Below are 72,089 nucleotides of genomic sequence, written 5' to 3'. Positions count from 1 at the left end.
TTAAAACTAAATATATAATATAAAGCCAATAATTATGAACCGCTAACAGTAAATATGAGTGATGAACGCTCTCTTTGAAAAAAAGCTCTCTTAACTTCACCTCTAATCCAAATTATGTGTGGCAAGTCTCCTCCTAAAACACTCTTTAACCCTAACAATAACACTAAGTTCGAGTGGCAATCCCCCCCCAACAAAATACCTCTGTAAGCCACATACAAGCATCTAAAACAAACAAACAAAAAATAGATCCTTCCTTAAAGAAAAATACACATAAAAATAAATTGGTTAACTGTCCTAAAATGCTAGAATGGCCAGGAAATGGTGAATTATTTTACATTAAATTTTTGTGAAACTAACCGCTCCCCCCTCTAATATAGTTTTTGTTAGCTTTGTCTCTGTCAAGTTTTCAGTATGTTCACACATAATTTTCCTTAGCCCCTACAATTAATTCAAAGTCCGAATGGCAACCCTCCTCATATTCTCATTGCATAGAAACCCTCTTAAAACTACACATAATCATCTTAAAAAAAAAAAAAAAAGCATGCATATTTTCTCATAGAAAAAAAACAGTTAACTGCCCTAAAATGCTAGAATGATCTGTAATAGGAAATTATTTTACATTCAATTCTAAAATAATTTGTTTATCTTTCATTAAAGTTTTTCATGGCATTTTATACATAATTTCCTAAAAAGGTAGAATCACATTTTGGAGGGGTGGTCAGAAGGAGTTGAGTGGGGTTAAACAGAAGGTGTTAATCTACAATAATACCAAAGAAATATTGCAATATATTTATTTTTAAATGGTCTTATGTTTAGATTTAAGTTTTTTGTACATAAAGCACATTACAATTCAACTTTGAGTTCTCCAACTTCTTTTCTGTTTATGGCTACATGGCATTTTTAAGGAATTGCTGCATATTTATGCACATTTACTGCAGATTATTTGGAAACCATAAACTTTGGGAGATTTTCAGTTGCATATTCTGATTCCTTGTACAAAAATACACTTATACAGTAAATTTCATTTCTTAGTCTTGTGTTTTAACAAAGATATGACATTTTTACTGAAAAAGTAGTGTAAAAAATGTGACGAAACGCATATGGTCTTAAAGAGGGGAAAATATCCAAACGTGTGAGGCACAAAAATAGCCATAACTTCCTTAATTTTTATCAGATTTTAAAAATTTAAAAAGATTCTTTCTTAGCTCATCAAGCTCTTTCTATGCATACCAATATTGAAATATTTCAAGCTATTTCAATTTTTTCATGTGTATTGCTACTGCTATTAACAGCACAGTCTCATAATAAAGGGTATGTAGCCCTAATCAGGGTTCTCAAAGGACCCGCTTTTTTATTAAGCTCATCTTTCTCACCTTACACAGTTGTAGTTGAACCTTCACCTTTTATTTCACAGTTCAAGTCTTCTTTATAAGCATCTTGTAAGATTTTCTTTCACTGAAGACTTCTTCTCACCTCAATAGACGGTCATTCAAGGTATCGTTGGGATTTTCTTTCGACGGTTCTCAGCTCAGCGCCTTGCAAGTATTTTAGGTAAACAGAGAGAAAAGAAGATCTTCAAGTCGTTTTCACTTCCTTTGGATTTAAGCATCAGGGAGGTCTTCAGGTTGCGTTTCGTTTTCGTCAGCACCAGCAGCTGCCTTTTCCAGAATCACAGGAGGTTTCAAGCCAGTCTCTCTCTCCCCTGCCACCTATGCAATCGACCCCGAGATGCTCATTGCCTCGCTCCTTCTTACATTCATGCACCATACAACCATTAGCAGCAACATACCTTACTAAGCGTTGTATACATATCTTTATAGTACACTTATTTCTCCCTCCCATTCTCGTTCACAATATGAATGACTACAGGGCTTATGTAGGGTGGAGGCATTGCCATTGGTATCAGTTCACTCCCGGCTGGATCCAAAACCGAGGGCCACCCGACGATCATTATAATGGCACATGCCCCCCTCCCCGCCATCAGCCCCTATTTATTATTTTTTTAAATGCGTAATGTTTTTTAGCGGCCCTCGCAATGCCGAGTAAAAAAAATTAAGTCGCTTTTTGCATTAAGTTGAATGTACCACACTTGACTCAGTGATGCCAATAATTATTTCCAATTATTCTTCATTCAGAACGGGGCCTCCTAGCCCTTATTTCGCAATTTAGAAATCCTACCTGACTGAGGCAAAATCTTAATTCTTCCCAGAAGTCAATTTAATCGCCGGAATGAATGCTTTTAATTATTCCCAACTGGACTCAACTAAAATTTGTTCAGTTTAATAAGTGAAATCCTTCCAAACTGAGGTAACAAAAAAAAAAATTCCCCCCCCCCTCAAAAAAATCATTTCAACTCTCAAAATTTCCAAAAGTCTAATTCTCGACCATCCATTTCATACGAAAAAAAAAATATCTTTCCGCTTGAGGAAGAAGAGAAGAGAGAAGAAAAAGAACAATTAGTTAAATTTTCAAGAAAACCCCATTCAATTCTTAAATTAATATCTCTACAACCTCTGTTAAGGAATTACTCTCAATTTCCCCAATCTAGGTACAATTATTAATCCCCTTTTTTATATATATATTAGATCAACTTATATAAACTTGATATTGTAATTTCCCACTAGGAGGACTGCTCCCCATTCCAAAATAAAACGAAGTTGATCTGACTCAATTTAAAAATAGGATGTCAACAGTTCTCCCCCCTTCTAGCCATCGCTCCCCTTAATCTGTCTTTCAAAGGCGTTTCCTGGGTCCCTCTCGGTCGCAGTGTCAACCGTTCTTTCAATATAGATAGAGGAATTTGGTCTTCTTCCTCCCAGGTTCCACTCGAACCATTCAACAGAATTTCACTGCCTGCATTCTCTCTAGGATCGTCTCCAATGCCAACGCCCTCCGTGGTCTCAGTTTGGAAATCTGTCCAGATTGGCGCTGATTTCCGACCTCTTGCAATCCCCGGGGGTCTGAGATCGCCGTTTTAATACTCCGATTTCTCAGCGTTCTCATAACATCTACATAAAGTTGAACGGACTCTTCCTCCTCATCGGAGGTTTCCATTTCCTGGGTGCAACCAAGGTGGCCTTATGTGGGCGTCTCCCCGACCTGCATAGAACGAGTTTGACATCATATTCCAATTCCGCCAACTTCAAATCATTGGCATGTACCCTTTTTATTTTCCCAGCAACCTGGTCCCAGATTATAAATGAAAGAGGGCCAGTCTGCTCCACTATTCGATAATAAGGAGTCCAATGCTTATCCAGCTTCTCCTCTCGAGTTTGTACCTTATAATACACAGGGTCTCCTATTTTAAATTCCACTTCCCTTCTATCCTTGTTCACTCGAGTGTTTCGTTTCTTCTCTGCTCGCTTAATACGGTTCCTTGCCTGGACAAATTTCTGATGTTGCTGTTCCAACAATATTTGGTGGTGCTCCTCCTCCAAATACTTCCTACGCGGCCTTAAAAGACAATCAATCGGGAGCACCACATCCCTTCCAAACACTAATTCGAACGGTGAGAATTCCGATGTTTCACTCATCGTGAACCTCACTGCTGCTAAGGCTTCTGTGAGGAACCGATCCCATTCTGCCGGATTATCAGTCACAAGTTTACCCAGGATATCCACCAGCGTCTTGTGGAATCGCTCGACCTACGAGTTACTCTGGAGGTGATAAGGGGAGGTCAACACATGCTGGACACCAAGCTCGTCAAGTACCTCCTTCATAATCCTATTCACATTTTCTGCGCCATTGTCGGTAGTTCTGGGGACCAATACCTCAGATAAATCTCACCTAGGATTACACCAGCCACCGATTGGGAAGTCATTTAACACTGCATAAGCCTCTGGCCAGTTAGTAAGCCAGTCCACTATGCTCACGATATATTGATTACCACGCTCTGTCAAGGGGTAGGGTCCAGAGATGTCCAAACTCACTTTCTTGAAGGGATACTGCGGAACATCTGTTTCCACCAGTGGAGCAAGCGGGTGGTATCTACTGAGTCTGACATGTTATATATCTATTTACCCATTCTACAACATCCTTGACCAGTCCGAGCCAATAATAATTTCTAAATATCAACTGATACGTCTTCTCGATTCCTAAGTGCCCCGCCTTCTCATGGGCTTGATCCAGGACTTCTCTCCGTAGGTGGGCTGGTACCACCATCTTTAATCCCATTTCTCCATCTCAACCAGCAATATAATACAGCCTATCGTGGTGGAGGGTTCGACCCTCCTTCACACGAGCTCTCAACCCTGCTAATTCCTTATCTTCTTGATCGGCTTCAATTATTTCGACCAAATGTGGGTCGACTATAGGTTCAGCTTCAGCTACATTTGTCTCACTCCAGTCCGGTCTTTCCTTTATGGTGTGGGAATTAATCACTCCCACTTGAAAAGCCCTATCATCCACTTCCGGTTCTTATCGGATGTGTAACAGTTGGATAACTCTGTAAATTATAAGAGTTACCTCCCTTGTATTGAGTCGTAGAGGTGGTGGTGGTGGTTCCTCCAAGATGGCCTAATTTACTTGTAACCTCGTCTCTTAAGTGTATTCATTACAATTATATACGTAACGTCGTATTTCATGGTGGCAGCGGGTACAAAACAACCCAAAAAAATAAAAAATAAAAATAACGACGTCCAAAAGAAGAAGAAAAAAAAGGACTATCACAAAAAGTGAGTACACTATTTTCTACAAAAAAAAAAGGAGCATTCAACATGGCGTCTTCTAACATTGCACTGCCCGTCCTGGACGAACGAAAATAAACACGAGGCATATAACGGATGGGTCGACTTTATGTCCTCATACTTCATTATCAACAAAGTTGAAGAAAAATTGAAATACAATTACATCCTGCTGAGCAATGGACCAAAGGGTTGCGAACTATTAAAAAATGCCCAACTCACAAGCGAGCAAAAAGAAATATCCAAAAATATATTCATGATGTTTGATTCAAAAACCAAACAAATGTGTCGAGCGCTTGGAATTTTCGTCAATGCGGCAGAACGAAGACACGGTGGACGACTACCTAGTTAGACTGAAAACTAAAGCCGACAGATGCGCCTTCGGTAACTACAAAGACGAGCACATCCTGGAACAAATAATAAAAGGACTTAGGAGTACTGATGAAAGAAGAAACCTGATAGCTAAACCAGAATTGACTCTCAAATCAGCCATAGAAAGCATCAGGGTGTACGAAGCCACCACAAAAAATAATTCGTAAAAGATGCAAATGAAGGGACACACGAAGAATACCACGAAGTATCTAAAAAAAAAAAAACCCAGCTGCACGAGATGTGAAAAGAAAGAAGAAAACATGCAGATGTAACACCACTTTGAACAGTACTGTTTAACGAGGTGCCCGGAAAACTCGTCCCGAGAAAACTCGTCTCCGGAAAACCCGTACACGGAAAACTCGTACCCAAAAACTCCCCCCTTTTTACTAGGTAGGAAAACTGGTCCCTTATTGAATAAATATCGATTAAAAACACATTTTATTACCGTTCTTGAAGGAGATATTGTTTTTAAATGAGACTAGCACTCCCATAATATTTTTTAAAATTATTTTTAACTCTTGCTTAAAAAAAATAAACTTGGTCACGGAGGCAAGATACGAAAAACGAAACTAAATATTTATTTAAAAAATACTCTAGTTTTAACACTTTTTGTGTCATTACGAAACAAAAATAAAGAAAGAAAACATGTATTATCAAAGAAAGCAATTATTTTATTTAGAAGAATTAATTCAGTTTAAATAATTCTTGTGTTATTACAAAACAACAAAGAAAACACGGTCTTATGTAATTTTGGTACCACGCTGAAATAATAACGTTATTATTTCGAAAGCCATTCTTAACATGGGGAGGGGAGGGTATCGTTTAAAAGTCATTTCGGGGGTACTTGTGCAGTACTTAAAAATATACAAATTTATTTTCTTTTGGGTGTGGTGGAGGCTCGTTTTAAAACTATATCTATCTCAGTATTTTCTTTAATTTTTGGACATTTTTTGTTAAAAATTATTTACTAAGTAATGTCGAGTCAAAAATAAAATAAGTTTAAACACCAAAAACTTACAAACCTAGGTAGAAAACGAAAAATTAGAAAAATCAATTTGATATTTTGAACAATAAACATGTAAAAATATTTTTTAAAATATTATGGGATGTGCATTATTACCTAAAAATATACAAATTTATTTTCTTTTTTTGCGGAGGGGGGGAAGGGGGCTCGTTTTAAAACTATATCTACCTTAATATTTTCTTTAATTTTCTATTTTTGAGCAATTATCCCCCAAAGACGTGACGTGATCCTCTTATGTCGGACGTTTGTTCATAAGTAACACGCGACATTACTTTTTTTTTTTTAAAAAAAAGATCAAAAACTTTCAAAGCTAGGTAGAAAACTAAAACTTGACAGACTTCTGGGCTTGACCTTTACTCCTGATCTTAAATGGAATTTTATTGCCAAGGCCGCTGGAAAAATGGTCGGATCCTTCTATCGATCCAGTAGATATCTCACTGCTGATGCAATTCTCTATCTATATGAGAGCCAGATACGTCCAAGGATGGAGTACTGTTGCCACATATGGGCAGGAGCTGCTAGAAAAGACTTGTTCTGCCTTGATAGGGTTCAAAATAGACTTCGTGGTCTGGTGGGAGATGTCCTTTTCTCTTCGCTGCAACCTCTGTCTCACAGAAGAGATGTTGCGAGTTTGTCTCTGCTTTATCGTTATTTTCATGGAAAGTGTTCAACTAGGTGTATCAGAATTTTGGGGGAATTTTTGACACCCCTAACAGAAAACTGCGAATCAAATATAGAAAACTCGTAATTTCTTTTTCTAAAGTGGGTTATTTTCTTTATAGAATATACTTCCAAAATAAACTATTTAAGTTGTTTAAAAAATAATAGAAATATTATTTTTCATTTTTTAAAAAACAGTGTTTACAAAGTGCGTGCGTGCGCTCAGGCAGCCATTTTGTTACGTAGTGAAATCAATTGATTTTTATGAGATGAATATTTTTCAATTTTTAAACTTTAAAAATGTATCAAAATTTTCCTATTCGTTCAATTGTTACGTTTTTTTCAGGGTGAATGTAAAATTTTATGCTCTTTCTGATAAACTGAATATAATATTTTAGACAAACGTTGTTTTATAAATTCACCCCCCCCATTTTGAAATGTCTATGAGAATTTTAATAATTAATTTTGGTTTACACATTTTATATATCACAAATTGAAGATAAAACATCAATAAATAAAATACTCAAATTTAAAACAAAAAAATATCACTTATCTGTAAATTTACCGGTAAAGTCCAAAATGTAAATCCTTCTTTTTTCGATAACCACATGTTTTTTTTTTTGTGTTTTTTTTTTAAGTGGAAGCTTAATTTTTGTTTAGAATTTTCCAGTCAATATTTTTCGGTCAGTGTATATTTTTATATTTAATTCCTGGTTACCTTTTTTTCGATATAAAAAAAAAAAAACGATACCCTATAATGCAGATTTATAGTATAATAAATAAAAAATTCAGGTATTTCTTTAAGATATTAAAAAAAATAAAATTACATTTCATATGCTCGTCATTCCGTAATCCGTGTAAATCCAAAAATAAAAGATCCCAGTTTTCATGTACGATAGCGTAAACGCGCCAACATTAAAAAAAAAGGACGATAAGTTATCTCCCTTTGGTATTTATTAGTCGGACAGAACCATAAGCATTCTTTTAAGCAGACTTATTTACTTGTCTTTAAAGAATTTTATTGGAATAATGGTGAGTTTTTTTTTTTACTACACATATTTTTTTACTTTCTGTAACTGATGAGAAAGTTGTATTTAAAATTACGGCCAAATCTGTTCATTGCAATGTGGCCATAAAGTGGGTTCCCATTTGATGTCACATCATTATAGAAAAGTGACCCCCCACTTTGTGACCATTTGTAAAATTTCTTATCTTGGAAACTACTAGTTTCGTTTGCCGTATATATAAATGGTTATTTCCGTTTTCAGCGCCCTCGAAAACCTTTAAAAGTGGAAAATTTGAAGGAATATAATCCCATATCGAGATTACTAACGTTTCTGAATTAGTGTTTTTTTTACACTTATAGGCTTCCGTAGATAACAAAGTGAGAATCTTAACATCCGGTTTATGTTAACTTTCTTGAAAGACACGCGTTGTCGCGATATGTGTTGGAAAAATCCTTCCATTTAAAAAATACATGGATTATAATACATAAATATGAATAAATTCTCATACAGGAAGATTAAAAGAAAGCATATCTTACTCATGGACCAGGTAAGTGATATATTTTGCCAGTTAAAATATATATCGTAAGATTCAACTAGTGTTATTGTTCGACATTCCGTGAAATGTTAAGTGAAGAAATCCAAGGAAAAATAAATAAAATTGTTTATTTCTCTATTAAAGCTTTTATGATATTAAAATTTGGTCTTTGCTCGTTTTATTGAAATAAAATTTACGGGTTTAAATTACGTTTTCATATTGTTATAATCTGATAGACAGATAGGTGTCTATTCAAACAACTGTTTCTTATGGCGACTCGGCTGAAAATTCTGATACTGCTAGTGTTCAACTGAGCTTCAATCTATGGTCCCCTCTCGCCAAACTTTCACAAGAAACACTAGACTAGCTGAAAACATTATCAATAATTTTCCCCACTCTTTATCTGTACCTAAACCTAAACATAGATTCCATGATCAAAGCTTCTTTCTTAGAACTCTGCACGCCTGTGGAATTGTCTTCCATTTTCCTGCTTTCCAGCTTTCTATAATATGGTTGTCTTCAAGTCCAACGTGAACAAATTTCTGATGAGCCGTTCCACTTAAGTTAACAAATTTACTGAATTTCCATTACTATCGATTACTATATTGTCCTTTTGACTACTCTACACTCTTTAACCCTTATCCTTGAGTGGCCTATCAGCCTTGATAAGTGGTGACGTTTATGTAAAAAAAAAAAAAAAAAAAAACCCTAAGAAGGCGACGAATCTGACCAAGACGACGATGATATATACTTATACACAGTAAATGCGGACAATGACAAACGCGAAGAAATTTTTGCCAATATAGACTGCGAAGATGCAGAAAATAAAAGACATAAAATACGAATGAAAGTCGACACAGGGACAAACGGAAATATCCTACTCGTCAGAATATATAATAAAATATGCCACAAAATGGCTACCGGAAACCGCCCAAATAAAAAAATGGACTAAGGGAAATAACCCTACCTGCCCAAAACAAGAGTTAACTACCCTGTGGGCCGCTAATAAGACAAAAATAACCCATTGTTTCTATAATACTAAAAATAAGACACAAGGATTCAGCAACCATCAAAGCTAAATTTTTTATATGTGACAGTGACACCACAATACTGGGTCTAAGACCATGCATACGACTTGGCCTAGTAACTGTCAACTGCAGTATTACTAAAGTGCACACTCTAAAACAAATATAGAACATCAAAGACCTAGCAAAAGAATACCCGGATAGATTGATAGGGAAATTCGCAGGCCTTCAAAAGATATATCTTGATGAAGATGCAATGCCAGTGGTCCAACCACCCAGAAAATTCCCAGTTCACCTCAGGGAAGAACTTAAACAAGAACTAGAAAAAATGGAAGACGTAGGGGTAATTGAAAAAGTAAAGAAACCAACAGACTGGGTGAATGCAATTCCATGCAGCCGAAAAAACAATGTAGCTCTACGTATATGCCTAGATCCAAAACCACTAAACAAATACATCAAAAGAACGCACCACAAAACCCCAACCCTGTTAAACACGGATACTCCAAAAGATAATGAGATCAGGGGACGATTGTGGGCCAAAAGCAATAAACAACAACATCTACAGCAGATGTCCTTACAGTTATATCGCATAGGATTAGCAAATCTCTCGACGGTGGCAATCTTTCTAGGGCAATTGCTCTTGACATATCTAAAGCCTTTGATAGGGTATGGCATAAAGGTTTACTTCATAAGATCGCTAGCTATGGTATAGCTGGAAAAGTCTTCTCAATTATTAAATCATTTCTTTCTGATAGGTTCATAAGAGTAGTGGTTGAGGGGCAAAAATCAGAAGCTCACAGTATTAATGCCGGTGTCCCTCAGGGATCCATCCTGGGCCCAACTCTTTTCCTGATCTACATTAATGATCTTCCAAATCATATCCTTACATCATTTGTAGACATTTATGCTGACGACACTACCATTTATGGTAGCACATCTAAGACAGTAAACGACCAAGTTCTCTCCAATTCTCTCTCCTCTGATCTTGAGCACGTAGTACAATGGGGAAAGGAGTGGCTGGTTACTTTTAATGCATCTAAAACCAAGCTTCTCTCTTTACATCATCAACATTCTAATCCACATTTGTCATCAACTGAAATGAATGGCTCTCGTCTTCAGGAGGCCTCAAGTTTTGACAAGCTTCTGGGCTTGACCATTACTCCTGATCTTAAATGGAACACGTATATCAAATCTGTTGCCAAGGCCGCTGGAAAAATGGTGGGATCTTTCTATCGATCCAGTAGATATCTCACTGCTGATGCTATTCTCTATCTATATAAGAGCCAGGTACGTCCAAGGATGGAATACTGTTGCCACATCTGGGCAGGAGCTGCTAGAAAGGACTTGTCCTGCCTTGATAGAGTTCAAAATAGACTTCGTAGCCTCGTAGGAGATGTCCTTTTCTCCTCCTTGCAACCTCTATCTCACAGAAGAGATGTTGCGAGTTTGTCTCTGATGTATCGTTATTTTCATGGAAAGTGTTCAACTGAGCTTCAATCTATGGTCCCCCCTCGCCAAACTTTCACAAGAAACACTCGTTTAGCTGTAAACACTATCAATAATTTCCCCCACTCTTTATCTGTGCCTAAACCTAAACGTAGATTCCATGAACAAAGCTTCTTTCTTAGAACTGCACGCCTGTGGAATTGTCTTCCGTTTTGCTGCTTTCCGGCTGACTACAATATGGTTATGTTCAAGTCTAAAGTAAATAAGTTCTTGATGAGCCGTTCCATATAAGTTATTAAATTTACCAAATTTTCATTACTAATGATTACTATATTGACCAATTTCTACTGTACACTCTTTAACCCTTATCCTTGAGTGGCCTCTGGGCCTTGATAATGTGGTGATACCTTTGTAAGAAAAAAAAAAAAAAAAAAAAAAAAAACACTACAACAAAAGTGCAAAAGACCTACCGGAATTAATTGTTGGTAGTAAAGTGTCTGTCATACAGGAAAACGACACCTGGCAACCGGCGACAGTGGTCGAGAAATGCACCAAACCACGCAGCTACATCGTCAAAATCTTCCGTCACTTGCAGTGACGGAGGATTGCTGGGACGCAACAGACGACACCTACAAGAGCTACATAATCCCCGGAGACAAACCATGTGTAACACACCCACGCAACAGAACAGTTGGATAATATAACACCACCGTCCCAACAGCACCCTGACACATTGGAGGCCAAAGTTCCATCTAACATCAACGATGGATACATCCGATCAAACAACCCAAGTCAACCAATTGAATCGAACCAACAGCAAAAGAACACGGCGAGCCCCCTCAGAAATATAAGGACTTTATACTATTCAACTAGACAATAAATGATATATATGTGTGTGTACATATATATATATATATATGTATATGTGGTAGTAAACACCTTTTTTCAACGAAGAGGATGTAACAGTAGGATAACTCTGTAAATTATAAGAGTAACCTCCCTTGTATTGAGTCGTAGAGGTGGTGGTGGTTCCTCCAAGATGGCCGAATAAAGCAGTTACTCGTAACCTCGTCTCTTAAGTGTATTCATTACAATTATATACGTAACGTCGTATTTCAGGATGGCTTCGGATTCCAGCTGCTCTGGAATCAGGGACAGGAGGTCCGCACTCTTTACCTTGCAAGTATTCAATTCCGCACTGATAGCCAGACAGTTTGAGTGGCCACTGTTGAATCTTCTTGTTCGTCCAATCTGCTTCAAATAAATATTTCAACGGTTTGTGGTCAGTTTTTACCACAAATTCAGCCCCACTCAAATAATAATTTAGCTTTTGTACCACATATACAATCGCGAATGTTTCTTTCTCAATCACCGGCCACCTCTGTTAGGTTTCGGATAACTTATATGACAGGAAATATATCAGAATTTCCTCTGGTATGCCAGGTACGGAGCCTTCCTTCTCAGGACACGGTTGGGTCTGCACCGCCCCTATACCCGTATCACTCGCATCTGTATACAGATCAATCGGCTTACTTAGATCCGGATACGCTAACAACGGTATAGCAGTCAACTGCTCCTTCAGGGCATCAAAAGCCTTCTGACTTTCTGGGGTCCACTTATAACGGGCATGCTTTTTTGTTAACGCTATTATGGGAGCGGCCAGTCAGCTAAATGCAGGTATAAATCAGCCCTGAACCCTCGCCCTTGGCGCACAGTTTTTGGCTGATAACCTCCATCTTGTCTATGTCCGGTCTTATTCCAGCCTCATCGATCACAAACCCCAAATACTTGGTCTCCTTCTTAAGAAACTGACATTTGGGTAACTTTATTTACAGTTGGTGTATGTGCAACCTCTCAAATACCTCCGTCAAATGTGCAAAGTGCTCCTCAGGCGTTCGTGAGAAGATTAAAATATCATCCAAGTATGCCACCGCAAACCCCTCCAACCCTGTAAAACTATCAACATAAATAGTGAGAAGATCCCTGGCGCATTACAGAGGCCAAACGGCATGATGACTCTAAAATTAAACAGTCCTGCATGACATGCAAATGCCGCTTTCTCTTGATCCTCTCTATCGAGGGCTACCTGCCAGTAACCTGATCTCAAGTCCTGGGTGGTAAAGCATCTCGCTTTACCCAACAAAACCAGTACGTCATCTATTAGGGGCAAAGGCATCGCTAAGGGTTTGGTAATGGCATTCAGCTTCCAGAAATCCACACAAAATCTGTGTCTCCCGTCTTTCTTTTCCACGATCACCACGGGGAAACTCCATGGTGAGGTGGAGTGTTCAATTATTCCCACCTCCAACATCTCAGACGCTTCCTCTACAATTTTTATTTTATGAATCAAGGTTCGGTAGGATTTTAACCTCACAGGTGGATGATCTCCTGTATCAATCTTCATCGTCACTGTGTCTGTGCATTCCAATTCCTGATCGATAATATCCTGATTGCGCTCTAACAGTCTTATTACCTCCCTTTGCAGTGCTATCATTTCCTGTTTTTATTCTGGATGATTCACGCAAATTCCTTGTCTCCTCTCCATCCCAGGTCCCTATCCTTTGAATTCTCTTAACAGGGCAGGCTGTCCCCATCTGGGTTCCACGTTTAACCCATACCGTTTTACAGGAATTATTTGTTAACAGCACCGGGAAGCTCCCAGGTTCACTCACTATAGCATCTCTAATCGCCACTTCAACATTTCTGTCACCCTCTTCTTCTAGGGAGGTCACCTAGTATCCATCAGGACTTCCCTTGCTTCGTCCCTGGATCTCTCCTGTTGTGGACACTATTGTTTAGGGAGGAATTTCCATATCCTCTGAGATCACCACCGGAAGGTCCTTCAGCTGCCTTCAGCTGCTCAGGGGGATATCTCCCCCCTCCCAACCACGGGGTCGGTGGAGCAAAGGTGACCGCTGCTCCCATTTTTTCTAACCAATCATATCCCAATATTAATTCCTCACGAATCGGGCACCACGTAAGCCTGTAATTGCCCCCTTATTCCCTCTACCTCATAGGGGAGCAGTGATCAGTCCTCCTAGGCATAGTTGGCCCTGGTCAGCCTGTGTCAATTCCAGGTCTACCATACATAAATGTCCTCTGCTGGCCATCTTCCGATAAGTACTGGACCTAATCAGTGTTACCGAGGCGCCCGTATCAATCAGAGCTGCCACCTTCACCCCCCCCCACCATCTGGCATCTAAGCTCTCGACACTCCTTCAAGATACAGTGAACTTCCACCCACCTTAACTGTTTTTTTTCTCCTGAGTTAACCTTAGGCAGCGGCTTTTCGCTCCGCTTCTGCATCAAAGAGTCTCCCCTTTTTTTTCGGGAGAACTCTCTCTGCGTATGGCCTGGCTCCCGACAATGCCAACATTTTCTCTTCGGGCAGCCTCGCGCCATATGACCGAACTGACCACAGGTCCAGCATCTCAGGCGCCCCCTCGCCCCTCAGCTGGCCTGGCTTCCTGGTCTGTAAGGGTCATCAGGTCGTAACCCTGTTGGTCTCTTTCCTAAGCCGCTCCTGGGCAGGCGGGAGGCAATCTCCACTCTGACCGCCTGACCTGCCATTCTTTTGTCAGGTGAGACAGGGGGTGGTCTACCTTTATCTTTTCTTCTTCCCAACCTACGGTCTGCCACGTCCATACATCGACCAGCCATATGGCTATAACGACCCTGTCTCTCACACATCGGGTCACTCTCTACCCTCTTTCCTTCCCATCTATAGGTAAAACGGGCCAATCCTCTCCCTCTCTGAGGAGGCATAGGGGCTCCCTGGCATTCTCTCCTTCTCTGATACCCGTTGGGAATCTTCTTGGCCCACCTCAGTCGATACTCTCGATTAGGACTACATCTCCTCGCATCATTTTCCTGTAACTGGGGGCAACGAATTTGTGCCCATACCTGCTCCCTACTCCGGGCCAATTCAACAGCTTCTTGCAGTCCTGCTGGACCATATTTAATGACATCGGCTCGGACATCTCTATCCCCTAAAGCCTCTTCCAATATAGCAGCCAATTACGCCTGCACTGTTTCGGTTTCTCTCAGCTTCTCATCTGGAAAAGCCCTTCCAGCCAAACCAGATATCTGATCGCCAAGGTCAGTTATGCTTTCTCCGAATTGTTGTCGGATCTGAATCATTTTTCTCATTGCATCAAGGGGACTCCACTCTCCGGAATACTCCCCTTCTAAAGCTGCTCGTAGTTGCTCCTATTTCAACTGAGGATTATCAGTTATCTGTTGGCAAATAAATCTCGAGGCTGATCCCGACGTGTGTTCACATGCCAGCGAGATCACCTCCCTGTTCGCAGGATTATAAACTTTTTTTCTTCAAAATAGAATTATCCAATTATCTAGTTCACCCGGATCTCCTCTAAATTCGGGAGATTCCAATCTCCCCAACAGAGCTAGAGAAATTTCCGCTGCGTCCCGCCATCCCCTGATAAAATTTTCTGATTGTCCACGGCCCATAACTAACTCAATCAGGGCTTCCACCTCCTGTATATTCTGTCAACCTCTCCCTTTCGCAGGAACTATTCACTCTTGACGGCATCAGTCAACATTCTCACAATTAAGCTATCTCTCATCAATACTGATTACTTCTTTATGCTCAAATGATCATTTAAACAACAAAAAACAATAAGAACTTCCTCTTTAGAATTTAACTCAATAAAAACAACAAAAGAATAATAATAAAAACAATTAGGCAATAACCAAAAAAAAAACCTCAAGCAAAAGCAATAAAAACTTTTTCGCCTTCTCTTTCCCTTCCTTCAAGCTTTTAATTCAATAAAGAGAAAAAAATATATAAGATTCATTTAAGCGTCAATTGGATTACAATCGATTGTTTTAGCATTACAAAAAAAAAAAACAATAAAACTTTCTCTTTCTTCTCTCTCAAACCTTTTAATTCAACATAAAAATATATATATATATAACTCAATCCCAGAAAGAAAACGTCCAGGCAACTGATTGGTTCGTTTTTAATAACAACTTCCGCTTGTATCTGCAACAATCACCCCCTCTCTTCCATTAACTCGCTTATATCACTGCTATGGATTGGAAGCACGCACAACTAATTGTTAATTTCACAGCGACAGCAAAACCACGCTCTCTCTCTCTCTCTCTTTATCTCAATATAATCCTTCTTACTCTCTCTCTCGGCTGATTGCACAGACAAGAAATAAAGGCTTGCTTACCTCGACTGTGTTGTCCTTCTTTTTCTCTCTCTCTCTTCTTTCTCGTCTTTCAGTGCGCATTTGTTGAATCTGTTAAAAAAGTGTCTCTTTTTCTCTCCCTACGTTTTCCCTCATTTCTCAAAATGTTCAAACGTTTTTTTTTTTAGTTTTTTTTTCTTTTTCAAACGGGCGTTTCCTCTGTTTAAAGTTTTTTTTTTAAATGTCCTTTTTACGCTTGCAAATTCTTTTTCTGATTTAAAGTCTTTTTCTGATTTAAAGTCTTTTTCCAGGCGTTTTTTTTTCTTCTTCGGGCGTCTCTTTTCTCCTTCCTTTTGTTTTCAAATGTCCCCGTCTGTCTGCCTCTTTCTTAGTACGTCTTTTCTCCTGCCACCGATAATGTAAGATAATAACGCAATCCCAACTCCGTTTTTCTATATTCTTCTGTGGTAAGAAAAAATAATGAGAAATATCAGGTCTAACCCTTTTTTTCGGGTCGATATCCTTGTCGCGGCCACCAATCTGTAAGATTATAACGCAATCCCAACTCCGTATTTTTCTTTTCATCCGTAGTAACCCAAGGTCAATCCTGGTCACAGCACCAATCTGTAGCCCCTCCTAATGAAGCTGGCTAGGACCCTTTTTTATCTGGAAATCTCGGCTCATGTCGTCTAGTCTTCTCTGAGGGTTGTTACATTGAATCCTGTATGCTGACAGCGAATATCGAAGCCGCAGGCAGGAAGAAAAACAAACTTGTGTACTCTAGTCTACAGAGTTAATTTTCACAAACTTATGTACAAAAGTTTTTACAAATATCATTCAGTTCTTAGTAAGCTTTTCAAAATCTCAAATCTCATCACAGACAGCGTCAGACGGGTGGATGAGGAAGTAGAGAGGTCACCTCTCCAGGGAACAGCGGTTTCTATACAATCTGTTCTTCCTGAAATCAACACGCAATCTGACTAATTTTAAAGCGTATCGACCCGATGTGGGTGGGGTGGAAGTCTCCCCTGCCAATCAAATCATGCTAAACACCAACGATCTGAGACACAATTCAAGATTAAAATCCCATAACCATGCGGTCATCACCCATCACTCAGCCAATACAATATGTTCTTCTAACATCCTCACATTTCCTGTTGAGTTTTTCCCAAATAACAAAATATCTTAGGTTTTTCCAACCAACAAGCAAATATATCTATTTTGACAATGAATTAAAATATATCTGTATTTATCTACCCTAAATTCCCGAGGCACGTGCCGTTACCCGGGATTGGTCAAAAGCTATCTTAACATAGCTATTCGGCCATCCCCGGGCCTCTGGGGGGATCTAAAGCTCCTCAATGAGGGATTATGTCACAGCAGGAATCAGTCCATTTGTATTTTTCATCCTGTTTTAGGAGATTGGTGGGAGGATCTAAGGTTTACAATCAGGATTCGGTTCTGAGGTTCGGGAAGGAGTGAGTCACTCACTCGACAACAGCTCATTTCTGCCCTCTTCTTTTCCAATCGACCACACCTGGCCTCTCGCCATCAATGTCAGACCGCATGATCTGAACGTCAGCAACACAAAATCCTTTTCAAGAGAAGATGTTCACGACTCTTCTTTTTGTGTCTTGCAAGGAATTTTTCCCAGCTTTTATATCCTCCTATCAAAAAAAAAAGGAAGAGACAAGAAAAAAAAATAGCTTTTCCCATCATGCCCTGCCTTCTCAAGATGCCCTTTGGGTATATAAATGAGCTAGCCATCCTTTCCTTCTTTCCCAAAGAGCGATGCAGATATGCCTGGTACGTCGTATATTACTTATTTTTTTTGTTTTTGTTTCTAACCATAACTTAGCCTTTAACGGTACCTTTTTTCTCCCCTTTCACATATACTCCACGCGCCCTCCTGATCTTCGAGATCAATAAGACACTTCATAATCCTTCATCCAAGTAGACTTCCTCCTCTCACGTTGAGGCCTCTGGAGGACAACTTCTTGGGGGTTTACGTTTTCAGGTTCACTACGTCCATTCTCGCAATGTGGGGCTAAGTTGAATCGGAGTGCATCGTTAACTTTTCGGTGGATCTCGACTTCCTTCTCTTCACTACCATCACTGCACACCGACAGGGTTACACAACGCGGGTCTAAGATATGCTGGGGAACACCATTATCCATCACGTTGTCCTTCGATTGCGTTTCTGTTACAACCCCCTCCCCCAACAAGTGGTACATTTTGCATTGGGGGGCTTCGCCCACACCTCCTCACCCACTTTAATGGTAGCTTCTTCACCCTTAATTCCTACTGTTTTGTTGCACGAATGCTGCCACTTATATGCGAAGATGGCTCTATGAGGCACAGTTGTCTCATCTTGTCTGGTTTTTGGTGAGATGTTGTACCAAAAAACCGCCTCCATGGGTGAAATGTTTTTTTCCGCAGCAGCCTTGATGGTGCGATGATTCCTCTCCACTATCCCATTGCCACTCGGCCGATACGCTACCCTAAAAAATTGCCTTACTACCCACTTATCACACACCTCTTTAAAGGCTTCTGATCTGAAAGCAGCGCCATTGTCCATTAACAGTTCCTCAACCGGCCCTCTTTCCAAAAATATTTCTTCGATGACCCCTCCGATCACCCATGCAGCTTCTGCCCTGATCTCTCTCCAGATGGCAAACTTCCCCGGTCCACGGTCGACCATCAACAGATACAGCTTATAGTGATAATGGGTCACATCAATGGCCAATCGCTTCCAGTCCTCCGCAATGTGTAACTCTCCTTCTTCATGTCTGGATGGTCCGGGGTCTATCGATTGGCACTCCTGACAGTGCTCCACTACCTCCCTGACCTCCTCCTCGGTGGTTTCCAGGTAAACCTCTCATGCCAGGAATAACGTCCATTCACAACCAAAGTGGTGCATTTCATGTAACTCTTTAACTTCCTCCCCTGCACAGCATACCGAGGAAACCGCCTTTCCCTCTTGCAGCCAGGCCTTCTTTACCCATGTCATTGAATCTGCCTTGTTCTTTTCCAATCGAACCAGCACTACAGATACCCTCAACTGGAATTCTGCTATCAAATCTGCAAGTGCTCCAAGCCTGCGCTTGATCAGCATTTCTGCAGCACTTCTGGTCCTAACTCTCTTATTGCCAGTCACTGCTGACCTGATCCATGAAACTAGCGTTGCTGAATCGGATTTGATTTCAATTGTTTTTAATCCCCACTTCAGGGCCAGATTGATTCCTTTCATAGTTTGGCTACATTGATATAATAGTCATTTTTCTTTCTTAGCCATGCCGCATCTTCCACAGTTACATCTCCCATCTCTAATACGACGCCCAATCCCAGGCTGCTGGCATTGCAACAAATCACCCTCACGTCTCTGCCGCTGACGTACCATTCCCCTGGGTCTTCTTTCATCACTCTCGCGATGATTTCTTGTAGCATGTTCATGACCTCCTTCATCATACGGCCCTCCCAGACATCAGTGCCTGTTTGTTGTTTAATAAAGCTGCACGCTATTCTGAGCCAGCCGGCAATTGGATACTGTCCCACCAGTCTCCAGCAGACCAAGAAGAGTTCTCGTTTTGTCAGGTCAGTTCTAACTTCGGGTATCACATTCCCTCATAAGATAAGGCTTCCTTTGCCATCTCGGCATAGTTTTAACCCAATGCTGCTCCTCCATCCAGGGACTCTGCTGGTTTTGCAGTCAACCCATACCTCTCAACATGGCCTCTCACTTTCTCCGCTGTCACCTCTGCTTCTTCCACAAGAATGTCGTCAATGTACGAACTAGTGGCTTTGTCCACTGTACAGTCTTTACTCAGCACTGTCTTCAGCACGGCAGTCATAATTTCTTGTACCGTACCAATTGAAGTTGCCAGAGTAATCAATTCGGTAAATTTGTTAACTTATATGGAACGGCTCATCAAGAACTTGTTTACATGACACTTGAAGACAACCATATTGTAGTCAGCTAGAAAGCAGGAAAACAGAAGACAATTCCACAGGCGTGCAGTTCTAAGAAACAAGCTTTGTTTATGGAATCTATGTTTAGGTTTAGGCACAGATAAAGAGTGGGGGAAATTATTGATAGTGTTTTCAGCTAGACGAGTGTTTCTTGTGAATGTTTGCTGAGGGGGGGGACCATAGACTGAAGCTCAGAAAATAACGATACATCAGAGACAAACTCGCAACATCTCTTCTGTGAGATAGAGGTTGCAGGGAAGAGAAAAGGACATCTCCTACGAGGCTACGAAGTCTATTTTGAACTCTATCAAGGCAGGACAAGTCCTTTCTAGCAGCTCCTGCCTAGATATGGTAACAGTATTCCATCCTTGGACGTACCTGGCTCTTATATAGATAGAGAATTGCATCAGCAGTGAGATATCTACTGGATCGATAGAAAGATCCCACCATTTTTCCAGCGGCCTTGGCAACAGATTTGATGTACGTGTTCCATTTAAGATCAGGAGTAACGGTCAAGCCCAGAAGCCTGTCAAAACTTGAGGCCTCCTGAAGACGAGAGCCATTCATTTCAATTGATGACAAATGTGGATTAGAATGTTGATGATGTAAAGAGAGAAGCTTGGTTTTAGATGCATTAAAAGTAATCAGCCACTCCTTTCCCCATTGTACCACATGCTAAAGATCAGAGGAGAGAGGATCGGAGAGAACTTGGTCGTTTACTGTCTTAGAAGTGCTACCATAAATGGTAGTGTCATCAGCATAAATGTCTACAAATGATGTAAGGATGTGATTTGGAAGATCATTAATGTAGATCAGGAATAGAGTTGGGCCCAGGATGGACCCCTGTAGGACTCAAGAATTAATACTGTGAGCTTCTGATTTTTTCCCTCAACTACTACTCTTATGAATCTATCAGAAAGAAATTATTTAATAATTGAGAAGACATTTCCAGCTATACCATAGCTAGAGATCTTGTGAAGTAAACCTTTATGCCATACCCTATCAAAGGCCTTTGATATGTCAAGAGCAATTGCCCTAGAAAGGTTGCCTCCATCGAGAAATTTGCTAATCCTATGAGATATAACTGTAAGCACATCTGCTGTAGATCTAGCAGAACGGAAACCATATTGAGCGTCACTGAGAAGGTTATTTTTGTTGAGATGGTTGATTACTTCTGTATTTAACAGATTCCAGCAACTTACTCATGACGCACAAGAGACTTATTGGCCTGTACTGAGAGGGGGATGAGCGATCACCTGAATTCTTAAAATACAGCGCATACTGATGAGATTTCCAGAGTGATGGGAAGCAATTCTCCTTAAGACAACGTTTAAACAGTTTTGTAAGTATGGGCGCTAATTATGGTTGAAATTTTTTGAGTACTATAATTGGAATACCGTCAGGGTCAATTGCTTTACTGGAATCAAGGTTTTTGATTAGCTTGGCAACATCACATACAGATATTTGTATATCACATAACGTGTTTTCTGATACAGGAGGAAATATTGGGGGTTGGCGGCCTTGGTCGCAAAGGGTAGAATTAGCTGCAAAGTTCTTGGCAAAGAGTTTGGCTTTGTCTGATGCTGACGAGATTACCTCAGGTCCATTGATGATAGTTGGGATAGAGCACACGCTTCTGTTCAGGATTCTGTTTGCTATTTGTCAAAACTGGTGGGAACCAAGCCGCTGCTCAACTACTTTGGACTTGACGGACTGAGCATACAACTCTCTTGCATTCTTTATTACTTGATTCTATTACAGTATTTTGCTTTATTTTACTTCAGTCGAAGTTCTCATTAATCAAGGAGCCCGCAACTTGGGGCTAACACTTGAAGTCTATATGAGTTACATAGATATTTGAATGTTCCATTTAAGTTCTTTATTTCTCAAACACTGAGTTAGTAAAGAAATTGAGAACATAATTTTCCTCTCCCTAATTAACCATTTTCATATATTGTATTATATCTTTTATTTTTGTCTCTTGGTCTAACTGAATTCCAGGACAAGAATTTATCTAGTCTGGTGGAGAATCCAGTTTCGTGCTGGTACTTGATGTAACATCATTTGGAGAAGATGCACCATTCCTCGTAAAAGCTAATATGGGTTAGCCATAGCGAGGAGATCTTACTTGGGCAGAATATTATGTGATTTTGAATATTTGGTCAGGGTTTACTTCTATGGAAAAAGTATCCTCATGCCAGATTTTTCTGACAAACCCCTGTACAGAGAGATCTTAGACACTCGAGGACAGTGTCTAGTAGGCATTCAAGTTGATTCTATTACAGTTTAAATTTATATCCGAGGGTTCTTTTAAGAATAGACACCGTTCCCTTTATGGCTGCTATCTGTATTTCCTTACAGCTTTGTTTTCCAGGGATTGCTTCTAAGTATTTTTGGTAGATTCTTTTTTATTAGGCCAGTTACTCCTGTCACAACTGGTATAATGTTTATTTCTTTCAGAGACCATGTTGTTTTTAGATAATTTTTTAGGTCCTGATATTTTGTTATCTTTTTTCCGTTCTGCTCTATTAAGACCAAAGTCATTTGGAACTGTGACATTGATAATGAGTGCAGTCCTTTCGGGTTTGTTCCATATTACTATATCTGACTTGATGGCCTTGTCTTTTATGTATCTGCCTGCCTGTATGTCTTTGTCGTAGAACACTGTCACTTTTCCATTTGATGTTATCGGTGGTGGATCATGTTCCCAGATGTTCGACGGCCTATCTAGTTGCATCTCTCTACAGATCTTCCAACGTAAGTATCTACATACTTTGTTGTGGCGAGCAGTGTAATGACAATTACCTAGAAGGATTTTGCATCCAGACCTTAGATGGCTTGGGTTTCAACAGCTGAGTGAAAGAATCTGCATTGGTCGGTTTTTTGTAGACCAGCAATTTTCTTAAATCCATTTGTGAGTAAGCCTTGATCTTGTGCAGCTATAATTAATCGTTCTTCATCAAATGGAAATTTGTCGCTTTTAAGCCATTGTAGTGAGGCCTCCTTGTCAATGTAGCTCTGGTTCAGTTCTTCCATGAACCTGCCTGCTTTCTTATGTTGTTGCCATCCTTCTATTCTTGTCTTTTTGTATACTCCTTTCTCTTCTTTAGGGCGATTAGGGTTGCTGGGTTGTCATATTCTTCTATTGTGTTGTCCAGTGTGTTTATGACCCCGAGGTTTTTTTTTCTTTCTTTTTTGAAGGTTGGGAACCGGTTTTATTTATTAATGACAGTTTTAATCAGTTTTAATTAATGTGTTCATAGGATGTTTGTAGGTGTGTATGCATTGGTAAGGAATGAACTTTTGTAGTCTTGTATAATTCAACAAAGAATAAATGTTTGTAAGCATACTTATCTTTTCGGACGATGGGGGTGGTAAGTGGGTGGCCGGTCGTGCTACTGTCGGTGATATGTGTCCTGGCTTTTAACTTGAGAGCGGCAACTTCTTTCATCAACAGCTAGTAGCACGGCGTCTTCGCCTCCTAAGTTTTTCTCCTTTTTTTCCTTGGTTTGTGTGAATTCGGCATTGTTTAGAATTGAAGGCGTTTTAGCCCATAACATGAGAGCGTAGTCGGCTTCAGTTCACTGGTGCCTTATTTCTTTTTCTTCTTCATCTCTTTAGGTCGGGTGGGAGAATCCGTCCGTGGATTCACTGACGCAGCTGGGCGAATCTCCTCTCCCCTCCTTTTTGGTCCCCTCATTTTATAGTGGCAAACCGGCTCCCAGTGACTGTGATATTTTATGCCTTTATTTTAGGTGCAGAGCTCTGCCATTGGTTGATAATTCTTTTGTCGTTATCTTATTTTTCTTTTTCCAAACGGAAACGATGCGTGGAGCCATGTGCAAAAGACGACTTTTCATTTTGTCTCTTATGCTGGAGACGTCAGTATCCGGTTGCCAATTCTCATCATCTTCCCACATGTTACCACTGAAATTTTCACTGAGCTTTTTTGTAGTTAATGTCTGCTGGGGCAAACATTTGGTGTGATGTTCATTCACCATTTTTAGTTTGGGGTCAGAAGAACATTTGATATATTGGCCTATACTTACCACTGAAGCTCGGTATGCGTGGTTTATTTCAGTGAGGCCTAGGCAACCTTCTCTCCGTGGTAAGTACAGCCTGTCCATGCACTGATGTTTGTAAATGACTTTATGAAGGGCCAGCATTTTCCGAGTTTTTACATCAAGGCTATTGATGCAGTTTTGTGGCCAATTGATTATGCCAAATCCATAAGAGACAACAGGTATTGCCAATTGATTGATGGCAGTAATTTTGTTTTTTGGTGATAGTTCTGATGAGAGACGTTTTTAAAGTCGCTTGAAGTATTCTCCCTGCACTTTTTCTCTCATCTTTCCATGTTCAAGTGTCTCATTCTCCTCTACTCCCAGGTATTTATAGACAGCATCCTCTTCAAGGTCTTCAATAGAGCCATTGTCAAGATTAAGATTTTCTGATGCTGTCTTCTTTCCTTCCTTATGGTGCACTTAGCGCATTTGTCGAATTCAAACTCCATGCAGATGTCCTCTGTATAATTTTTAACAATGCCTATCAGAGAGACAAGTTGTTTCTCAGATTCAGCATAGAGTTTCAAGTCGTCCATAAAGAGTAGATGGTTTACTCTTTTATTTTCTTCCTTCTTTCTGCCCATGCTGAGATTGCATCCAGCATTGGATCGCTTAAGTGGCTTACTTAGTGGATCCATTGTGAGGCAGAAAAGGAGCAGTGAGAGGCTGCCTCCTTGGAATATTCCTCGCTTGATCTTTATGTTTGGGGTCTGCATCCTTCCTTCCGTGTGCCATAATGTAATTGATGTGCACCATCTAGCCATTTGTTTTTGAAGGAATGATGTAATATCAGTGTGCACATTGTACAACTCCAAACAGTGAAGTATCCAGGAATGAGGTATACTGTCAAAGGCCTTTTTGTAATCAATCCAGGCCATTGACAGATTTCTTTGTCGCCTTCTGCAGTCTTCTAATATAGTTCTGTTTACAAGGAGTTGGTCTTCTTTGCCTAGCTTTTTCCTCGTACACCCCCTCTGCTCACTTTCCAGGTAATCACCAGCAATCAGATGGTTGTATGTTGCATCAGCGATTATCCCTGTTAAGAGCTTGTAGGTTGTTGTGAGGCAGCAGATTGGTCTATATTTGCTAGCCATGTGGATGTCCTCATTTTTGGGAATAAGTGATGTACTGCCTACAGTAAGCCACTTCATCTCCACTAATGATGTTATTGAATGCGTTGCCATAGTAATGATGAAGTGCGCTCAGTTTTTTCAGCCAGAAATTTGGTATTTGGTCTATTCCTGGGGTCTTGAAATTACTGCATTGAGCTACCTTCTTGCAGACAGCTTCCTTGGTAATTTTTAGAGCTGGCATCTTTTCTTTCTCCTTGTTATCTTCTTTGATGGTATCTATCCAATTGTTTTCTTTATGTACTTTAGTGTCCTCATAGAGTGGTCTCCAGAAGTTTTCAACCTCTTCTTGTGTTGGTGGGGAGCTCACCTCTATTTCGTCTTTAACAAGGCTCCTGTACACAATTCTTGGTTTGTTGCAAAAAGTTTATCCTTTTTGCTTCAAAGTTTTTTGTTTTATTTTTTATTTGTGCAGCTAAGGCTTTTATCTCAGCCTGATGTTCTGTCAACTTAGCTCTTAGCTGTGCTTAGTCTTGGAGAGAATAGTAAGTTTTCAACTTCTTCTGTTTTAGTTTTTTGCCTGGGATCTCACAGGATAGGAATGCATATATCTGGGCAGTTTCCTTTCGGAGTCTATTTTCTGCTGGAGTTTTCGTTTTCAGGCTGGGTTATATGATATAGCCTCCATGTTCCCTCTTTTACTCTCTTGGTGTTTGGGTAAGAGTTCTAATTGAATAAACCATGCTGCTCCGTATGTTGTACGATTTATTTCACTTAATGGTGCGTTAATTCGAGTGATTCTTTCGAGGGCATCATTGACTTTTGAAACAAACACCTTGAAGGCTTTATTCATACTAATTTTTACCAGTCTGGGCCGATCCTCAACAGCCAGACCTCGTGCTATTTCTATCCTGGCCTATCTTTTTCGCTTTTTTGTTTTATTTTACTTCTCATATGTGACACTAAATTTGATTTTAATGAACAAGAATATTCACACACTTCACAAGAATGTGATTTTTTTTTTTTCTTCCTTTGAAGATTGTAATGTTGAGTATGGGGCAGCCAAACCAGCTGCCAACATTGCCCCGCTTTTTTATTGAAACCAACCGAGAGCTCTTTTTTTTTTTTTTTCAGTGTGCGTCCTAATATGTGACACTAATTTGGATTTTTCAAAACAAGAATATCCACACACTTCACAAGAATATGGCTTTTCACCAGAGTGAGTTCTCATATGTATCCCTAAGGTTTCCCTTTTTTGTTTTATTTTACTTCAGTTGAAGTTCTCAGAAATCAAGGGGCCCACAACCTGGGGCTAACACTTTAAATCTATATGAGATACATAGATATTCGAATGTTCCATTTCAGTTCTTTATCTCTCAAACACTGAATTAGTAAAGAAATTGAGAACATAATTTTCCTCTCCTCAATTAATCATTTTAATATGTTGTAGTATATCTTTCGTTTTGGTCTCTTGGTCTTACTGGATTTGAATATTTGGTCAGGGTTTACTTCTATGGAAAAAGTATCCTCATGCCAGGTTGTTCTGACAAACCCCTGTACAGAGAGACCATAGACATAGTTCTCTCTTTTTTTTATTTATTTTACTTCAGTAAGTATTAAGAGATCAAGGGGCTCCCTCCTGGAGCTAACACTTGATTCTGTTATGATTTAAATTTATATCCGAGGGCTCTTTTAGGAATAGATGCTGTTCCCTTTATGGCTGCTATATGTATTTCATTACAGCTTGGTCTTCCAGGGATTGCTTCTAAGTATTTATGAAGATTCTTTTTTTATTAACCCAGTTGCTCCTATCACAACCGGTATAATGTTTATTTCTTTCAGAGACCATGTCGTTTTTAGATCATTTTTTAGGTCCTGATATTTTGTTATTTTTTTCCGTTCAGCTCTGTTAAGGTCAAAATCATTTGGGACTGTAACATCGATAATGAGCGCAGTTCTTTCAGGCTTGTTCCATATTACAATATCTGGCTTGATGGCCTTGTCTTTTATGTATTTCCCCGCCTGTATGTCTTTGTCATAGAACACGGTCACTTTTCCATTTGATGTTATTGGTGGTGGTTCATGTTCCCAGATGTTCGTCGCTCTGTCAAGCTGCATCTCTCCACAGATTTTCCAATGAAGGTACTTACATACTTTGTTGTGGCGGGCAGTGTAGAGGCCATCTGCCAATAAGACTGGGCATGCAGACATTAGGTGGCTTGGGCTCTCAATTGCTGAGTGGCAAAACCGGCATTGGCCATTTGCTTGTAGGCCAGCCATTTTTTTTAATCCATTTGTGAGTAAGCCTTGGTCTTGACTGGCTACAATGAGTCTTTCCTCATCAAATGGAAGTCTCCCGCTCTTGAGCCATTGGAGTGAAGCATCTTTGTCTATATATTCCTGTTTAAACTCTTCCAGAAACTTTCCTGCTCTTTTATGTTGTTCCCATCCTTGCTTTCTTGTGTCTATTTCGATTTCGGTGTATTTCTTTCTCTTTTTTCTTGCAATCTGTGTTGCTGGATTATCATATACCTCGGCAGTATTTTCCAGTATGACACCCCCAAAGTTTTCGGCAAGCTTCGTGAATGAGGTTTGTTGAGGTAGACGTTCATGGTGGTCCCTCACTATTTCTATTGTCATATCTGTTGAGCTTTTAATATACTGCCCCATGCTTACTATGGTGGCTCGATATGCATGGTTTATTTCAGTGAGACCGAGGCCACCCTCTCTTCGTGGAAGGTATATCCTGTCCATACATTGATTTCGGTATATTATTTTATGCAAGGTTAGGAGTTTCCTGGTCTTTGTATCTAGCCTATTGATACTGTATTGGGGGCAGTCAATAATACCAAACCCATATGTGATGACAGGGATTGCAAGTTGATTTATGGCAGTTATTTTGTTTTTGGGGCTTAATTCGGATTGTTCCACCTTATGTCTAATTTTTTCATGCTCCACAGTTACATTTTCCTCTATACCGAGGTACTTATATGTGGCATCCTCTCCTAGGTCTTCAATCAAGCCATCATTGAACCGAATATTTTCGGATGTCGTCTTTTTTCCTTTTTTTATTGTGCATTTGGCACATTTGTTAAATCCAAACTCCATGCAGACATCCTCTGTAAAAGTCTTTACATTTTCAATCAGAGAGACAAGCTGTTTTTCTGTCTCTGCATAGAGTTTGAGATCGTCCATAAAAAGTAGATGATTTACTCTTTTACTTTTTTCTTTTTTCCTTCCCCTACTAAGACTGTACCCAGCATCACATTTTTTGAGGAGCTTGCTGAGTGGGTCAATAGTAAGGCAGAAAAGCAATGGTGACAGGCTATCACCTTGAAATATACCTCGCTGGACACTGAGATTTGAAGTTTGTATTGTCCCTTCCATGTGGTGTAGAGCCATTGATGTTTGCCACATGGTCATTTGTTTTTTAAGGAATGTCCTTATGCTCTCATCAACATTATATATTTCCAAACATCGCAGTATCCAGGAGTGAGGCACACTATCAAATGCCTTCTTATAGTCTATCCAAGCCATTGATAAGTTTCTTTGACACTTTTTGCAGTCCTCCAGGATGGTTTTGTTGAGGAGCAGTTGGTCCTTTGTACCAAGTTTATTCCTGGTGCATCCCTTTTGTTCATTTTCAAGGTACTCACCCTCGGTCAGGTGTTGATAGATTGCATCTGCAATCATTCCTGTAAGCCACTTGTATGTGGTTGAGAGGCAGCAGATAGGCCTGTATTTATTGGGCAAGTGAGTCTCTTGGCTCTTGGGTACCAGAGTCGTTTTACCAAGAGTTAACCATTCTGGTGGATCTTCCTCACCGCTGACAACATGAGTAAATGCCTGTGCATAATGTTCATGAAGTGCTGTGAGTTTTTTAAGCCAGAAATTTGGGATCTTGTCAATTCCTGGGCTTTTAAAGTTGCCAAAATGGGTGATTTTTTTCCTTAGAGCATCTTTCGTGATTTTTAGTGGTGGCATATTTTGTTTGCCCTTGACAGCCTCTTTAATTGTATATATCCACTCCCTCTCTTGGTGTTGTTTGGGATCCTCATACAGTGGCTTCCAGAATGACTCCACTTCTTCCTGTGACGGTGGCGAATTTACCTTGATTTCCTCTTTAATTAAATTTCTGTACACCATCCTTGGGTTCTTGTCAAACAACTCATTCAATGACTTGGACTCCATTTTCTGTTGTTTGTTTTTAATTTGTGCAGCTAAAGCTTTTATTTCAGCTTGGTTTTCTGCTATTTTAGCTCTTAGCTGCACTTGGTTATGAAGAGAATAGTCAGTTTTAAGTTTATTCATCTTCTTTTTTAATTTTTTCCCTGGGCTGTCACATAACAGAAAGGCAGATATCCGGGATGTTTCCTTTCGGAGTTTTAATATTCTGTTGAAGCCTACTTTTCCAGACTGATTCTTTTGTTTTGGCCTCAAATTTTCCCTTTTTTTTCTCTTTATGCTGAGGTAAAAGTTTCCTCTGCATAAACCATGCTGCCCCAAAAGTTGCATGGTTAATGACGCATTAGTTGGGACAATTTTTGTGAGAGCATCATTCACTTTCGTAACAAGGATCTTGAAGGCTTTGGTACAATTTATTTTCACCAGTCTGGGTCGATCTCCAACAGCCAGGCATCGTGCCATTTCTATTTTATTCGCCAGTTCTTCCTCCAGCTCCATCTGGTCGGCATCCAGTGTCATGTTTACAGGTGGGGCATTGCGGTGTTGTTTTTGCCCATGTTTTAGTTGAGATATTTTCGGGGGTGAGTCTTGAGGAGAGTTACTGTCGTTTATTGGGCATTGCCCTTGATAATGCGTCTCCTCTGTCAATGTTAGGTCTGAGATCATGTCGGGTAGTTGAGATGAAATGGGTTCTGGTGTAATATCACTGGGAAGAGGGATGGGGTTGCTTATTTGGCAGATATCATCCTCAATCATCAAGTGAATGTCTCTAATCATGCTGGAAATCTGCTCCGTAAAGAAAGCATTGTTCTTCATGAAGTTAAACTTCCGGCATGTGAGTTTTTCTCTTGCGATGCCTTTTTTATTTGGACAATGATGCTTAAAGATTTTTTGCCATTCTTGGCATCTTTCTTTGAGTTTTGAATGCTTAATTTTTGCATATTCCATCGCCCATATAAGCATCCATTTATCCTCCCTGCTCCATTGAGTTTGCGTAAACTCAGTTGTGTCCCTTTGGCTAAAGTCCTCCTCTGCCTCAGCAAGAGCCTTTAGCTCTCTTACATCTCTTATATCTTTGCTAAGATATTTGCTAATCTGTGACACGATCGACAGTAAGTTTTTAGTTGTTGTCTCTAATACCTTTTCCTTTGGTAAGAAAGACGATTTTATTTAGGCCTCGAATACAGAATTTTTTTTTTCTTCCCCCTTTTTCATATCTTGAGTATGCAAAACAGCGAAGAATTATTTTCTTCTCCTCAACAGACCACTTGATAAGATTATAGTTCCTTTTTTTGGTGGTCCTTGTTTGGTTTTGTCGAATTCCAGGACTAGAGTTGGTCTGGTCTGATGGAGTATCCAGCTTAGAGTTGTTACTTGTGGTAACATCACTAGGAGAAGGTGCACCGTTGTTTTCCTCGTATGACCCAGTGCATAGCCATGCTGAGGGGATCTTTTTATTCTGGGCGACATCCTGCCAGTTTGTAGATTTAGAAGTTTTCATTTTCATTTTTGTTTGAATGTTTGGTCAGGGTTTACTTCAAACTTGAAGCATCCTCATGTCAGATTTTCTGACAACCCCCTGTACAGAGAGACGAAGATACCCGAGGTTGGTATCTAGTAGGCATTCAAGTCCTCCCTTTTTTTTTATTTATTTTACTTCAGTAAGTATTAAGAGATCATGGGATCCCTCCTGGAGCTAACACTTGATTCTGTTATGATTTAAATTTATATCCGAGGGCTCTTTTAAGAATAGATGCTGTTCCCTTTATGGCTGCTATTTGTATTTCGTTACAGCTTGGTCTTCCAGGGATTGCTTCTAAGTATTTCTGTGTGGCAGACTATGTGTCTGTTTAATTCTCTGAAATCCAGTACCAGTCTAACTTTGTTCTTTGTGAGTTGAACAACCACCAGTAATGGTAGCACTCCTTTTTCTTCCCCTGTCCACGGTTTCATAATTCCCTCTTCTATCCACCTCTCCACTTCTTTCTCTAATCCTTTTCTTATTTCTCCTCGCAGTATTTTCTCGTAGCAGCTTACTTTGTTTCGTAGTTCCGGAGGCCCGGAGATTCATTTCCATTCCCCCGTCCACCTCTCACCATCGAACCTCGCCAGGAAATCCTCATCCTTTATGCAGCAAGCCTCTGATTTTTGCGTTCTGATGTTTCTATCGCCTTCCACTCCTGCCATTCCTACTGCGCTGAGGTGTCCGAAAGTTACTTGACCCCCCCTCTCAACATAGCGCCCCCCCCCAGTTGGTTGATCGCACTTACACCTAAAACCACATCAACATCCCCGACCAGACGATCCAACACCAGGGCTCGCAGTCCAATGGGCACACCTTGCACCAGTACTTCCACTGTTGTCTCTTCTTGGCATTTCACCTCCCTGCCATCCACGGTCTTAATACTCCTGGCTCTGCTGCATGACCTAGCAACATTCTTCGCTATCAACGTTGTGGTGCAGCCTGTGTCAACAAGGGCCATGGCTCTCTTCTCATTGACTATTACCGGTAACTAAGGCAACATTTTGTTGTGCGCCATTTCCACATAGAAGGGGGAACCACTGGTGCAATAGCTCCCCTTCACTCGTTTCCCTGGTCCCACGAAGTGACGCAATAGTGACTAATGTGCTCCACTCATCCATATCGGTAACAGGTGAGCCCCGGTCTTGGCTCTTTGCAGTCCTTGAGCAGGTGAGGACCCTGGCACCGGAAGCACTTGATGGCAGGTCTTCCCTCCTGTCGCCTCGCTACCTGTCTCTTGTCATTCAAGTGGGGCCTCGTCCACATATTTCCACTCACAGCTGCAGCCACGATTGAGCCCTTAACATTCTTGACTAGGACTCTGACGTGGACCAAGATATCGTGCACTTCCATCGTATTGATCTCAGTGATTCTCTGCATGTTCACAGAGATTTCTTCTGGGAAGCCGTTCACTAGGTATAGCTTTACCGTCACCTCCAGGCTCCTCTCCACATAACCAGCCAATCCTGCCAATCTCCTGATCTTCACAGCAAAGATGTCAACAGACTCGCCAGTCCACCTCAAACTTGCAAGCTTGCCGAGTGCTTTAAATGGACTCTCAGCAAAAGTCAATTTCAGTCTTTGCTCCACTTATCTTTATCGCGCCTCTGCTGGTAAATTGTGAGGGCTCTAAGTATAGCTGCAGCAGGGTGATCACATCTTCGATTTTTTGCAACCTTGCCACCATCTTTAATTTTTCCAGCCATTTAATTAGGTCACCCTCCCCACTGAAGGGTCTCAACATCTGAGTGTTCAGTCTCCAGTCAGCCATGTTAATCTGCTTGACATGCCGAAATAGCTTCTAATGTTACAATCAGGGTTCAATTCTGGGGTTCGGGAAGGAATAAGTCACTCGCTCGACAACAGCTCGTTTCTGCCCTCTTCTTTTCCAATCGACCACACCTGGCCTCTCGCCATCAATGTCGAACCGCACAATCTGAACGTCCGCAACACAAAATCCTTTTCACGACTCTTTTCTTTTTCTGTCTTGCAGGGAATTTTTTCCAGCTTTTATATCCTCCTATCAAAAAAAAAAGGAAGAGACAAGAAAAAAAAATCGCTTCTCCCATCATGCCCTGCCTTCCCAAAATGCCCTTCGGGTATATAAATGAGCTAGCCATCCTTTCCTTCTTCTTTTTCAAAGAGTGATGCAGATACGCCCAGTACGTCGTGTATTACTTTTTTTTGTTTGTTTCTAACCATAACCTAGCCTTTAACGGTACCTCCCCCCCCCACCTCTCACATATACCCCAGAGAGGACTTGCTAATGTTGAAAAGTTTTTACAGAATCTTCTATATAATCCAGCCATACTGAGAAATCTCATTAGTTGTTTTTGTTTTTTTATTTGTTGGGACAGGATATTTTGTTATAGCATCAACTTTTGCGGAGATAAGTGTTACTCGACACTGACCGATAGTCGATAGTATGACCCAAATAGTCAACTTTTGCTTGAACAGAAATTACTTTTGTTGAGATTGATACACAGGTTGGCATTTTGTAATTTAAATTTTTTTTTTTATAATATCTAAATGTTCTTTCCGAGTGTCATTGTACACGATCACATTGTCGATGTAAACTTCACATCCATGAATATCCTGTAGTAAGGAATGCATCATTCTTTGAAATATTGTTGGAGCATTTTTCATTAATTTTTCGACAGTCTGTCACAAATCTGTAAGTTCCATCTGGATTAAGCACGAGAATGCATGGTGAATTAACATCTGGAAAAAGAGATCTCTGAACTGATAGACCAAAAGCATATATATCTTTTTTCTTTTCATAGGATAAATGTTGAAGTTTGTTATTTAGATTTAATAGGATTTCTGAGTTTTTTAATTAATTGCTGTGACATGTCTTTCTCTTTAGTAACTAAGCTTGTTTCATTGTCATACTGAGTGTTCCGTTTCATAATATCTATAATAGTTTTTAAAGTAAAAACTAGCCTTGTTTTTTTTTTTTCTATATCATTCCTAATTATAAGGTTTTAACATGTTGGTAAAACTCCTTCTAGCAATAATGTTTGAGAAGCTCCTGTGTTTCGTAAGATTTTTACAGGTGTGATTTTATTAGGGTATCTTATGGAAACACAACCATCGGATATGAATGGTTGGTATGTATGTAGGAATAGTTTGGAAATTTTTTTATTTGTGTCTGAACTTGAGAGAGATGAGTGAGGGAGAGGATGAATTTTTATTTATTTCGTGAATTGCGTGGAATTTGCAGGTTGTACTTGCTTCATTATCTCTTTTTCGTATCCTGCATTCTAATATCACGTGATTCTGTCTACCACAGTATGTGCATTTAGTTTTTGATTCTTTTGGGAATGGACTTATTTGGTTATGGACATCATTTTTATTAGAATACTTATGAGGATGAGAAGTAAGTAATGGTTTTCTATGCGAGTCAAAATCTAAAACATTACTAGTCATTTTAGTCTTTTTATAACTTTTCCTTAATATTACATTATGAGTGTTTGCAATTATTTAGCAGCAAGATGTCTGTTTACATTACACTTGAACTTCTGCATGTCAGTATAGTCGAGGAAGCAGGAAACTGAGAGAGAATTGCAAAGTTCTGGGGAAGAAGCTATTAGAGTAAAAGGCTTTCTTACATCTAGAGATCTCAACTGTGTAGGGGTGGGACTTCGCTGCTTGTCGGGTTTGTCGGGGGTATTTTCATCGAGGGGGTACAAGGGCTTGTAGTTCATCAAAGCATCTACCATTAAAATACTTGTAAAACAGGCAGAGGGATTCAACATTACATCGGTGGGTCTCTCTTTTGGACCCTGTCCAGGGGCGAGAGACTAGTAGCAGATGCACCAGCCCAAATGTGACAACAATACTCCATACATGGGCGAATGGTAGCTTTGTAGAGGTACAGGATACTTTCAAGCGTAAGTAACTTTCTAGCACGATAGAGTGAGCCCACCTTTTTTGCAGCAGCCTTAGCAATGATCTCAATGTATCTATTCCAACTCATGTTTCCTGTTAAGCCAAGGAACTTGAACGAAGTGCTCTCAGGTAAAGTATCGCTAGCCATAGCTATTGGTGATTGGTAAGGTTTCTTGTCGTTTTTTGAGCAACGGCTCTTCAACTTAGTGTCGGGAGTTTAGAGTAATGTCTATCATTATCACAGCATGATCAGCATTCCCGAGTGGGCAATGAGTATTTGTTACACAATCCTCAGGAACTGTTGTCAGAAATAGATCCAAAAGCGAGGCTTGCTGGTCCTGGCGATCTGGGAGACGGGTCGGGAATATTAGGTGTCAAGGAATGGGATATAGCAAAGTTATAGATGATGCTACCAGCTGTGTCAGTGTAGTTAGAGAAGCCAAGCCAATTTCTGTGGTAGGCGTTAAAGTCACCAAATACATGTATTTGGGCTTTACTGTCAAGGGAGAGTGCTACAACTATGCTGTCAGAGACATGATTGATTATAGTATAGTCCTGAGTTGATGAAGAGCCATAAAGAAAATACAGGTAGCTAACACTATGTTGTAAAGTTAGTTTAAAACACATGAAGGGCTGGTCACCTGATTCTAGTTTAGATTCCCTAGACATGCATGGTTGCCACAGCCATAGGTGTTTGAAATTCCCTGACTAATGTAAAATTTCCCTGACCAACCGAATAAATAATTTTACGAATTAGTCCTGATAATGGCCTCCAAACTCCCCTTACAACCATCCTCTCCACCCATTTATTAATGCTTTCAGCAAGACACACACATGGAAAAAGGATTGATTTTCTTGGAAACCTAACATCAGCTTGTTGTTCAATTAAATGAAACAATATCCTACTAATCCAACATGTGTCATGTCGTTGAGATGCAGCAAAGAATTTGAAATGTTCGAAAACAATGAGAACAAAGGAAAAAGAAAGTGTGTGACTTCATTCACAAGTCAACTTTCTTGCATTACAAGGGGAAACGATATGCTTACCAGGACTTTATCAACTGTTCTAAACACTAAACATGAGTAACGGCAACATCACAGAAAGTTAAATGTTTGCATCTTTCATCACGAAAAGGCCGAGACAAGATGAAGGAGTTCCTATTTACCCAACTTCAGTTTTTTTTGTCATCACTTCAGCCTCATTCTTAGCCTCATCTGCTTCCTTTTTTTTCTCTTTTCCTTTAGCTCTTAATGCATTTGCTTCTATAATCAGATTCCACTTGTGGCTTTTTTCAGCTTCTGAACAGAGATTGTCTGCCTTGTCTAAAAATGCTGATGCCTCTGACTGTAGCCTCTTTTCCTTCTTCTGACATTCCTTTAATTCAGAAAGCAATTTTTGCATATTACTTTCAGCCTCACTATTTTTTTTTAGTTTTTTTCTGGTCCTCCGAAAAGGCAGAATACCTTTGTCATGATTTGAGCAATTCTTTGCTGACTCGGATCTTATGAAATTCACACTTCATGTACTTCACCACATCATAGACAGTTCTAAATGTCTTCACAGTATCCTCTCCTATGTTACAGGAAAGGATATCTTTGTTCTCTGAGAAACCACGTTCAATGCCAGCTTAGCCATGCGACAACACTAAAACCAATTTCACTACCTTTCACAGGGCATTGTAGTGTGGCTTTTCAGCAAAGAACTTGAAGAATTTGTCCAACTTCTGACAAGTGGTGTATGCCTCAAATTCTTCTTTGTGATTATTCTGAACTTCAGTCAGAAGAACATCAAACTGTCATTTGGCTACATCACACTCATCTGCTTTGAATTGGCGACACACTAGCAGTTTGGCTAACAGTCTCTCAAATTTTCGAATTGCATCATCAGGCTGAAGGGTCATGTGTCTTGAATGAAGGGCAGACAAACTTCTCACTAGTTGGTACTTCAACGGACATCTTTCCAAAATCTTTGCTGTTGCTGCTATTAAGAAAGTTTGGCATTCAGAGAAAAAGGAGAGTATCTGCAATTGAGAAACTTTCCAGTCTTTTTGCAGCTTTTCTGTGATGGCCTTAATAGCAAATCCAACATCAACATCCTTTGGCGGTAGCAAGTTGTCCTCTTTTTCAAGTTCTATATTGACCAACTTTGCCAAAGAGGATACAGTGTCAATGACATCCTTTTTAACGAACTTTGACATGGCACTTTGTACGATGTAAGCTAAGTCTTGTGCCATGAACACTGCCATTGGATCATCTGTTTGATGCTTTTGTAGGTAAGGTTGGAGCATATTTGCTTGGCTGACAAAGAATTGAAGTTTAGCAGTTATGAAAGGATCTTCTGTACCTGCTTGCACAGTGTTGAAGCTATGAATCTTTGGTACCTTACCTTTGGGACCTTTTAATGTCTCATTGACATACTTGACAATATTTGGCCATATCATTATAGCTCTTTCTGCCACAGGGGCATCCTTCAGCCATCTTGTTGAACAAAACTTGCGAGGAAATTGTGTGCTGCCAGTTAATATTAACAAAATCTTCAACTCGAGCTGGAGCATCATGAAACAGATTATAAAGAGATCTGAGAAGACTTCCAACCTGTTTTTTGTGCTCTTGTTTTGAAAGCTCCATGTACGACATATAGGCTGCAGGAAGCCAAGTTTAGTAGCAAGGGAATGTCTGGATCCTGTTTATTACGCAACTTCACAAGCTCTTCATAGAACTTCCAATTTGTGGAGGGCCCATCCATGAAAACCTGAACCATGTTAGCCTGATTAAGAGGTGACAATCCTTTCAAAAACTTGTCACATAGATCTGCAGCACGGGTATGACCTAAGAACTCTGAGCCAAAATACCGAGTAACTACCTCTTTCACCTCATCATCCCAATACCTTACAAGGAGATCCATCTGCTCTTCTTGGATGACTTTGTTAAAGGCTTCATCAGAAGACACAGAAAACAATGTTTCTAGTTTAGAAAGGACACTGAGCATTTTCTTATAGAAATAGGGAGCTAATGCATACTTCACCAAGTATGCACATTTTGTTTTCCCACAGGAGAACTTTTTACCAATTTCAGAGTCTGGGAACATCCGTTGAAACAGTTTGTTTGTGTTGCAAGATAAGCAAGAGTAATGCTCCATGACTGTCGTGACTGCCAAACAATTTCTGCTTCTAGAACATTATCTTTTAACATGAAGGAAGTCAGGTTGTTTTGCCAGTTTTTGGCCTCTGAGCGCTGCCCCAGTGGTTTTCCTTGTGGTGGTTCAGGTATTGTTAACTGATCTGCAAGGTGCGCCACCTTTTTCTCTGCATCTGTGGATGAAGCAGGTACACAAGCTGGCCCAAAGCATTTTAAGTGACTTGTTCTTGTTTGCCTTTCAGCAAAGATTTCAATCGGGCCTTATGCTTATCTCCAGCTGTATCGGAAGACAGAGCCTTTCTGCCCATATTTCCCAGTTCAAATCAAAGTGTCTTCACAATAATATGTTTATGGTTGTTACAGATTGACGAACGCTCACATTAATATGTTACAGATGTGTTCCTAGTCTAGAGATAATGGAACAACACAAACATATCAATGAAAAATAAAAGAGTAAAAAAAGAAAATTTGAAAAGGAAAACAATTTTTATTAGCGAAGAAAAAAAAAAAACAAAAATAGTTAAAGAAAGCGAAATGTCTAATAAACTGTTTATAATCGATAGTGTAAGGGAGATAATTCTGTTTTCTAGTTATTTCCCTTCTATTAGGAGTAAATGTTTTTATAGTAATGTTTGTTTTTATCATTTAAACATAAATGCTTTTGGTCAAATATAATTCAGAAAAATCTATATTTGCCAGTTATTGATGAAAGATCTTTCTCTGTATCTTGTTTGGTTCATCTGTTATTTTAACGACTCGAGTTTTCTTGTGTTTTTTCTTTGGTCAGAGTTATAATAGTTGTTCGCCTCTCATTGCGTCCCAACAAGTTACAATTGATTATAATTTGCGATCGTCCGCTATTTATAGTTATCGCTAGAGACGGTTCCAGAAAGAACAAAAAAAAATAATACTTTTTTGTTCCATCTTTTGAAAGTCTCCAGAGACGCTAAAAAAACGTTTTACATTCAAATTCTTAATACTTTTTATATTATTTTATATAATCTTTTATTTTTATTTCCTTTTAATTAAATAATTTATTATTATTATTATTATTATTATTATTATTATTATTATTATTATATAATATGTTAAGTGTTTTTATTTTCTTATAATTAATAATAATATTAATAATTATTTTTATTATATTTTATATTTATTATATGTTATTATTTGGATAATTAATATTATCATTACAATTATTAATTATATTAATAATTATTTTATTATATTTTATTTTTATTATGTTATTATTTGCATCGTTAATTTTAGCTTTTGTGTAATAAATCATTATTTCTTCATATCGAAAGAGGAAATATATCATCCCATGACATTGAGTCATACCAGAACATTTTCAAAATCACAAGCACCTGGTTAATACATCTGCACCTCACAAGTACAGACAAGTTAGGCATAAAGTTCATTAATGTTGAACCCCCCAGCTCTCCCAAAAGGGACACCTTCCATTGTGCCACATGAAAATGAATATCACATTTAAAATTAGGGGCCAGCAACTAGTTTTCATGAGACAGAAAAGATATTTTTCTGCTGGTTTCATGTGACCATACTTTTCGATATTTATAGAATTTTACTTTCCACCTTAACATTATTCTTTCAAAATGACGACTTTGATAGGTTTTCGGCTGAAAACAAATATCGCATTTAAATTTTCCGCAAATTTTCCAGATATTAAGCAATAAAAGAATTACATTGCTTAATATCCGGAAAATTACTTATTTGTGAAAAATTTAAATGCAATATTTTATAAGTCGTGGCAATTGTTGTATGCATCTATATTTTTTAACAAAAGAAAAAAGATTAACTCTTATCTTGAAAATTCTTTACGTCATTTGTGTTTGGAACAAATATAATCGTCGGAAAAAAGTTTAAAAAAAAAGGTGGGAAACACTTATTTTTAGGAGGTGGGCACTCTCGTACAGGTCTGCCAATAATCTTTGTATATTTATTTTTTTTAATAATTACCAATAATAATGGCATTTCATTTTTAAACATTTTCTCGTACTTTATAAATACTAAACGATGAATATTTAATCCAATTAAAAGAGTACCCAACAATAAATATACCGTTATTATTTAGAAAGCAATCCTTAACATGAAGAGGGGGTGTGGTCTTTGTTAACTATTCTGTACTTTGACCTAACAATTTAATCAATAAAGTTAGAAAGTTATATTACTGATGAAGTTTAATATCAGGGACAGAATCTGATCAAACACTGTTTGCTGCTAAATTTGAATGGATAATCTGGTTTGTAAATTTGGTGCTTTTGTTTTGTCTTTGTTTGTTTTGCTCCAATTCACAATTATAACTTTTTGGTTGTGAAAGAAAATTGGTTATTAATGGTGTTATTATTTTAAAAATCATTCACTATTGAACCCCCCGCCCCCATAATTGAACTATATAGTTTTTGATTCAATATTGATGAGAGACCTCTTAGTAGCTGGTAAAAATTACAAGTTTTCTGGACAAAAACAAAGAACATAAAAAACAAGCATAATAAATATCAATAGGTGGTGACTCTGGACTTATAAATTACAATGAAGGAAAGAGAGTAAATATGCAAGCAGCTAAATGTTATATTTCTTATCTCTAACCCACAAATACTTTTCACACTGATTTGCTAAAAGGATCACTCAAACTAGCAGAAAGCATTATTGACTTTGATTAGCCCTTATTTAAAAAAAGAAAGCCTAACCTCCACCCCTACCGTTGTAAATCCCTATAAAAAATATTTATTTACTTTTTTTTTTGGGGGGGGGGGCCTTTGCCCTATGTTATGATATTAATAAAAGGAGAGGAGAATGATGAAACATGTTTTATTCCCTCAATCTACAAAACCTGAGCCTGAAACCATGGAAGAAGGGATATGGGAGAGGAGTGGGATGAGGATTGGATGGGACTGTTAATACTAATACTGCAACATCCCCTTCCCTATTGGAAGAGAAGTACATTGGGCTGTAATGGGCGGGAAGCAGTTTGCAAGGGGCAGGGGATAGTTCATTTGTTCTATGTCACAGGTCAAGCCTCTGTATAGGTTTGTTTGCCCTGCTTGCAGTTTAGTAGCAGGTGTCAATGGAACTGGTGGATGAATGCTTGGAATGGTTGATAGGTAACCATCGGCTGGCCTTGGGCCTTGTGCTGGCATAGATTTGTGAAGGTAAGAAACTCAGTATGTGCTGCCACAAGTTTTCAGTTGGTGCTGGCACTTCATGTTGTCTGCGTTGACCTTGGCTCAGCAGCAATCTGCACAATCTTTTTGGATTCCCAGAATTTGGTTCTTTTGTCCTGAACATGAACCTGTTGACCAGTATGTAACTGTGTGTGTTTATGACAATTCTTTTGGTCATACCACTTCTTTGTTTCTTCTTTGTTCTTCTCCAACTCTAGCTTTGTGTGTTCATCTCCTAGTTGTCTCGATGCAAGTGGGGTCCTCATGAGTCTTTCATTCAGTAACTCTGCTGGGGACTTGATTTGAGCTGATAGCAGTGTAGCCATCATTGCTAAGTGGCTGTCTATGTTTGTTTCTTGTGCTTTCAACAACTTTTTACAGATACCCACTATCCTCTCTGCAAATCCATGTGACTGGGGGTGATGGGGTGATGAGGTCGTGTCTGAAGTTGTAAGATTTGGTAAAATCTTCAAACTCTGTACTGGAATACTGTGGCCCATTGTCACTGTATACTACCTCTGGAAAGCCTCGTTCTTCAAACAGGAGTTTCATTTCTTGAATTATTGCGGCTGATGTGATCAAGTGGAGACGCCGAATGAAGAGGCTGTGGCTGTAATGGTCCCCCACTAGTAAGAATTCTTTTTCTTCCATAGTGAAGATGTCTGTATTGACACACTCCTATAAGTAGGAAGGGGGTTTCATGAATAATGTTTCTGATGGGATACTGGATTGGTATTTCTGGCATGTGGAACAGTCTCTAATTAGTACTTGTGACCCGATGGGAACCGAACGATGCCGAGTGACCTTGCTAGTCAACACGAATTCAGAGGAATTCGCACAGCTGAATTCTAATGATGATGTAGAGAAAACGAGACTAGTATATGATGATGGTTTGATGTTTTAAACAGAAATGTCTATGGGATTTTGTCAGAAAGAAAAAAAACAAATGATAATTGTTTTATCTCATTGCTGTTATATATCTGTTAACAACGAAAAGGTTGTTTTTAAATCCTCTGTTGAGCGATATGAAAGAGGCCCGGACGTCTTAGCTGACAGCTTGGGGTTGGAATTGGCGGTGAGGGGTCGCCGCCAGGCATTGTTCGATCTGGGGTGACTAATTACTTCTAATTTGATGATAAGTTAACACCTCAGTGCAATGAGGGTTAAAAATTGGTATAGATAAAGCCGAGAGGAGGAGTAGAAATTAAGGAAACAGAGAGAGGGAGGAAATTCAAAAGAAGAAAAAGGAAAGGGAGTACAAATTAATAGGATAAAAGAAGAGAGGGAGAGGAAAGGAAAAAAGAAAGAATAACTCCTAAAAGGTGGAAGGAGGAATTACTGATTTGATAGAAACAAGACACTTAGTGAATCAGCGTCTTCTTTTCCCTCTGGCAGCTGATCCCTTCCCGTGGACTGACGGTAGATGAAGAATGGAGAACTTGGAAAGAAAACTGCCAGCCACCTAAGTTGCATGACTAGGCCAGTGTGTAACTATTATTTATAAAGTTGAAAACAATAATCAATTCTATGTTAAGAAAAACCAATTAAGTTTTGACTTTCTTTAATTGGAAACGCCGTTGTGAATGCAATATATTTCTCCGATAGTCCAGGTGACGTTTGGAAGCTGATTTGAAAGCGGAACCGGAGAGTGACCGACGATGAAGATGAATTCGACCACTAGACGAAACCACGAGTGACGCCACAGATATCGGCTACAGGTGCATCTCAACCATGAGCCTATGCACCTGAGCTACCCTGGAGGGGTTACAATTTGGTGCCGATGATCCAGGAGATCTCATTTCATTAAGAGACGTGCGAACGAATTTCCATATGCACACAAATTTTTTTTTCTCTCTCGAAAACACAAAATCTCCCTGTGAGAGAAAGGAAGGAAAATTGAAAAAAAAAGAAAACGAACGGAAGAAAGTACACCGTTCCTATTTTTTTTAAAGAGACTCTGAGAGGATAGCCGGACCACGGACTGTAGTCAATCGACTATAAGGTCTAGGCCAGCTCGCGTAAACAGCCACCTAGCGGCGGAAGACAGCAGAAGGAGCAGACAGTAAGAGACAGGGTAAGTCACCTTTTGGTCCCCTTTTCATTCTTTGCTCAGTTTTGGTGCTCGGTCTGTGTTTAGAATTTTGAATTTCAACTTTGCACGGAGTGGACAGTAGTTTTGTTGCTGGGTGGTAGAAAGAGCGTGAGTGGGAAAGGCGATGGGTCTTCGAGGAGAAAGCGAATCAAACCAATCAGTGGGAGAGGTACAGATGACGATGGAATGACCACTGTGGGGATAAGTATACCCTCGTATGGAGGAGATGCGAAGGGAGTAGGGGAATGGATAGCGACAGTAGAGAAAAAGAGACTAGTATATGGTCTGACAGATAGGGAGATGGTTTTTTTTGGCCTGCGATGGGGCGACAGGGGCGGCCTCAAAGTTTTTAGGCATAGAAGATAACCCAGGCATAGCATGGGCCGATTTTCGTGAACGGTTAAAAAGAAAGTTTGGCAGCGAAAAGACAATGGTTCAAGCAGTAAGAGAGCTATCCCGGATAAAGATGGCCACCGGGGAGGATGTAGATGGGCTAGTCAACCGCATGCAGGAACTGGCAATCCTTGCATATCCGGTTGCAGAGGACTGGAACATGGCCACCATGCAGGCAATGTTAATCGACGCGGTTAGATGCATTGCAAGATGAGACGGCCAAGATGGAGGTGCTGAAGAGTTGCCCGGACAAGCTAGAAGAGGCATGCAGGGGTGGGAAAAACCATGCTTGGTTGCAAGCACGAATAATGGGGGGAAGGTCCTGAGGTGGAAGTGAAGAGGCGGAAGGCAGAGTGTGTCCAGAGACCAGGCCGAATGCCAGAGGTAAAGGGGATTGGGGAATGGAAAGAGACCCCAGAGAAAGGGCAGGAGAACCCCGATACAGGTCATATAAGCCCACTCGACTTATATGCTGGACCTATAAGGGTGAGGGACATCGGTCAAGTGTGTGCCCCACTGTCTATGAGAAGACACCCCGACAGAAGAGGAAAGTCAGAGTGGGCATCGTAAAGACCGAACTGAACGCGTGTCAGAGAAAAGGGCAAAAATGACCGCTTCTCCTACAGTCCCACAGGTGCTGGCAGTGTGGAGACCTGGGACATATTAGGAGGGACTGTCCTGACCAGAGGAAAAGCCACTCGAGGGCGAAAGATCATCTGGAGAGAAGGAATCAGAACCTCCCCCCCCCCGGCGAACCTGTAGAGAAAGAGAGGTAGGACAGACAGGTAGGGTTGGAAAGAAACCACTGTCACAAGTTGTGATGCTCATAGGAGCGGGATATCAGGAGAGAACCCCGAAACGGAGGAAGAGGTGTTTCCTCCACTCACCAAAAAGGGAGAACTCACCGGTAATGTGACGATAGGAGCCACGCAGGTGAAGACTCTGGTTGACACCAAAGCGCTAATATCTTTAATAGATGTGGACATCTGTCGGACGGTAGTAGGGAGGAGAAGGTTGTACCCGTCGGATCTGGAGCTCAGTCAGGCTAACGGTAGCTGGATGTCGGTGGCAGGGAAGGTATGGCTATCCGTACGAGTGGCCGGAAAGAAAGAGAATTTCCCTCTGTATGTGGTATCCGGGCTGTGCAACGAAATAATTCTGGGAGAGGATTGGCTCCAAGCGAGGGGAGCCACTCTGAGTTTTAATCCAGACACGCTAACGGTGGAGGGGTGGAGATACCACTAAGGGACACGAGGTCTGTCCCTCTTCCTGTGAGAGCTGACAGCACCAAGGAACAGGGAGAGAAATTATCCCAAGTCAACCGGGTAGCGAGCTATAACGTAAACAAGGAGGGAGTAACTCTTACAGATCCAGTGGTTCGAGAATCAGGGACGGTCCCTAAGGCGACGGCCGATGGAAGGTCAAGAAGAAAAAAAAGGCAGCGTTTACTAGATAGTTAAGACAGGGTGACCAGGTTTGGATGAAGGAGACGGATAAAAAGATAAGGATCCCGGGGGCAGTCAAACACAAGATGAGGACAGAGTTCTGGACGACTATAGGGACGACACCAAGCGACAATTTAAGACAGACGACCCCTATAGAGTCTAGAAATATAGAGACGGGCGGAAAGTTGGAACGGGAAAATGCAGGGCCTAAGTTCCACTCCACCAGCTATAGGAAGCCACGAAGCGTAGCCGTGACTCGTGAGGAAAAAAGAGTTGAACGGCATTTGACCGCAGAGTCAGCTGAGGAGTCGGGCGAATGGGAGGAAGAGTATCCAATACCTATCTCTTGGCTCCAGCAAATGGGGAGAAGTAAATCGAGGCTACCGTTGAGGGGAGCAAGGGACTCCCCGTCCCAGGAGTAGTGTGACGACCTTCCACCAAGGACTAGTGGGGGTGGATAGGACAGAGACTGGAGTTTGGCGCGACATCTCCTAGTTGACATGTGGTGCAATTGTTTTCTTTGTGGATGCATGGAGGGCCCCCATGTGTTCACACTGTTGGCAGATTGTGTCGCGGACCGACCTTGGGGGTGGCTAAGGACTAAAACAGAAAGCTATAAGGGGGCCGCCATGAATAACAGAGAAGAGCGATAAGTAATTTAGAAGTAACTCGCAGTGATTAAATTGGCAAACTGAGAGAGTAATTTAGCACAAGAAAGTCGCGTATTGAGCAAAAGTGTCTTGGAGGGATTTAAACTGTCGAATAAGAAAGGCTTGGCCTAAGATTTCCCAGTTGAAAGAAAACTGTAATAAATAAATCGTGGGGAAGCAGTTTGGATTGTCAAGAGCACCACTTGATGTTATCGGCACTTACTTTAGGGAGCAGGCTTAAGTAATTGAATTACTTGAAGGCGATAGGAAGCGTTTAGGCTACCGATTAAATAGTGTAATGTAATCCCACATTGAGGAGCGTTAGAACTACACTGAGGTAGCTTTGTATTCCCGGGTGATGCCAGATAACCCAAAGATTTAAGATAGAGAAGATAAATATAGATATATTTTAACTCACTGTCAAAATGGATATATTTGTTTTTTTGGGGGGGTTGGAGACCTGAGATATTTTGTTATTGGGGGAAAACTCAACAACAGAAAATGTGAGGATGTTAGATGAACATATTGCACTGGCTGAGTGATGGTTGATGACCTCGAGGTTATGTGATTTTTAATCTTGAATGGGGTCTCAGATCGTTGGGGCTTAGCGTGATTTGATTGGCTGGGGAGACTTCCACCCCACCCACATCAGGTCGATGCGCTCTAAAATTAAACAGATTGATTGTTGAATTCGGGGAGAACAGGTCGTATACACCCGCCGTTCCCTGGAGAGGGGACCCCTCCCCACCTCATCCATCCGTCGGTCACTGTCTGTGAAGAGAGTTGAGACTTTGAAAAGAACTTACAAAATCTGAATGAGAATTGTAAAATCATTTTGTACATAATTTTGTGAAAATTAAGCTTCTGTAGATAGACTACAATTGTTTGTCTTTCTTCCTGCCTGCTGCTTCGATATTCGCTTTCAGCATACCAGATTCATATAACAGCCTCCGAGAAATCTAGACAACACGTGCTGAGAATCTAGAGAAATAAGAGTCGTTAACCACCTTCTTGAGGAGACGTTACAATTGGTGCTGTGACCAGGATCTCTTCCGCTATCCGTGCAATCAGCCTCGAGAGAGAGAGAGAGTGAGAAGGAGAGAGGGAGAGAGAGAAGAGAAAGCTTATTGGTTTTAATTCTAAAACAATTAATTGTAATCCAATTGACGTTTATTTTTTGTTGTTGAATTAAAAGTTCGAAAGAAAAGAAAAAAAAAAGAAAGAGAGAAAGTGGAAAAATTTTCATTGCTTTTGCTTTAATTTTTTTTGGTGATTTAAAAATTGTTCTTTATTATTATTCGGTTGGTGTTTGTAATTTTTCTTTCTTGTGAAGTGTTTGATATTGCATATATTTTAATATCATGAGGGTGTAAATAAATCCTTGCAAAAATGTCTAGTTACGACGTAAAAGGGATTCCGAGATGCAGGCAGTATAACAGCAAGGAGGGGTTGCGTCTGGAACGGTGATGATGGTGGCAGAGATCAGGGTGGAATTAACTTTTTACGATGAAGGGGAGAAGGCCTTAGCAGCCCTCTCAACGATGCTGACTTACAAAGATATCAAGAGACAACCCAGCAGCTCAGAGAAATCTCTGGAGGGCCAGAAGCCTGACTTGATTCTGGTTGATGTCACCAGGGGTCAACGACAAAGGGTTCGAATGACCTTGAGTGACATGTGGTCAAGATTAAATGGGAATACCTGCCTCTTGGGGAACGAGAAATCGGAAATGGGATGATATGTGGCCCCATGACCCACCCAATGTGAGATTAGAAGGAAAAATGAGTATCCTACTTCGAGAATAGCTTAATACAAGGGTAGAGTTTTGTTCACTTATTTTAAAGTGACTATTCGTTGAGTTCTGTTGAGAGCGAGTTGGCTCTGATGATAATGATTTATGACTGTAATTGCATTACAATTTTTTTAGCTGAAAACAAAGGGTTTTTTCTTTTTAAGTTTTAAAAAAAAAGAAAATGAGAATACTATTTTAAGCAGTTCGTGAACCTTGACGAAACATTTTAGCTGGATATCGGCTGAGTATTTATATAGCGATGTTGAATGCTGTGTTGAGAATTAAACTGTTCAGAGTTGTGTTTTTATGCATTCAAACGAGAAAATTTGGAGAGATTAATTAAATCTTGAGAGTTGAATTAAATTTTTGAAGAAAAATTGTTTTTGTTACCTCAGTCTGGAGGGATTTCCTTATTAAACTGAACAAATTTTAGTTGAATTCAGTTGAGAATAATTATAAGCATTAATTTCGGCGATTGAACTGACTTTTGGAGTAATTTGAACTTTACCTCAGTCAGGAAGGATTTCTTAAATTGCGAAATAAGGGCCACCAAAGAAGCCGCAAAACTGAATGAAAATAATTGGAAATAATTATTAACATCACTGCGTGAAATCTGGTACATTCAATTGTGCGTAAAAAGTGACCGATTATTTTTTAGATGGATTTTTCCATGTGAGTAAATCAGGTGCGTGATGTTCGCACCTGGAGACATTAACGGGAAAAAGGGTGGAAAAAAAGACAGAATTTCTCGTGTGATAACTAGGCGTTAACTGACTCTCCTTGAGGGGCGCGACATGCGGGGTCGTTAAATATCACGCTGAGATTAAGTAATTAATTTTTTGTAATTAGTTGAAATGAATTACGGAGCAGTTAAATTGAAATTTAAATTGAATTCTGGGAGTAAGAAGTTCGCTGATCCTTGCTGGCCTCGTGGTGCATTTCTGGATACGGATCCATTCGGACATGCCACCTGGGAGGACGCTGGGGTCGTGTGGATAACTCCCTGTAGTTTTTTTTTTATTAATCGTCCATAAGGAGACACATGTTGAAATTGAGGTCGTTGTCTACACGAGCGTGTGTGTGTCACACGGAGAGAGAAGTGTATCATATTAATCATCCATGGGGAGATAGATTAATTATGCCGAAATTGAGGTCATTGTCTGCACAAGCGTGTGTGCGCCGCAGTCGCACGGATTAAAGAGTTATTATAGGAACGTGTTTTGAAATATCGAAAGGAATTTGATAAATTAGAGGGCGTATCTAGCTTCCTGTAGTTTTATTTATTATTTTGACTGTCCACGAGAGTACGGAGTAATTTTATTGAAACTGAATTGGTTGTTTAAACAGCCTGGGACAAAAAGGTACTTGACTTTTTGTAAATAGTTGTGTACTGACAGACGGAATTTTCCTCGCTTTGTTTCAGAGATGGGCGTGATCAAGCTGGTGTATCTGTGGAGACCAGGAGAGATGGTCTGTTAGAAGAGCAGTGAGCGGTAGCTGGCAGAAGGAGGGAAATGTGTAACACTACGTGAACAGAATCGCGAATTGTTGACCCTCGGTGGCTCTGCTTGTGGTTATGCAAAAAATAGCATTGATGAGCGCTCCGCTAGCAGTATCAGAATTTTCAGCCGAGTCGCCATAAGAAACAGTTGTTTGAATAGACACCTATCTGTCTATCAGATTATAACAATATGAAAACGTAATTTAAACCCGTAAATTTTATTTCAATAAAACGAGCAAAGACCAAATTTTAATATCATAAAAGCTTTAATAGAGAAATAAACAATTTTATTTATTTTTCCTTGGATTTCTTCACTTAACATTTCACGGAATGTCGAACAATAACACTAGTTGAATCTTACGATATATATTTTAACTGGCAAAATATATCACTTACCTGGTCCATGAGTAAGATATGCTTTCTTTTAATCTTCCTGTATGAGAATTTATTCATATTTATGTATTATAATCCATGTATTTTTTAAATGGAAGGATTTTTCCAACACATATCGCGACAACGCGTGTCTTTCAAGAAAGTTAACATAAACCGGATGTTAAGATTATCACTTTATTATCTACGGAAGCCTATAAGTGTAAAAAAACACTAATTCAGAAACGTTAGTAATCTCGATATGGGATTATATTCCTTCAAATTTTCCACTTTTAAAGGTTTTCGGGGGCGCTGAAAACGGAAATAACCATTTATATATACGGCAAACGAAACTAGTAGTTTCCAAGATATAAAATTTTACAAATGGTCACAAAGTGGGGGGTCACTTTTCTATAATGATGTGACGTCAAATGGGCACCCACTTTATGGCCACATTGCAATGAACAGATTTGGCCGTAATTTTAAAGGAATTTTCGAGGGTGGCTTCATATTGACCCTATATGAATAAAGGGTGGAATTCTTCATATTTACCCTTCTAAAGGGAGATAACTTATCGTGTTGGTTCTGTCCGACTTCCAAAGGGAGATAACTTATCGTCCTTTTTTTAATGTTGGCGCGTTTACGCTATCGTACATGAAAACTGGGATCTTTTATTTTTGGATTTACACGGATTACGGAATGACGAAGATATGAAATGTAAATTTTTTTTTTTTAATATCTTAAAGAAATACCTGAATTTTTTATTTATTATACTATAAATCTGCATTATATGGTATCGTCTTTTTTTTTTATATCGAAAAAAAGGAAACCAGGAATTAAATATAAAAATATACACTGACCGAAAAATATTGACTGGAAAATTCTAAACAAAAATTAAGCTTCCACGTAAAAAAAAAAACAAAAAAAAAAACACGTGGTTATCGAAAAAAGGATTTACGTTTTGGACTTTACCAGTAAATTTACAGATAAGTGATATTTTTTGTTGTTTTAAATTTGAGTATTTTATTTATTGATGTTTTATCTTCAATTTGTGATATATAAAACGTGTCAACCAAAATTAATTATTAAAATTCTCATAGACATTTCAAAATGGGGGGGGGTGAATTTATAAAACAACGTTTGTCTAAAATATTTTTTTTTTTTTTTTTTACATAGGCATCACCACATTATCAAGGCCAAGAGGCCACTCAAGGATAAGGGTTAAAGAGTGTACAGTAGAAATTGGACATTATAGTAATCATTAGTAATGAAAATTTGGTAAATTTGATAACTTATATGGAACGGCTCATCAAGAACTTATTTACGTTAGACTTGAAGACAACCATATTGTAGTCAGCCGGAAAGCAGGAAAACGGAAGACAATTCCACAGGCGTGCAGTTCTAAGAAAGAAGCTTTGTTCATGGAATCTACGTTTAGGTTTAGGCACAGATAAAGAGTGGGGGGAATTATTGATAGTGTTTACAGCTAGACGAGTGTTTCTTGTGAAAGTTTGGCGATGGGGGACCATAGATTGAAGCTCAGTTGAACACTTTCCATGAAAATAACGATACATCAGAGACAAACTCGCAACATCTCTTCTGTGAGATAAAGGTTGTAAGGAAGAGAAAAGGACATCTCCTACGAGGCTACGAAGTCTATTTTGAACTCTATCAAGGCAGGCCAAGTCCTTTCTAGCAGCTCCTGCCCAGATGTGGCAACAGTATTCCATCCTTGGACGTACCTGGCTCTTATATAGATAGAGAATAGCATCAGCAGTGAGATATCTACCGGATCAATAGAAAGATCCCACCATTTTTCCAGCGGCCTTGGCAACAGATTTGATGTACGTGTTCTATTTAAGATCAGGAGTAATGGTCAAGCCAAGAAGTTTGTCAAAACTTGAGGCCTCCTGAAGACGAGAGCCATTCATTTCAATTGATGTCAGATGTGGATCAGAATGTTGATGATGTAAAGAGAGAAGCTTGGTTTTAGATGCATTAAAAGTAACGAGCCATTCTTTACCCCATTGTACTACGTGCTCAAGATCAGAGGAGAGAGAATTGGAGAGAACTTGGTCGTTTACTGTCTTAGATGTGCTACCATAAATGGTAGTGTCGTCAGCATAGATGTCTACAAATGATGTAAGGATGTGATTTGGAAGATCATTAATGTAGATCAGGAAAAGAGTTGGGCCCAGGATGATTTTTGCCCCTCAACTACTACTCTTATGAACCTATCAGAAAGAAATGATTTAATAATTGAGAAGACATTTCCAGCAATACCATAGCTAGAGATCTTATGAAGTAAACCTTTATGCCATACCCTATCAAAGGCCTTAGATATGTCAAGAGCAATTGCCCTAGAAAGGTTGCCTCCGTCGAGAGATTTGCTAATCCTATGAGATATAACTGTAAGCACATCTGCTGTAGTATTATATTCAGTTTATCGGAAAGAGCATAAAATTTTACATTCACCCTGAAAAAAACGTAACAATTGAACGAATAGGAAAACTTTGATACATTTTTAAAGTTTAAAAATTGAAAAATATTCATCTCATGAAAATCAATTGATTTCACTACATAACAAAATGGCTCCCTGAGCGCACGCACGCACTTTGTAAACACTGTTTTTTTAAAAATGAAAAATAATATTTTTATTATTTTTTAAACAACTTAAATAGTTTATTTTGGAAGCATATTCTATAAAGAAAATAAATAACCCACTTTAGAAAGAGAAATTACGAGTTTTCTGTTAGGGGTGTCAAAAATTCCCCCAAAATTCTGATACACCTAGCGCTCTCCGCCGCCTGGAGGACGGTTGGGGATATCGATGCCTGTCAATCATAGCTGCGTTAATACAAGGTTTAGGAGTAGGAGATTATACCCGAATATTAAAATCTTGGAGGATAAAATGTGGTTGAATTATCGAAGAGGATTCGATAGACCGCGGAATTTAATACAAGAGATAATTGTGGGGGGGGGGTAGAATTAAATACCTGAATATTAAACTCTTGGAGGATAAAACATTAGTGTTTGTGGTTGAATTATCGAAGAGGATTCGATAGAACGAGGAACTAATTACAAGAGATAATGGGGATAGAATAATATACCCGAATATTACACTCTTGGAGGATAAAACATTAGTGTTTGTGGTTGAATTATTGAAGAGGATTTGATAAAATGAGGAACTAAATACAAGAGACAATTGGGGGCGGGGGGTAGAATAATATACCCGAATATTAAACTCTTGGAGGATAAAAGATTAGTGTTTATGGTTGAATTATCGAAGAGGATTCGATAGAATGAGGAAGAGGAACTACATACAAGAGATAATGGGGGGGGGCTGCCTTCGGCAAAATGCCTGTCGACACCTTGTTTCAGACAGCCAGTTAACTCAAACGCACCAAAAAACAAACAGACGCATTTCGTTAGGGGAAAGTACGAGTATTTATTGGTGAATTAGGCAAAAACAAACCTGAAAATAAAACAGAAATAACGAGGTATGAGTTTACTGTGACGGAAAGGACATGAAAGAGAGCGAGAGAGAAAGGGCTGCATGTAACTAGGCAAGGAAGAGAAAGATTGATAGAAATCTTGCACGACCGTGTCGATACTGGCGTAGATGTAAGGAATGGTAAACTGTTCTAGACATGATAAAATATGCTTAGATAAAATAATGTTACTGCAATGAGTAAAGAGAGTGGAAGGCATGAAAAATAAACGAACACGTGAACTTAGCAACAAATGAGAAAACTATAAGATAGAAAAGGGAAGGAAGATTATTAAGAAAGGCAAGGAAAACAAATAAATTTAAATCCTTAAGTGAAGAAATAATATTAGGTGAAACCACGAGAAAGCACAGGCATAATCGTTCACGGTTGACAGTTTAAAGGCTTCCAAATCCCTTTCAACTGGTAGTTCACGAAATAAATATCTTGTTGCTCGTCTCCCTATGAGGGAGAAATTGACTCAAGGTCGGTTTAATGCGGGGGGAAATCAGTTTCCCAAATGGGGGCACTCAGGACCTAGCCAACAAATATAGTTGCAGAGAACCGAAATGCTAAAGGACCCCAATAAGAATAACGTCAGTCTTAATAAATTGCTTATTACATGAAAGCACATTATTCTATGAGTAGAAGAAGAGTAAATTCGATTTAAACAATACAAAGAAAAACTTAAATTGAAACCTACCCAGTTATGTTAGCGGCATGAGGAGCGAGAAATAACACGTTCTTTCGTGCTGGCAAGCGAACTAAAAGAGCGTGGATTCGAAAGGCCCGCCAACCAGCTGCTGAAGTCTCGTGGACGAGCATCGACAGTTATTTTTCTATAAAATTAACCAAAACAATACCTAAAGTTCGTTAAATAGAGATTTAGCGTGAAAGAAAGGAGAAAAACTAAAAGAAAGGGAAAGTTTAAGATAACGTCACAGCAAAGAAGTCAAAAGTACGGTGACAAGTAAAATATGTCGCCAATAAAAAAGCGTCCCTTCCAAAACATGACAGGGGGGTAGAATAATATACCCGAATATTAAACTCTTGGAGGATAAAACATTAGTGTTTGTGGTTGAACTATCGAAGAGGATTCGATAGAACGAGGAACTAATTAAAGACATAATTAGGGGATGGGTTAGAATAATATACCCCAATATTAAACTCTTAGCATATAAAACATTAGCATATGTGGTTGAATTATTGAAGAGGATTCGATAGAATAAGGAACTAAATACAAGAGATAATTGGGGGGGGGGATAGAATAATATACCGGAATATTAAACTCTTGAAGGATAAAGCATTAGTGTTTGTGGTTGAATTATTGAAGAGGATTCGATAGAATGAAGAACTAATTATAGAGACAATCGGGGGGTAGAATAATATACCCGAATATTAAACTCTTGGAGGATAAAACATTAGTGTTTGTGGTTGAATTATTGAAGAGGATTCGATAGAATGAGGAACTAATTATAGAGACAATCGGGGGGTAGAATAATATACCCGAATATTAAACTCTTGGAGGATGAAACATTAGTGTTTGTGGTTGAATTATCGAAGAGGATTCGATAGAATGAAGAACTAATTATAGAGACAATCGGGGGGTAGAATAATATACCCGAATATTAAACTCTTGAAGGATAAAGCATTAGTGTTTGTGGTTGAATTATTGAAGAGGATTCGATAGAATGAAGAACTAATTATAGAGACAATCGGGGGGTAGAATAATATACCCGAATATTAAACTCTTGGAGGATGAAACATTAGTGTTTGTGGTTGAATTATCGAAGAGGATTCGATAGAATGAAGAACTAATTATAGAGACAATCGGGGGGTAGAATAATATACCCGAATATTAAACTCTTGAAGGATAAAGCATTAGTGTTTGTGGTTGAATTATTGAAGAGGATTCGATAGAATGAAGAACTAATTATAGAGACAATCGGGGGGTAGAATAATATACCCGAATATTAAACTCTTGAAGGATAAAGCATTAGTGTTTGTGGTTGAATTATTGAAGAGGATTCGATAGAATTAAGAACTAATTATAGAGACAATCGGGGGGGTAGAATAATATACCCGAATATTAAACTCTTGGAGGATAAAACATTAGTGTTTGTGGTTGAATTATTGAAGAGGATTCAATAGAACGAGGAACTAAACAAAAGAGATAATGGGGGCGGGGGGGGATAGAATAATATACCCGTATATTAAACTCTTGGAGGATAAAACATTAACGTTTGTGGTTGAATTATCAAGGAGGATTCCATAGAACGAGGAACTAATTACAAGAGATAATTGGGGTCGGGGGTAGAATAATATACCCCAATAATAAACTCTTAGAGTATAAAACATTAGTGTTTTTGGTTGAATTATCGAAGAGGATTCGATCGAACGAGGAACTAATTACAAGAGATAATTGGGGGGGGGGGGTAGAATAATACACCCCAATAATAAACTCTTAAAGTATAAAACATTAGTGTTTGTGGTTGAATTATCGAAGAGGATTCGATAGAATGAGGAACTAAATAAAAGAGATAATTGGGGGGGGTAGAATAATATACCCGAATATTACACTCTTGGAGGATAAAACATTAGTGTTTGTGGTCGAATTATCGAAGAGGATTCCATAGAACAAGGAACTAATTACAAGAGATAATTGGGTGGTCGAATAATATACCCGAATATTAAACTCTTGGAGGATAAAATTTTATTATTTGTGGTTGCATTATTGAAGAGGATTCGATAGAATGAGGAACTAATTCAAGAGATAATTGGGGGGTTAGAATAATATACCCGAATATTAAACTCTTGGAGGATAAAACTTTAGTGTTTGAGGTTGAATTATCGAAGATGATTCGATAGAACGAGGAACTAATTCAAGAGATAATTGGGGTGGGTGGTTAGAATAATATACCTCAATATTAAACTCTTAGAATATAAAATATAAGTGTTTGTGGTTGAATTATCGAAGAGGATTCCATAGAATTAGGAACTAAATACAAGAGATAATTGGGGGAGGGGGTAGAATAATAAACCCGGATATTAAACTCTTGGAGGATAAAACATTAGTGTTCGTGGTTGAATTATCGTAGAGGATTCGATAGAACGAGGAACTATTCACAAGAGATAATTGAGGGTAGACTAATATACCCGAATATTAAACTCTTGGAGGATAAAACATTAGTGTTTATGGTTGAATTATCGATGAGGATTCGATAGAACGAGGAACTAATTACAAGAGATAATTGGGTGGGGGTGGGGGGTTTAGAATAATATACCCTAATATAAAACTCTTAGACTATAAAACATTAGCATTTGTGGTTGAATTATTGAAGAGGATTCGATAGAATAAATAACTAAATACAAGAGATAATTGGGGGGGGGGTTGAATAATATACCCGAATATCACACTCTTGGAGGATAAAACATTAGTGTTTGTGGTTGAATTATCGAAGAGGATTTGATAGAACGAGGAACTAATTACAAGAGATAATTAGGGGGGTTACAATATTTTACCCCAATATTAAACTCTTAGTGTATAAAACAAAAGTGTTTGTGGTTGAATTATCGAAGTGGATTCGATAGAATGAGGAACTAAATACAAGAGATAATTGGGGGGTAGCATAATACACCCGAATATTACACTCTTGGAGGATAAAACATTAGTGTTTGTGGTTGAATTATCGAAGAGGATTCGATAAAACAAGGAACTAATTACAAGAGATAATTGGGGAGTAGAATAATATACCCAAATATTAACTCTTTGAGGATAAAACATTAGTGTGTCTTGTTGAATTATTGAAGAGGATTCGATAAAATGAGGAACTAATTACAAGAGATAATTGGGGGGTAGCATAATATACCCGAATATTACACTCTTGGAGGATAAAACATTAGTGTTTGTTGTTGAATTATCAAAGAGGATTCGATAGAATGAGGAACTAAATACAAGAGATAATTGGGGGTGGTGGGTAGAATAATATACCCGAATATTAAACTCTTGGAGGATAAAACATTAGTGTTTGTTGTTGAATTATCGAAGAGGATTCGATAGAACAAGGAACTAAATACAAGAGATAATTTGGGAGGGGGGTAAAATAATATAGCCGAATATTAAACTCTTGGAGGATAAAACATTAGTGTTTGTGTTTGAATTATCGAAGAGGATTCGATAGAATGAGGAACTAATTACAAGAGATAATTGGGGGCGGTGGGGGGGATAGATTAATATACCTGAATATTAATCTCTTGGAGGATAAAACATTAGTGTTTGTGGTTGAATTATCGAAGTGGATTCGATAGAACGAGAAACTAAATACAAGAGATAATTGTGGGGGTATAATAATATACCCGGATATTAAACTCTTGGAGGATAAAACATTAGTGCTTGTGGTTGAATTATCGAAGAGGATTCGATAGAATGAGGAACTAATTACAAGAGATAATTGGGGGCGGTGGGGGGGGGGATAGATTAATATACCTGAATATTAATCTCTTGGAGGATAAAACATTAGTGTTTGTGGTTGAATTATCGAAGAGGGTTCGATAAAACGAGGAACTAATTACAAGAGGTAATTGGGGGTGGGCAGGGGTAGAGTAATATACCCGAATATTAAACTCTTGGAGAATAAAACATTAGTGTTCGTGATGTAATTATCGAAGAGTATTGGATAGAACGAGGAACTAAATACAAGGTTTAGGAGTAGGATAATGTTACGTCCACTAATATCAGAGTGAAGATGATACAGAGTTAGGATGTAATAGCAGCTTTATTGAGCGCCAGTTTTTTCATGCAGCCGTCTTCCTCCTTTTTCGGAGAGTTCATAGAAAGGGCAGGTGGGGGCAGTGGTGGGGAGTTAGCTATACGCAACATCTCCCCCCCCCGTTGGGGAGGGTGTTTGTTTATTTTGTTTTCCTCTAAGAGGGAAGGGATAGGGACAGAGTTTTAAATGGCCACATGGGGGAGGGTGAATTGTTCATTCGTTGTAGCGTGCAGGTTTTCGAATAATGCGTCCTGAGCACGTGGTCACTAGGGTGCTGTCCCTCCTTACACAAATGTTTTCTTCAGTCGGCTCATTTTCCTGTGCAATCCTTTCTCTTTGTGATATGGGATTGTCAGGCTGTATTTGAGACTAAGGGTGATCATCAGCTGTGTGTGTTGTTTGATGGTGTCCTGGGAAGGAATGTTTTTACTCAGGCGTTTTGCGCAGGAATCGCCTGTTTCGGCGGTATCGTTGTCCGTCTCTTGCTTCCACTTCATAGGGCCTACCAGTCATTTGTTTTCGGACCATTGCTTCCCTCCACTCTCTTGTGTAGGGACTGGGTGGCTGGACTCGAACATTATCACCTTTTAGCTCTTTTCCCGTCTTATGGTGCCTAATCCTCCTTTCCTGTTTTCTCCATACTTCATCAGTTGAATGTGCGTAAAGTGACTTGAGCTTTAACTCGACAGTTGGTACTGTTGATCTTGTCCTTCTACCAAAGAGTCTTTGTGCTGGGCTAGTACTTAGTCCTTCAGTTGGTGCGTTGCGTATGTTCAACAGTCCCAGGAATGGATCTTCTCCTGATGCTTTGCATTTTCGGAAGAGGCGTTTGGTGATTTTTACTGCTGCTTCGGCAGCACCATTTGCTTGGCTGTTGCCTGGCGATATTGTCTCGTGTATGAATAGCCATTTACTTGCAAACCTTCGGAATGCATAAGACGAAAATTGAGGACCATTGTCGGATGTCAGTACCTCTTGAATTCCATGGCGTGCAAAATACGCTTTCATGCATTCAGTCATGGCTTCTGATGTGGGCATATCCAGTTTGTCAATTTCAAAGAAATTGCTATGTCTGTCTACTGTGATCAGATAGTTGTTCCCTCCCCATGATAGAAGGTCTGCTGCTACTTGTTGCCAAGGTCTTTCCGACACTGGAGTTATGATCTGTGCTTCTGATGGCTGGCGGTCTGCATAGGTTGCACAGGTGCCACAGGCTTTGATGTATTGTCTAATGTCTTTAGACATTCCTGGCCAAAATATGAGGTCCCTCGCTCGTCGCAGACATGTATTTATGCCGAGGTGGCTGGCATGTGCTTTTTGTTTCATCTCACTCCGCATAGCATGTGGTATGACTATTTTTTGTCCTCGGAGTACTAGCCCATCTTGTACCGTGAGTTCATCTCTGTAATCAAAAAACAGTTTGACAGAGTTGGGTAAGCTTTCCTTATTATGCAGCCACCCCTGGCGATTACTTCTGCCAGTGCTCTCATGTTGGAGTCCTCAACTGTCTTTTGGCAAATCTCTGTGAGCCTGTGGTCTTGTATCGACTGCATTGTCAGATTATTCACTGACATTATTTCTTCCAACTCTGGCTTGCTTGTTGGTGCTTGCGCCAGCGTATCTGCTAATGGGATGTCTTTCCCTGATTTATATCGTAGTGTGTAGTTGTATTGCTGCGCCCGTAGCAGGAAGTTCTGCAGCCATTTTGGTGCCTTCGATAAGGGCTTTTTGCTGATTGAGACAAGCGGCTTGTGGTCAGTCAAAACTACTACTTCTCTTCCATGTGTGTAATGGTGAAATTTCTCTAGGCCGTATACAACTGCCAGCATCTCCTTCTCAATTTGTGAATATCTTTGTTCGGCATCTGATAGTGATCTACTTGCAAATGCAATTGGTTTGTCCACCTGCATTAGTGCTGCTCTTAACCCGTATTCACATGCATCATTCTCGAGAATCAGCTCCTTGTGGGGATCGTAGTATGTAAGGATGGGTGTGTTCACAATTGCTTCTTTGACAGTGTCGAAAGCTGCTTGTTGGGAATCTGACCATGACCACGGAACATCTTTTTTAGTCAGGTTCTGGAGGGGTTTTTTCACTGTTGCCAGATTGGGAATAAACTTCCCTATGTAGTTCGCCATACCTAGGAATCTGCGGAGAGTCCCAATGTTTCCTGGTGCTGGCATGTTAGTGTAGCCCTTACTTTTTCTGGGTCGACTCTAATGCCGTCTTTAGTGATGCGATGCCCCATGAAAGTGATCGCGTCTAGTCCAGTCTCCAGTTTTTCTGGGTTGAGTTTAACTCCTATTGTTTGGCATTTCTGGAGTAGCTTGTGGAGCCGTCTGTCATGTTCTTCTTGGTCTTTCCCATAGATTATCAAGTCATCTACAATGATAACAACTCCATGCATGCCCTGGAATTGTTCATTCAGCTTTCTTTGGAATATCTTGGCTGAAGAGTTCAGGCCAAATGGTAACCGACGCCAGCAACATCGGCCAAAACATGTCTGAAAGGTGGTCAAGTCACTGGATGCATCATCGAGCTCAACATGCCAATATCCTGATGAGAGGTCCACTTTTGTGAATACTTTTGCATCTCTCATGTCATGAAGGATGTCCTCGAGAATTGGTATGGTGTAGTACTCTTGCATGAGTGCTTTGTTGAGCTCATGAGCATATTCTCATTGTCCTGTTTTTTTTTCTTGTTATGACAAGTTGGTTAACCCATGGAGTGGGTTTATCTACTGGTCTGATCACTCCTAATGTGGTCAGTCAACTTAACTCCTTCTTCAGTCCAGAGCATATAGCTATAGGGACTCTCCGATTGGGCATTATAGTTGGTATTGCATCTGGCTTGAACTGGAGAGTGGCAACGCCCGGCAGCTTGCCCAGTTGATCATCGAATACTTCCTTGTAGCTTTCCTCTATGTTGACTGCTGCGACATGGTGGAAGTTCTTCTGCTTTATCTCCACAAGGCCCATTTGTACGCTTTGCCCGCAGGCCAAGCAGTGGCTGGCAATCATCTCCATCCCTAAACACTACAAATTTCACTGAGTAGGTTTGCTGCGTTTTGTTTTTTTTTATCTTTCTTCTGCATACACCAAGTGGCTTCATCACATTCCACATTGACAAAACCCCTTTGTATGGTTGCATCCTTTTTGCAAACCTTTCAGGGAGGGTATTAATGGATGCTCCTGTGTCAATCTGGAAAATAATTTCTTTCTTGTTCAAAGGCATAAGGCACTTGGCATCTTTTGCCTGTTTTATTTTCTAGGGTTTTATCGCATTTACCCAGTGGGTGTATTCTTCACCCTCTTCTGTTGAGGATGTATCAAGTTGGTTTACCCGTGGTGGGGATGCAATACGTTTCTTGCTTCCATACATCCGTGTGCTCTGTCTCTGTTTTCACGTCCTGTCTTTGTTGGTACATTTGGATTCGAAATGTCCTTTCTCATTACATGCATGGCATAATTTGCCATGGGCTGGACATCTGTTGTGCTTTGGCACGTGTGCGTAGCCACAGAATTGGCATTCTCTTTTGGAGACGGGTTCCTTTATTTGACTGGTTTCATATACTCTCATTACCTGGGATGTATCCAGTCCCATTACTTGGCTGTGGGTTGAGGCCATTTCAGCCGCTCTGCATATGTCAACACTCTTCTGTAGAGTCAGGTGCTGTATCTTCAGTAGCTCCTGCTTGGTTAATTGGTCACGTACACCTTCTACAATTTGGTCCCGCAGAAGTGAGTCACTGCATCGGGTACAGAAATTGCAAGTCTTCGACAGTACCCTTAAATCATTGTAGAACTTGTCAAAAGCCTCTCCCTCACCCTGTTTCCTCTGATGGAATGCAAATCTCTCATATGTTTCGTTGAGAATTCCGACGGAATACTCCTCCAGAGCTTGTAGTATGTCATCTACAGTGCGCTCAGTCTCCGGGGTGTCGAACTGCATGCTCTGGTATATTTTCATGGCGTCATCGCCCAAACAGTTCTCCAGAAGGGCAACCTGAATTTCTTGTGGTTTATGGTCCAGACGTGTCAATAACGAGTAGTTGGACCATCGTTTATGGAATATTTTCCACGAGTCTGCCTTATTCCCACTAAATACGAGTCGATCTGGTGGCCTTATGTGCAAGCCGGACATATCGTTAGTCAATAACACGGTATCATTTGCAGCAGTCATATTCTCTTCGGCGGACATCGCCGTCAAGCAGAAGTGTTTTGATTTGAATGTTAATTAATGCAAACAGATAGGAAAAAAAAAAGTTTTGGCAAGAATCACTTGCGACAGCAACTCGATATCAATAATAACGATCGTAAAAATAACAGACTGCCAGGACCACGAGGCGCCATTACTGGAGCGACCGACTAATAAAAGAAAAACATAGCAGAAGTTAAAACCAAAAGTAATACTGCTTACACGTTCTTTGATGATTTGTCGGTCTCCTTGGATGTCATTAATTCCATAAACACCACTGCTACCATGTTACATCCACGGGTTAATATCAGAGTGAAGACGACACGGAGTTAGGATGTAATAGCAGCTTTATTGAGCGCCATGTTTTTTCATACAGCCGTCTTCCTCCTTTTTCGGAGAGTTCATAGAAAGGGCAGGTGGGGGCAGTGGTGGGGGGTTAGCTATGCGCAACAGATAGTATATCCGAATATTAAACTCTTAGAGAATAAAACATTAGTGTTTGTGTTTGAATTATCGAAGAGGATTCGATAAAGCAAGGAACCAAATATAAGGTTTATCAAGTTGTACCCTATTCACTGGACACACCCGAGTTAGGGTTTGTAGCCAGTTACAGAGTGGAGTCAGAATATGAGCTAATTGATGATGGCAAGTGACAGATTAATGCTGCTGAATCAGTGAGAGGCAGGAATATACCGAAATAATGGTCTTGGAATTTGCCGGTCACAGAGTCCGTTGTATGTCATGGAGATCATGAGTTGTGTATATTCGGATTATTTCAGGGGGATGAGAGAGTGATAAATAGCGTCTGCAAGGTTGAAGTGGCAAATGAAGGTCTTTTGCCACTGGCTATATGAGTAGCTGAAGGCACCTGGTTGGTATCCACGCAACAGAAGATGGAATTGTCTAAGGTATGCGGTAACACAGCTGCTGGGATAATCAAGGTGGGACCACCTTTAACGATGGTAGAACTGGACAGGGGTTGTGAAGCCCGGGGAAAGGGCATAGGATTACCTGCATATTATCAGGTTGAGGAACGGTATTTGCTAAAAGCACCTGAGGTAGAGTGGGCGAGTGACCAATTGACTAACCTCACTGACCTCTGGGACCCTCTGATCCATCGTTCACCGCCACATATCCGACTTAGGCTACCAAAAGCTATGGGAGGAGTTAGACGAATGGATTTGAGTGAATTACAGGCCCAACTAAATGGTCTGGAGAATACAGAAGCTAAGGATAGGCTTCATAAGGTAGTGGTTACAGGAGCAGGAGTGAGCATGCTAGTAACGATAATTGTGCTGTTGTTGGTGATTGTATGGTGCGTGACGAGAGTGAAGATGAGAGGAAGGCAAGGTGATGAGCATCTCGAAGCCAATTGCATAGGTAGCAGGAGAGGGAGAGATCCTGGTTCGAGACCGCCTGTGGTTCTGGAAGATGCAGCTGCTGGTGCTGACGAAAACGAGATGCAACCTGAAGACCTCCCTGATGCTGAAATCCAGAGGAACTGAAGACGACTTGAAGATCTTCTTTTCTTTTCTTTTCTTTTCTCTCTGTTTTATCTAAAATTCTTGCGGGGCGCTAAAGTTGAGGACCGTCGAAAGAAAGCCCCAATGATACCTTGAATGACCGTCAATTGAGGTGAGAAGAAGTCATCAGTGAAAGAAAATCTTACAAGATGCTTATGAAAGAAGACTTGAACTGTGAAATAAAAGGTGAAGGTTCAACTATAACTGCTTAAGGTGAGAAGATTCCCCTAGCTCAATAAAAAGCGGGTCCTTTGAGAACCTTGATTAGGGCTGCAACCCTGTGTTATACGAGACTGTGCTGTTGATAGCAGCGAAGTGAAAGAAAAAAATAACCTTGAAAAAACTCTTGAAAATTGTGACTGTGACTCTGTGGAAAAATAATTGAACTATGATAAGATTGATGAGAAGAAATTGGAAAAAGGGGAATAACTCTTATAAAGCCTTGAAAAAAGTCGAGCAATGTTATTTGAAAAAAAGGGACAAAACTTTTAAACAAGGGAAGTAACTCTTGCGAGTAATTGATAAACTTAATGCATTTTATGGAGTGACAATTTTTTAAATGATGATTATCTTATCTTTGAATTATTAATGTAGATAGAAAAAAAAAAAGAATATATAACCAGGGAAAAAAAATTTGCATGTGGAAAAAAAAAAAAATTATATTAGCCCTGACGAACTTTGAACTTTTTACATTTTTGATGATTTTACTTTGAACTTTTACATTTTTGATGATTTTACAAACTTTTTCGAATTAACTTTCTTATAAACTTTAGAATGAAAAAGGAGATAATCCTGCATAAAAAGGGTGGATATGGGATTGTGTGTATGTTGTCTTGTTGACGGATAATTTGAGGATGGAGAGAGGGGTCTGTGGAAAAAAAAATCTGACGGCGAACTGTAAAAAGGGATGGAGTGGTGTGTTAAGGAATTAGACTCCATTGGTTCTATGAAGCAATATAATCTAATGGGGGCGAATGTAACGTAATCCCCCATTGAGGAGCGTTAGAACTACGCTGAGGTAGCTTTGTATTCCCGGGTGATGCCAGATAACCCAAGGATTTAAGATAGAGAAGATAAATATAGATATATTTTAATTCACTGTCAAAATGGATATATTTGTTTTTTTGGGGGGTGGGGGGTTGGAAGACCTGAGATATTTTGTTATTGGGGAAAAACTCAACAGCAGGAAATGCGAGGATGTTAGATGAACATATTGCACTGGCTGAGTGATGGTTGATGACCTCGAGGTTATGTGATTTTTAATCTTGAATGGGGTCTCAGATCGTTGGGGCTTAGCGTGATTTGATTGGCTGGGGAGACTTCCACCCCACCCACATCGGGTCGATGCGCTCTAAAATTAAACAGATTGATTGTTGAATTCAGGGAGAACAGGTCGTATAAACCCGCTGTTCCCTGGAGAGGGGACCCCTCCCCACCTCATCCATCCGTCGGTCCCTATCTGTGAAGAGAGTTGAGACTTTGAAAAGAACTTACAAAATCTGAATGAGAATTATAAAACCATTTTGTACATAATTTTGTGAAAATTAAGCTTCTGTAGATAGACTACAATTGTTTGTCTTTCTTCCTGTCTGCCGCTTCGATATTCGCTTTCAGCATACCAGATTCATGTAACAGCCTCCGAGAAGTCTAGACGACACGTGCTGACAATCTAGAGAAATAAGAGTTCTTAACCACCTTCTCGAGGAGACGTTACAATAGCCTACAAATGTGATTAAAAAAAAAAAGAAAAAAAAAGAAAAATAAAGAGAGAGGGTGAATAAACGTGGGAAAGGAAATAGAAATTTCATTGATCCTCCGGGGAGTAGAACTGTCGGCCCGATTGGTTTATGATTCACGGCAGAAAAACAAAAGGGAAAGACGGTTACTGAACGTTAACAATGGTCGATAGTATATGAGAAATAGCATCCGACAGTGGCGTTGTTTTGAGGTGTCAAAGAAATCGCTGATTTGACTTTTTGCTTTTAGAAAAGGAAAAAAAAGGAAAACTGGCTCCAAGATGAATTATAAATGCGAGTGTTAAACAAAAACTAGTGGGAGACAGAAAAAAAAATTATTATACTCGGCCTGAAAGAAGGTCGAAACTGACGGTACCGGTGTTGTACCAGTTCTTTTTTTTTAAGGCGGATACAAAAGAAATAGAGATAGCGTGTTCTCAATGTTATCTGTTCTTTTGATCACTCTGCTGTAGAGTAGCTATTGACGTAGATAGGTGAATTGCTGTGGAGATGCGACTTGACCACGACATGCTTGGTTTGGGTCCTTGCAGCCACCAGAGTACCACATTTACTCCGTTTTCGTTTCGCTGACTACGGTCGTTGCAGTGTGGATAGGATTGGATTTCATTAGGGCAATCCACTGAGGAGGGATGTAGCAGCCTCAGTGGGCGGTGGTGATATTGCAGTGGAGTAGAGTTGCACCCACGATTAGGAAGCCAAGTTGGTCCAGTGACGTGTGGTTGGACCGAGCAGACGAGGAAATAACTAAGGATGAGAAATCTCCTCAGCGGAAAAGGGGGGAAAAAAAAAAGAAGAGAGGTTAGGAAGGGGCTTACGACTAAGGCCGAATTCTCATCCTTCTCATTGCAGGAAATGTCCATGCTACCCATAGAGGGAGAAGCTCTCGATGTATTATTTGGGACAGTGTCCGAGGGAGGTAAAAGCAATTAGGAGAAATTAGAGACGATAGAGAGCGATTCGAAAGTGCTGGCACAGTTGGCGAAAATAGTGAGTCTGTGCCAAATATCACCAGAGTGGAGGTGACTGCGGTCAGGGCCAGTTCAGAGGATTATTTTTCCAGGTGCAGATATTTAGAGGAGAAGTGACTAAAATAATTGACGTCATAATGACAGGACTGTAAGAACTGGACTATCTGGTGTAGACATATTTTAAATTGTTGGCTGTGGCCGGCGGGACAGTCGCTGATATTAATCTTGGAACATGTATGTGCGCAGTTAGATGTGTTGTCATCGGGAAACCTGTTACCCCAGCATAGTGGCCCCGGGAGGGTTGAGAGACGTATTGTTGAAAATACAGGTTGAGCTACTGTATGATTATAGAGTGGCTTGTGGACCTCGTTAGATAGGTACTGCAGTGCTATGTTGCACTGGGAGTGCGTCACACTGTCGGAAGGGAAGAGGCTCAGAGAACTATGTCCTGTAGGTGAACAGAACCTAAGAGGGGGTGAGGGTATGGTTAACATAGTGGTCTTGGATAAAACATAAAAAGGTAAAACTAAGACACGGACAATACAAGCACCCGAGTGAAGAGGGAATGCCAATGAGTGCACCATGTCTAGATCACGACAGAGTACAAGAGCTGCAGTCTCCGATAGAGGAGACCGAGGCCCAGGTGGGAGCGGCCCTGCAAAGGAGATATCCGAGGTGGTAGCCGGAACATTGCCACCTGCTGTTAAAGTTGGACATTGTCAGGAAATGAAAAAAAAGAAGAAAAAGGCCGTACCAGAAAGGCAAGGAGAATGATGTAAATGTAAAAGGTGGGAGGAACCTGATTTTTGTAGTGAACTGAAAGACATTTTCATTGCATGCTTAGTCCCTAAATCGAATTGTCATTTCTCCTGTCACTTGATCTACACATGCCCAAACACAGAGAAGAGGAGGGGGCGAAAGAAAAAGAGAACAGAACTTTTTCTATGTTTGGTTGACATATGAAGTCTCTTGGACTTTCGAGTGAACAATTATATTCTTTTTTTTTTTTTTTTAAATTCTCATTCGATTCTTTTTTTTGTTTTAGAATATGGGGGCTGGCTGGCAGATTGTGATTTTTGGTTGTTTTATTACTGTTTTTTTCTCTCTATCGCTATATCACCCTCCCTCTCACAATTGATCTTAGAACTTTAATATTCCTGTTATGGACTGTCCGAGCACAGGGTTGGGGCTCAGGTGTCATTTACAAAGTAAAGGACAAAACAGGTAGGGGGCGAGATGTGACCCGATGGGGACTGAGCGATGCCGAGTGACCTTGCTAGTCAACACGAATTCAGAGGAATTCACACAGCTGAATTCTAATGATGATGATGATGATGGTTTGATGTTGTTTTAAACAGAAATGTCTATGGGATTTTGTCAGAAAGAAAAAAACAAATGATAATTGTTTTATCTCATTACCGTTATATATCTGTTAACAATGAAAAGGTTGTTTTTAAACCCTCTGTTGAGCGATATGAAAGAGGCCCGGACGTCTTAGCTGACAGCTTGGGGTGGGAATCGGGGGGGGGGGTCGTGAGAGGTCGCCGCCAGGTATTGTTCGACCTGGAGTAACTAATAACTCCTAATTTGATGATAAGTTAACACCTCAGTGCAATGAGGGTTAAAAATTAGTATAGATAAAGCCAAGAAGAGTAGAAATTAAGGAAACAGAGAGAGGGAGGAAATTCAAAAGAAGAAAAAGGAAAGGGAGTACAAATTAATAGGATAAAAGAAGAGAGTGAGAGGAAAGGAAAAAAGAAAGAATAACTCCTAAAAGGTGGAAGGAGGAATTACTGATTTGATAGAAACAAGACACTTGGCTAATCGGCATCTTCTTTTCGCTCTGGCAGCTGATTCTTTCCCGTGGTAGATGAAGAATGGAGAACTTGGTAAAGGAAAGTAAACTGCAAGCCCCCTAAGTTGCATAACTAGGCCAGTGTGTAACTATTATTTATAAAGTCGAAGACAATAATCAATTCTATGTTAAGAAAAACCAATTAAGTTTTGACTTTCCTTTCTTTAATTGAAAACAGCGTTGTGAATGCAATATATTTCTCCGATAGCTCAGGTGACGTTTGGAAGCTGATTTGAAAGTGGAACTGGAGAGTGACCGACAACGACAAAGACAAATTCGACCACTAGACGAAACCACGGGTGACGCCACAGGTATCGGCTACAGGTGCATCTCAACCACGAGCCTATGCACCTGAGCTACCCTGGAGGGGTTACAGTTGTCTATGCCCTTGTTGATACCGACCCAGAACACTGCTGTTCAGCCCAATAAACATGTTTTCTTTATCCCCTGGTGGGACGAATGTAATTGCTGTAGGATGGCTCATTGGAGTGAGAGGGGTATAATGATTTTATTGCCTTTAAGGAGTATCCCATCCTGGAGCCCAATTTTGTCTGTATAGTTTCAGAAAGCTTGTACATGAGAGTGGCAGTTAGTTTGCTAGCCATTCGGACATAATGCTATTGGTAAACTCTTTTAGTACTGGGTCTTTGTTTTTTTTTTCTCCACTTATCAAGGCCCAGAAGCCACTCAGGGATAAGGATTATTGTAAGTACAGTACGTTAGTGTGGAGATTTAAATAAAGTGTCTACTTAAGGGGGCGGTTCATCAGGATTTTTTACATTGGACTTGAAGACATTCAGGTTGTAGTCAGGTGGGAAGCAGGCAGACGGAACAGAGTTCTACAGGCGTGCAGTTCTAAGAAAGAAGCTTTGTTCATGGAATTTACATTTTGATTTAGGCATAGATAGGATAGGATGGGGAAAGTTTTTGACAGTGGATTCAGCTAGACGGGTGTTTTTCGTAAAAGATTGACGAGGGGGGACCAGTGGAGTTCAGACGAGCACCTGCCATGGAAATAACGATAAAACAAAGATAGGCTTGCAACGTCTCTTCTGTGGGAGAGAAGTTGCAGGGAAAAGAAAAGGGCATCCCCCACTAAGCCACGAAATCTACTTTGTACTCTGTCAAGGCAGGATTGGCTGTTTTTAGCAGCTCCTGCCCACATATGGCAGCAGTATTCCATCCTTGGACGTACTTGGTTTTTATATAGATAGAGAATTGCATCAGTAGTGAGATATCTTCTGGAGCGGTAGAAGGATCCCACCATCTTTCCAGCAACCTTGGCAACAGACTTGATGTACGTGTTCCATTTCAGATCAGGAGTGAAGGTCAAGCCCAGAAGCTTGTCAAAACATGGGGCTTCTCCTAGACGAGAGCCATCCATTTCAATTGATGCCAGATGAGAATCAGAGCGTTGATGATGTAAAGATAGGAATTTGGTTTTAGATGCATTAAAGGTAACCAGCCACGTCTTCCCCCACTGAACCACGTGCTCGAGATCAGAGGAGAGAGAATCAGAGAGCGCTTTGTCATTTACAGCCTTTGATGTGTTGCCATAGATGGTCGTGTCATCAACATAGATGTCAACGAATGATTTAAGTATGTGTTTAGGGAGATCATTGATGTAGATCAGGAAGAGAGTTGGGACCAGGCCTCTGATTTTTGTCCATCAACCACTACTCTTATGAGCCTATCAGAGAGAAATGATTTAATGATAGAGAGAACATTTCCAGTTATACCGTAGCTGGAAATCTTGTGAAGTAGGCCTTTATGCCATACCTTGTTGAAGGCCTTTGATATGTCAAGAGCAATTGTCCTAGAAAGGAAGCTTTTGTCAAGAGATTCACTAATCCTATGAGATATAACCGTTAGCATATCTGTGGTAGATCTTGCAGAACGGAAACCATATTGCGTATCACAAAGAAGGTTATTTCTGCTGAGGTGGTTGACTACTTTATTTAATATGGATTCCAGCAACTTATTCATGACACACAGGAGACTTATTAGTCTGTACTGAGAGGGAGATAACTTATCACCTGAGTTCTTAAATACCACTGATGAGGTTTTCCAGGGTGTTGGAAAGCACTTTTCCTTAAGGCAACACTTAAACAGTTTCGTAAGTATGGGAGCAAGTTCTGGTTGAAGCTTTTTTAACACTATAATTGGGATGCTGTCAGGGCCAGTAGCTTTACTGGAATCAAGGTTCTTGATTAGCTTGGCGACCTCATGCACAGATATTTGTATGTTACCTAGCATGTTCTGTGTTATAGAAGGAAATATGGGGAGTTGATGGCCTTCGTCGCATAGGGTAGAATTAGCTGCAAAGTTCTTTGCAAATAGTTTGGCCTTGTCTGAAGCTGATGAGATGACCTCTGGTCCATTGATAATGGTTGGGATAGAACGCACGCTTCTATTCAGGATCCTATTTGTTATTTGCCAAAACTGGTGGGAACCAAGCCGCTGCTCAGCTACTTTGGATTTTACAGACTGGGCATATAGCTCTCTTGCATTTTTTATTACTCTTTTACAGTGGTTGCTAGCATTCCTGAAAGCAGCTTTAGTCTCAGTGCATCTATTACGTTGGTAGCTATGGAAAAAGTGATTTCTGTGCGCGATGGCAGCAGCACATTCTGAGGAGAACCATGGCTGGCTGTTAGGTTTTTGTTGGAATTTTTTAGATGGTATGAATCGGTCTATACCTACAATTAACCATTCGGTGAGGTCTGTTACTATAGAGGACACATCTTTTTTAAACATGGAATGCAGAAGTAGATCTGATATAAATGTACGGAAGCTATCCCAGTCAGCCATGGAGTATCGGTATACAGTACGGTGGAGGGGTACGTCTGGGGACTTATTACATTTCATTTTTATCTTAACTGATACGACGGAGTGGTCGGAGGATCCTAGAGGAGAAAGAACGGAACATGAACATAGTTCAGGGGAAGTTGAAAGAAAAAGGTCTAGGAGGCTTGCATATTGACCTGTAGTATCGGGCACATGGGTGGGCTCACGAACAATCTGAGTGAGGTCATAAGCAATGCCAAAAAAGACTGTTTCTACCTTGATATCTTGTAGGTGAGTTGGAGATGCATTGAGGTGTGCGTTAAGTAGATGTATGTTAATGTCTACATCCCTGATTGGTTCCCCTTGGTTTATTGAGACTCTGGACATGCAGTTGGCCATTGGGATGGATTTTTCTGGATTGTACTTGACTATGAAGTTATAGCCTTGGATTTTGAGTAAAATTCTTGCTAACCTTGGTAGTGCATTAGCAAGATTCTTTAAGGCTATTGATTCTAGCGGTTTGTGATCTGTTTGTATTGTCACTGTTTGGCCGCATACAGAGTGATGAAATTTTTCTAATCCAAAGACCACTGCTAGCATTTTGCATTCTATGTTGGACTTGGAGTATCTTGTCTCTGACCCTAAAGCAACTGGCATTCCATTTTGGATGAGGGCTGCTAGTCCAGCTGATGATGCATTTACTTGTATATCGATTAATGTTTTTGGATCAAAATATTTAAGCACAATTGCTCTTCCTATTTCCTCTTTTACGCTGTTAAATGTTATCTGTTCCTGTTCTGTCCAGATGAACTGCATTTTTGTCGACAGTAGGTCTTGTAGCAGCTTGGTCAGCATTGTTAGTTGTGGTGAAAATTTGTTGAAGTAATTTGCTAGCCCAAGAAAGTTTGCTAGTTGTTTTTTGTCTTTTGGTGATTTCATCTGGACGAATGCCTCTATCTCCTTTGGGTCTGGTTTCACTCCGTCACATGACCAAAAAAAAAAGATACTTCTCGTGTGCAGACAACTAATTTGTCTGGATTGAACTTGCAGTTCTTAGATCAAGCTCTTTCTAGGAGTTTCTTGAGTACTTTGTCATGATCGCTGCCATCCTCCTCAAATCCAACAATAATAGTGTCATCTGATATTTAGAGGACATTCTTGGTGTCTCCAAAGATTTCAAACATAACTCATTGAAATTCGTCTTGCACACTCTTGACCTCCATCGGAAAGCCCTTAAACACAGTATCCTTCAGTGGTGATGAATTTAGTTAGCTCTCTTGATTTTTCATCCAGTTTCATGTTCCAATAGCCAGATTTCACATCATTTTGCTCCGTAAAGTCTGGATATGATTTCCTCAAATGTTAGTGTTACAATGCGGGGCCGTAACACTGCCTTGTTTAAAATCCTTAGGGCCCAGGCATAGTCTGACAGATCCATTAGCTTTTGTGATGCATACAAAAGAGTTGGCCCAGGATGTCGGTTTTGTTATGAGAGTTATTATATCTTGGGTTACAAGGGAGTCTAGCTCTGCTTTGAATTTCTCTTTCAAGGCTATTGGGGTGGGTGTACTACT

At 39.9% G+C, this 72,089-nt stretch overlaps 1 pseudogene across 1 annotated transcript; it reads right to left on the bottom strand.

The window, feature by feature from the left end:
- Positions 1 to 32,982: 32,982 nt before the first annotated feature.
- LOC145260252 (uncharacterized) lies at positions 32,983 to 37,747 on the bottom strand (annotated as a pseudogene). Its single transcript, XR_013864254.1, has 2 exons — positions 36,417 to 37,747; positions 32,983 to 36,332 (listed from the first exon to the last, which is right to left on the bottom strand). The product of XR_013864254.1 is annotated as an uncharacterized LOC145260252 (transcript).
- Between the last annotated feature and the right edge of the window lie 34,342 nt (positions 37,748 to 72,089).

Source organism: Euprymna scolopes, chromosome 36, assembly GCF_053919585.1.
Source record: "Euprymna scolopes isolate OS-2025 chromosome 36, ASM5391958v1, whole genome shotgun sequence".
Classification (NCBI taxonomy): Eukaryota; Metazoa; Mollusca; class Cephalopoda; order Sepiida; family Sepiolidae; genus Euprymna; species Euprymna scolopes.
Note: the sequence above shows the minus strand (reverse complement) of the source record. Positions and strands in the feature narration are given on the sequence as shown.